Source organism: Poecile atricapillus, chromosome Z (assembly GCF_030490865.1).
Source record: "Poecile atricapillus isolate bPoeAtr1 chromosome Z, bPoeAtr1.hap1, whole genome shotgun sequence".
Taxonomy (NCBI): domain Eukaryota; kingdom Metazoa; phylum Chordata; class Aves; order Passeriformes; family Paridae; genus Poecile; species Poecile atricapillus.
Window position 1 is genome coordinate 86,708,822 of NC_081289.1, and position 60,948 is coordinate 86,769,769.

A 60,948-nucleotide genomic window follows, 5' to 3' on the forward strand; every position below is an offset into this window, starting at 1 on the left:
TGTCCATCAGAGCTCTCCCAGAAGGTGCTGAGCATTTTTTTTTGCACAGACAGCAGATCTGGCTCTTGAATTCCTTCTTAGCCTTTGAGAGTCTAGTCTTAAGAACTAAAATGACTCCTGAGACAGGGTATGGCATATTGTGGTGACTTTTCACTCTGAAATGACAATTTCTTTGATACCTCAATATCCTCCTCCTTCAGTGCCCTAATTGTAACCTCAATTTTCTATCTATTTGACTTTATGGAAGGAATTTGACTTAATGCAAGTAAGTACGAGGTGACTAAGGAAACAGAATCCTCTATTCTGCCTCTGTGTTAGCCTTGGTATAAGCACCACTGACTGGGAGAAAAAGGCAAGACAGAGAACCCTGTCAATTTGATACATTTGATACATTGGCAAGTTTAATCGCTGTTAAAAAAATATAATTTAAAGATGTTTGGAAACAGTATGGTAGAAGAGTCATGAAAGACCTATATATGTTCCATACTTAATGTGCTGCTTTGCCAATCCATTTAAACATCCCACACTTGTTTTCTTAGAGCTTCACCACAAAATCAAATTCCCTCTCATGGCCACAGCCCATGATGCTTAGAAAACATCATTAAGGCAGGAGGAGGTGGAAGGTGAGAGGGGAAAGAAATTAGCATAGAAAGTAATGAAGAAAAAAGAGTAAAAACAAGATGGCAAGCGGGTGGGGAGGAAAAGGAGGGAATAAGACCAGATTTCAAGCTGACAGTATATTCCTGCAGACCCAAGATAATGAAAAATAAGTTACAAACCACATCAAGAGTGCACTTGAAAATGCCTGGCTTACTTTCCCTGCTTTTACCCCACTGAGTAATTGGTGGTCAGCATCCAGCAAAGAAGACCCCCCCTCTTAACTAGAGAGGACCTTCAAACATAACAAAAAAATACAGCTGCAGGCTGACTGGTGTTCTTCAGTCTGAAGTAATGGTACTAACAGGAGTAAAGCAGAGTGGAAAAAGTAGTATCTAATCAGAACTGCAAGGGGAAAAAATGTGTCTATGTGGAAAAAGGTAATTTCTGAGTTGAAAGCTAACCAGGAAACAGGCTTGAAATAGTGGAAAACAGTAAACAAATTCCTGTGAGATGAACTAACATTGTGCCCTGCAATGAGAAGTAATTGGAAAGTAAAGAAAACAAGTGGTTTGGAGCCAGAACATAACAAAAACCATCACAGAGTCTCAGATCCCAGATAGCCCACACACTTCTGGTGCTAGGCACCTCTTGGAAGAACAGTCTGTCTCCTGTTTGACTCAGGAGAGTTCACAGGAATTTTTAAATCACGGCTGTCTCTCCTAAGAGGATCTAGGAGATATAAAGAACATTGCTGAATTGATGCTGCCCTTTCCAAATGCACAACCTCAAAAACTCTCCATTACATCACTAGGACAGAGAAAGATCAACAACATTGCATCCAGTTCTTCTACTGTGGGGATCAATAGTTAAATTCAAAGTTTAATATAAAGTCACTTCTATGAAAAGCTTTTCTGAACTTTGACATTGTCTTACTTTGCAAATTTCTTGTCAATCCCATTTTACTTTCTTTTCTTCAGGGTGATATTGCTTTTCTATAAAAGAATCCCACCTCCATCAAGAAATTTCCTGTAAACCAGTGGGTTGCCATCTCAGACATAAATTTCTTCTGAGTTTTGATCCTATGCACTCATTAACTCCATACAGGAAGATGTTGTATCTGCCTAAAACTTGTCCTTCTTTCTTAATTGTGCTAGCTGATCTAATGACTGCTGTGATACAAATCAGTGTTTTATTTTTTTATGGGTCTCTGGAACATTATTCTTATGAATTTATGATTTTAAAAAGTTAGGTACAAGGTCCACCCTATCACAAAACAGCCCCCTCCCATTATGATTATCTGTAAGTCGATTACCTTCCTTGTGCCTCATCTGGAAATGTGGTGCCAGGGGATGAGTCCATGGAAACTGGAAGAGCCAGTGGTAACATGAGAGGTTACATGGGAAGACAGTTAGCTGGTGAGATCCTGTGCCAACACAGTGGTAGCTAGTACAGACTGTTCTCTAGGAGAAATGCCAACAAAGCTGCAGCAACCCAAAAACATCTGAAAGTCCAGTGTACCCCAGAACCATGCTCCTGTGGGTGTGATGCAACAGATCTCTACCATTCAGCAAAAGAGAATTAGTTGAGATATACCCATGATTCATTCAAATTAGATGGCAATACTGTCTCCTATAACCCATGTCCCTATCCTAGCAGGCAAGGCCACGTACTTTTACCCCTAACAGGAACTTAATGTCCTTATTAGACAAAAACAAATGTCTTCTCAGCACTCCTAATGTTTGGTATAAACTATTTGCATCACAATAACATGAGTAGTTACAGCACTGAGAAATCAGCACGGCTTTTAACTGCTAGGTCATTGCCCTTTCATAAATCAGTAATTCCAGATCTCTTCTAAGGATACAGTCTCAGCAAAGACCTCAAGGGAATCTTGCATGTAGATCTTATGTGCTCCTAGGAAGCAAAGACTGTGACTTGATTGAAGACTTCTACAAAATATTCTTTTGAGATCTGATTTATTCAGGCAGCTCTGGTCTTAGAACCTCATAATTACTGTCAGTAGAACTGCTTGATCCACGGCCATCATCTTTCCTTCTTTTCTGCATGGTCAATCATCCAGGACTATTCAAATTCTCTTTATTTAAGCATGAGATAGTTTCCATGAACCCAGAGTGTGTCATGGTATGTAGGAATATCCGTGTGCTAACTTAATGTGCTGTCACTTTTTATTAGTGTCGTGAAGCTGCTTTAAAGCAGCTGTATTTATTTAACAATGTGGTCAGGACATCTGTGTAGAGGGTTAAAGCAACCCCTAGTAGCTCCAAATTCTTATGTTGATGAGTGTACCTAGTACAACACCAAATGTTTCTTTTTTCCCATCCTAAATAAGAAGGAGATTCACAGTTCATCTGGTTGCTTCACTATTTTTTGAGTGTGACCTTATAGGCACACTTTCCACCTTGCACCAAGAGCATCTTCACGTATGCATAACTCTTAATGAACTCTGGTGATTTATTGCTCTGCATGTATTGAATCTGGTATTAATTTCAGTGGACCTGCAAAGGTGCAGACTCTGGTGGCTCCGAAGCATTTCAACCTACGAATGGGCTCCAGCCTTTGAAACATATATGTTCAGATGGACAGCTGCAGGTAACAACTGATGGACCTGTCCATTTCAAATCACTGGTGAATCTTGGTCCTGATTGCTCCTCACTGAACTGTGCGAATATCTTCACACAGCTAATCGCAGTCAAGCTGCAGTCGATGGCAAAGCCTGAGTTTTGGAATCTCTCTGGTTTGTGGTATAGCTGGCTTTCAACAGGGGTTGTAAATACAAGCTAGTGGCAGTATGAAAATGCAGTTGTTTGCATTTGCTTCCTTATTTTCAAGTGACAGTGAGATATCCCTTAAGGAGCAACACTTGTTTCAGAGAAATGCTTTATTATTAAGGTAAACATTTAATCTTACAGTGACTCCATGACTCACCCATCTGCTTGGGATCCTCTTAACTAGCTGTTCTGCAGTTGAAAATAAGGGAATTCCAAAAGCAAGTCAATATTTGGTCTTTTTTTTTAGAACTAGCTGGTTTCCAAACCCCCACCTTTATTTTAGTATGAGTCTATGAAAAGAATTTTCCATTTGTTTTGTGTAATTTCCAACTCTGTGGAAAAGACCTGCACAAGTGTTTGGGAGTTTTTGATTATGAAAGTTGCTTTTATTGAATGTTAAGGCTGTGACTTCAGAGTCAAAAACTCCTACAAAATACCTACCATTATTATTTATTTTTGAAGTGGGCTTTCTCTATAAAGGTGCATTTGATATTTCTAGGTCCTATTTTCAAATTTAGTCTTTCAATAGAAGGGCAGGGTAACTGAATGATACATCATAGAATCATAGAATGGCCTGGGTTGGAAGGGACCTTAGAGATCATCTCGTTCTAACCCCCCTGCCATGGGCAGGGACACATCCACTCAACCGGGTTTTTCCAATCCCTGTCCAACCTGGCCTTGAACACTAACAGGTTTGGGGCATCCACGGCTTCTCTGGGCAGCCTGTGCCAGAGCCTCACCACCCTTGCAGTAAAGAATTTCTTCCTGACATCTAATCTAAAGTTTTCCCTTGCAGCTTGGAGCCATTGTCCTGTCACCATGGTTACTGATGAAGAGTCTCTCTTCAGCTTCTCTGTAGGCTCCCTTCAGATACTGAAGGTTGTTTTGAGGTCTGCACACAACTGTCCCTTCTCCAGGCTGAAAAGACCTAACTTCCTTAGCCTGTCTTCATAGAGGGCACAGTTGCTCTATAAGAGCAAGTCCTTATATTTTAGCTCTTCATGAAAGATGATACTTCTTTAGGCAGCAACAGGCATAAGGATTAGCTGAATTAATTGAAAACTAGCACAGGGTTTGCAACATTTTTGTAGAGCTATCTGCGCTGTCTGACAGAAGGCCACCCATTTCTCTGTGCTCATTTCCCTTCTAATTATAGAACTTCGTATTACTTGCCTGCTACAGACTTGATACTGTAGGAATAAAAACCTTCAGGAGCTCATATGCTGAAGCAGTTGAGGCTATACAGGTTACTTTAGGCAAAATTTAATTCATTTTGTGCACAAGAGTCTAATTCTCTCTAATTCATACTCTAATGCTTATTACATGCTTCCGTGAGTCAGGAATGGAGCAAGAGTTATCACATTGCATATAAAAAGGGAAAAATAATTTAGATGTTTGTACTTTATGCAATCATTTTCATTAAGAACCTTGAGGTTGTTTTCCTACCTGGTTTCAGAATTTTTACAAGTGGAATATTGCAGTGCTTTGCAAAATGCCCTAAACACTGTTAGCAAAAATTCCAAGTTTGGAAGTCTTAAAATTACTTAAGCTGTATTTTTCAAGTGTTTTGTGCCAAAAGAGCAGGGGCCAGAATTCAGATTATGAGCCTTAACACAAGGTTTTCATTTTTGCAAGATAGCAGAACCCCAAAATAGGTAGAACAAATTAAAGGACCTTCTTAATCTCTATCAACATTGCAATGCAGCAACAAAAGGAAGTCCAAAAGGAAAGATATGTGCTATTTGTTTTAACTGATGCAATGATGTAGGAAGAAGCTTTTCCTCTCATACTTGTCTGTTGTCTGAAGACTCTAATTCTGAATACTCCTGGTGGACATGAAACCATAAATGGGTGTTAAAGCTTTTCTCAAGCAGCACCTCTTCACTCATAAGTAACCATGTTCATGGAGGGTCATAGTTTGAAATCTCAGGTAATGCAAGTAACCAGAAATAAATACTCAATCCTAGTAATGGCTGTTTCAATCAGTGTAAAACATTTTAGTTTGGTTGACAACAGCACAGCTATTCCAACCTTGATTGGACAAAGCTCTAGCCCAAGAAGATTGTCGTTCTAATTGGGAACGGCAGGAAGAACGACACGGACTCTCAAGGGAGTCAGAACAGGAGAGAATCTCTAGTTTATTGCTACAGTCATGTTATACAGACTAGTTTGTGGAAAGTACAGAAAGGAAACTCTTATTGGTTAGTAAAGTGCTACATTACCATCATTGGTCAGTGGGGTTTACCACCCCCTGACCTTCTCCTGCAAGGAAAACACGGGAACAGACAAACAGCACCTGCAGGCTGTTTTCTGTCTTTGAGGATTGTTTTGAATCCTCCCATGAAATTCTCAGGCTAGCTCTCAGGCAGGGCTGGCAGGCCATGGGGCCTGCAGCTTGCTCTAAAGCTAGCCTCCACAGAAGATGATAAGGTTTCCTCCAGCATCTGAGCTTAAACAGGACCATTTTGCACATTTCCTATGAAGAAAACTTTTACAAGTGCATGTTTTCTCCCTATGAATATTCTTGGTAAATATTCTCATCTAAGCAATCTCTGGCTCTTTCAAAGCTCTAGCTATGACAGAGGAATAAATACATGCCACAGGTCTGGGTACCTCCAGGAGGTTTTTTCAATATTCCAGTGAAAGGTTCAAACCATGCACTCCATAAGCATATATAACCAGATCTCAGCATGAACTAGGTCTTTGCAGTAGCAACAGACCCTCAGCATTTACAGAGTAGTTCACTAATGTCCAAAACTGTTTCTGTCCCTCAGAAATGCCTGTCCTTATGCTTAGGCACCTTCAGGGCCATCCACTGAGTGAGTGATCAATAGGTTTCTGTATCTGGTTTCAAGAACTCACACAGCAGTTTAGTAATTCTTCTAATGGAGAAGCTATCTACCTTCCTGCAGATTGAAACAAGGGAAGAAGCATTTTTCAGCAACCCAATTTGATCAAAGTGCTCCTAGTTAACAGGGGATATTTTGCTGGGGCAAAATTTCAGCTAGGGAGAGAAGGGGAGGTTTCTTTCTCTGACTGTGGCTCTCAGAGCTTCCCAAGACAATGACTTAAAATGAAAATCAAACACTTTGCATTGACAGTGTGATTTTGTAAGACAAAAAAAAAAAAAAAAAGGTAAAAAAGGCAAATGAAAAAAAAACAAACAGGAGATCCTGAGGATCTGATTCTGAATACTGGGTGGGAGTAGAGAACAAGTGTAGCTGCATTTTGCAGCAGAAATTTTGCATTCTGGTCAGGCAATATATTTTTCTCATGGTAGCTTTGTGATTCATGTGATTCATGGATCTCAGGGAAATTGGCCAGATAAGGGTAGCATGTGCCACACAATCCTCTTATGCTGTTTCTGTAATCATTGTGAATTAAAGAAGTAGGTTAATGATGTTTCATCTCCTAATAAATACATTAATTCACATTTATCCATCATATTTTAAAATGTTCTTCATCACCACAGGTCAACCAAACAGCTAAACTAAACCTGGGAGAAAGCACAGGGGCCTGAAAGAATAGAATAGGCATGAAAAATAAACCAAATCACAAGTTGATGAACAGCATATACACTTTATCTTTGTGGTTCAGGAAAGAATTTTTTCCTGGGAAGTGAAGTGCAAATAGAGTTAGTTTTAACATTATGTGTTCCTCGCAGCCTGCAATGAGAGAGGAAAGAGGTACACCTTCAATGTCAAGAAGGTAACTTTTAAGAGAAAATAATGTACTTATCTTTCTGTACCAAAGGTTTCTTGTGAATTAGAGAGTAAAAGCAAAGGGGAGACAGATCTGGAAAAGGCATAAGATGTTTTCATTTCTTGTCAAAAAAACCCTCAAATGTTTTTTGTGTGGCATGCACAAAAGATCAATTAGGTCAGAAGAGTTTGTGTATCCCTATTTTGGAGGTCATTCCATTTCATCCCTGAAAATATATGCTGTAGTCTTAAGCATCACAGGGTTCAAAGATTTGAGATAAAATTATTGATTTAGTTTCATAAGAGCTACAAATGTCAGAACTAGTCTTGAAAATCTGCACAGTTAATCCATGGTGGTTTTGCTTCCTTTACCAGCCACGGTGAAAGGAATTACTCTCCATTCACAGAACATAAGACTGACATTTAAGGACAGTGAAATCTTTCATGAGCTAAACTGGCAAGAGCAGAGTATATGGTATGGTTGAAAAGCACTGAGCTTCTGCTTGATTTGTTCTGTTTGTCTCTGCAAACAGTCGCTGTAGGCAGGTCACCTCTTTTGCCCTTGGGAAGGCTATATTCTTGCAACACAGCTTTCTCTCAGTCATGAGAGGAGTGTGAAAAAATAACTACAGGGACTAGCTAGTGAATAGCACATTTTGTGTCTTTGTGGTTTAAGGAAATAAAAATGGTAATGAAAGAAGGGTTATGTATAGGGTGGCTTTTGGTTCTGTGTTCCTCTATACATCAACAATGGACAATGATGAACAATGTTCAAACATCAAGAGACTCAAGGCTTAAATAACAAATACAATTGATTTGTGTATGCCAAGATTTAACTCTAGGGGAAAGTATCCACAAGAACATTAAGAATCTCTTCAGGCAGCAAAGGACCCTCATTGAGCAATAATTTCTGCTAGAGGCATATGAGGTAAAAGAGCTGCTCACTTGCTGGTTACGCATAACAGGTCTGTAGTCTCAGTTTATCTAGCCCTTGTCAGCCACAGCCAAATAAACTGAGATGGCCTTTCCATTCCTGGAGAGCCCCCATTGTCATCTTTGCCCTTGCATATGGCATATGCCTTCCCAGTGACTCTTTGCTATAGAGCTTTCCCATCTCAAACATGTTTTGATAAACAGTTTCTCGTCTTGCTAATTTTTTAATAGTAACAGCACTCCAAATCAAAAACACCACACCCTTGGAATTTGCTGAGTTTATGTAAATATTGCACGTCACTCCACTCCTGGCATTACTTTGCCTCCCTATGTCTTTCTGCTGGAGCTCCTTCACTGAAGTCTTGGTTAATGCATCAAATCATATTTAGGCTGAGTCCCTCCTGCTGTTACCAGCCTGGATGAGTTGAGGCAGTATCTCTCACCACATAAGGATCTTAGTGGTAACCCAGGTAATGCTAAAACTCTCTTCAATTTACAGTGACACTGTTCAATAGCACCCTTCGGGTAAAAGCATATGAAATGCTAAACATCTGTTCATTGCCCAATAAAATCTAATTGTCAGCCTACAGCATACTGCTACCTAATCAGATGGCCAGTTAACACTGTTCCAAAGCTAAAGCACATTCATATGCTAGAGGATTTAATACATTGGCTGTTCAGCCATAATAGTGTGCAAATACTATTTTGCTATTACTGGTTCCTGTATTTTAAACAAGTTATATGATCATATTTGTGTGAGTGGAAAGATAATTATATTACTTGATATTTGTTGATTGAATATTGCTTTTAGTAGGTAGTAGCTTTATGCTTGTGCTGTTCAGAGCACCTCATGCATAGCTAATGCTTAGGAAGTAGCAAAGGTGGTGGCTGTGGTGTGTGTTCTAAGGACCCTGGTCCCAAATAAGCATTCCTCTTTAGGTTTCCTGTGTTTCTACCCTTTATGTTGGGCAGGCTAGCTCCCATATGTTGAGGTGTGGAGGACACAAATACCTGGTAGGCACCTTCTTCTGAAACACTTAAATTCCTGTGTTATTCTATGCAGTGTACAATATCATGCTTACTGTGGCTAAATGGTATTTGGGACAATTAATGTAGATTGTTGTTATCACTTCTGCCTGTATTTCCTTTGTCTCACTTACTAGGCATATGAGTGACTAGCTGGAGTACTATCTGGGGTTCTGTGTGTATGCATCCCAGAACAGCTAGCTGCTCTCATTGCTACTGTGCCTTCTTGGCTGTCTCTCTCATCTGCCATTCCCCCTGGCCTGATTGAACATGTGATCTACAAACTATAGAGTTTGCTCTTTAATTCTACCTAGTAAGCAAAAGCCTGATGTTACTGAAATTCGTTAAGTGAATCTGCTAATTTTCTGCAGGAAGGGTGAGGAGAACAAGGGGCATTGGGTGCAAACAGAAAGGCAGGACATTTTGTCTAAACGTAAGCCTTTTTTACCATGAGGGTGATAGAACACCAAAAACACAGAGAGGCTGTAGTGCCTTGGTTCTTGTAGATACTCAAAATCCAACTGGACATAGTCCTGAGATGTAGGTGACTCTGCACGAGCTGGACAGCCAGACTGCCAGCCTCAGCTCATCTCTCATGCTGCCACACTTTCACAACAAGGCATAAGTTCATTCAAAAACAGTTACACTGCTCAAACATATTCTAAAAATTTGACATGGTCTCTCTGGAAATGGGGTCACATAAAGTAAATATTTCCTGGGCTTGTCAATACAGAGGGAAATATGTGATGCATCTTAACACAATATAGATACAATTTAAACTGCTCTCTGACTAACCAGAAGTCACCTACAGGACTGGGAGAATTGCTACACATTCCCTACATGACAATATGCTATTAACTGCTTTAAATGAATGGGATAGCCTCCATGCAGGCAGCTTTGCTGATTTTTATGTGTTTAATTACAGTTAACTCTTTTCAAGATGATTCTTTCCCTGTGACTAAATCTGGAGCATTAAACTAAACATCAGTGCACTCAGTGACACAACTCCCCCAAACTTAATTTAAGTCAGGATTCTTTGCATTTTTGACATACTGACAGCTTTTAAAAGTCTTTCCTAATGGTGTATTACTTGGAAAAGATTTAGATGTTCATGAGGAATGTGGATTTTGGTGAAGCGTGATGAGTATTTTAGTTACCATGAAAAAAATGCTGAAAACTCTGAAATCTGTGCAGAAATACAGTTTTATTTCAATTTTCTTCTTCATTAGCTACAAAGAATACTTCGGGAACTGGACATTAGCTGAATTACATATGATTAGTCTTCTTAAAAGTCTGTGCAATCAGTTTTGAAAAATCATAATGCATGAAGCATTTCTCTGTTCCTATTTAAAAGAGGATCTGACAAATTAAATTGTAAAAAAAAAAAAAAAAAAAGGTAAAAAATGCACAAAACTATAAAGATGGCCTAAAGCATTAAAACCTAAAAGACTTAATTAAAAAAAAAAAGGCACTGCTGTTAGTTGTATCTACTGTACTACCCATAGGTACAAGTGACTGGAAGCGTAGAAGTTTATATATTTACTAATTACATTGAGAGCATACATCCCCATAGGTCTATTGAGAAGAATCAGGTGATGTTTAAAAACCCGATTTCTGATATTCAGATGGAAATATCCAAGGTGGAGTTTAAAAGGCGTTAGAATTAGAAAACAAACTACTTAATTCTAACAGAAGCCTAAGAAAAGGCATCTAGCCTCTGAAGCAGGTTATGGCACTAGTTAGCTTACTGTCCCATAACTGACACTTTCTCGAGGAAACTGCGTGCAGTCTGGAGGCTACCCTAGTGTACTCCAATGTACAAGGAATTGAAATAAATCTGGCTGTCAGCCTTAGCCATCCAAGTCTTCTGTCCCTGGTTAAACATTCAGCAGGTCTCATGCAAATGTGTGCTGATGCTTCTCAGTTGTTCTCCTGCGGCGCTCCTGTAGCCTAAAAGGAAAGAGGAGAGGTTGCTTTAAGGAAAGAGACTGTCACTGCCTATTTCGTGGTCTCCTTGTGGATATTTGTTCTCAGAATAGCTCAGCATCCAAAAAACTTGGAGCTGGTATTTTCAGTGCACCTTGCCAGAGTTTTGTAGAAGGCACTATGTGCCTGACTAAGTTACCCTGTCTGTGGTGGATCTGGGGGACAATGAGTAAGCCCAAGACAGAAGGGACTGCTGAGGAGCACTTCCTCCCTATCTTCCCTCTCTGATAGCTTGTTCTACTTCATTTAACAGAAACTGCTTGAATGTCCAGCTTGGAAGGTAGGCTGCAAAGAGATACTGCCTTCCCCTGCAAAATTCCTGGCAGAAGGAACTGGTGTGCTGTGACACCCAAGACAAAATCAGTTTTCTATTGGTAAACTTTCCTATCATTATTTTCATGGTTTGTACTTGACCCATGCAGTTACTCCCATAGGTAAGTCCTTTGACACACATACTATTTTTATTATTAAACCTATATAACTTATTCTGTATTTCCTGGAGAGTAAGTTAATCAAGACTTCATCATGGCCAGAGGCCAGGAATCACAAGAGATTTACATGTGTGTTTTACCTATAAAATTATTAAAACAAAGAGGAAGAACTGAATGTGCTTTTGCTAGGCTGATCTTCTCGCGCATAAAAGATACACAAAAATGCTTTACACTACTCGCTTGGTATTTGTAAAATATAGATCTCTGCCTCACTATGTCCTTCTGTGATCTGGTAAGCAGAAGAAAGTTTACTTTTCCAGTCTGTTCTCCAGAAACCAAGTCATTGAGACCAGAAGGTTTTTGTAGCATGAAGTCATTTTAGGCAGCTGAATGGTCCAGACTTGCTATCACCTTCTTTAATGGAATTCCATTTACAGGAATTCATGAAAGAGACCCAGTGATTAAGATTTAGCTCTTTCCTGTAAGCCAGATCCACTTTCCCACAAATGGTGAAAACACTGCCAGACAGTTACAGGTCAGAGTAAGGAAACACTCCAAGCCAAAACATCTAGTTTCACTTACTATGTTATGTACTTAATATTCAATAAAGACTTAAAACAAAAAGAAAGCAAACAAACACTGAATCCTTGCATTAATTTTGTTCAGAATTCTTCCACATTAATTACCCTTTAAAATCTGAACTATAAATTCAAATTTATTTCTCAAGGACTTTTCAAACTTGGGAAGGTCAAAATTTGTGTTTCAGCTGTTTGATAATGTGACAGGCTTCAGAGAAATAATTTACATGGTACTTTTTAACTATATAAAACTTTAAATTGATCTGACTAAGGACTCACTCTAGGAAACTCCTGAGCACTGAATTTCTGGCTTCAAGGAAAACAAAAGTGTTCAGTATCAAACAAAACTAAACAGTGTTTGAACATCTGTGGCTGAACATCCAGAATGAGCCCTTTCTCCACAGGTAACTAGTTATGTTTCCCAGTGCATGGAATAGTGCTGAAACCCTATTAACCTCTCCCACATGTCCTAGCTTGGTTGCTCCAAAAATGGTCATAAGATTTCTTTCCTATCCAAATAAAATCTCACACCATTGCCCAGGAACCCAGACAACAGACAATCTTACCCTCAGAGCAAGTCTCACTTGTCAACATTGTGAACATTGTGATTCTGAAGAATTGCATTGATTAAAGAGGTATTTATAATAATAAGCTACAAGGTTTAAAACCTGAAATGTGATCCTTTTTGGCAGAACAGTTTAGAGAGGAAATGTTACACCTGACTAATGCTGGCCAAAACAATGTAGCTACTTCACACTTTCCATTGACTAGATTGTATTTACCATCATTTGCTGCCTGAAGGTACCTAACTAGTAGCAGATGTCTCATTAATCCTCTGCTCAGAAAGAGAGGTACGCTACAGAACTGGGAACTCCACACAAGGGAAGTGCAACTTGACAGTATCAAATCAAACAGTATTTGGAAACAGGTTTTATCTGATCCCAGACGGGGGTGGCCCAGGAAGGGCAGAGGTGCTGACCCTTCTGCCTGTCCCAAGGCAGAGTCACTGTAGCCTGTGCAGGCAGCAGGGCAGCCCCTTGCACCCATCCCCACAGAGCTCAGAGCCCAGGGCCAAGTGGGGAGCACCTCATCTCCTACTTACGCAGACAGTCCTTTCTCCAAACTGGCTGTAGAAGGTCATTGTGACTTTGTGCTTGTGCCCAGTCCTCTGATCAAAGGTGTTACAGGTATCGAAGGGTGGGCTGTACAAATGCAGGCTAACAGCAGGCTCTGTGTGGCTTATGTTCTCCACACGGTGCAGGCCAATGGAGTCTTCACCAGCAAAGACACAAAATGAGAAGGCATGTTAGCAGGAAGATCCAATGAGATCTCAGTTGCCTGGAAAAAATGCTTTAAAAACTGTAACTCATGAGCAAAGTAGGCATGCTCACACTTCTATGGGCAATGAGTAACTCAGTAGAGAGAATTTGACTACTGTTCCCTAGCACAGATTCTTAAATACACTTGTAATTCAAAAAGCGTTGTTGCCTTCCACAGTCCATGTAATTTCTAGATTATCTGTCACAGGAAAAAGCCAACAGAAATCCCAAGAAAACTAAGGAAGACCATGCCATAGGTATTTTTCTAGCTCTCATTCCCAAAGAACTTCAAGTGCATTTTCTCTCCTAGGAGAGCTTCTGCTATACATGCTTCAGAAGCAGAAAGGGGGCAAAAGTTTTTGTGTTGTTAATTCTTTGCAAGTAACAAGGATATCAGTCACATTAAAAGTCAGCTATGTGCATTTGGGGCATAGGCTTACAGGCAGAGATATGGTGTCTTCTACTGCAGTCTTCTGTTTCTTAATTAATCCTTCCGGGAATATTGGTTTGGAGAACACATTTTTCTATTGTTTTCTCTTTCCAATAAGGTGACTAATCAATAGTGACTGGCATACTTCCAGGCATGACTGAATAGTAAGCACGATCAAGCTATTACATAACAATGTAAGGTATGAAGAATCAAAACAGTGGAACAAACCACGTCCATTCTACACTAAAATGGAGGTTTTGAGTTACTTAAGAGAGACCTTGAATTTAATTTATGACCTTGCTGTAAAAACAACTCAGGCCTTTGTACTTGAATTTGTTATATAATACCTGGACGGGTATTGAGCAACATAGCCATGGTACCCTGAGAGTCATGAGTACATCTATAACTCTGATTGGAAGCCCTAAATGTTGTTAACATACTTTATCTAACTAGAGGATGTAGCAGTTGGGGGGGAAAGTCCTAAATCTGTGCTCATCTAATGGAGAACTCAAATAAACACAGTCTAACCATTATGTACAAGAGCAAACAAGAAGCACACAGTGGAATCACGAAGGCACTTGCTATTGATGCAATTGTGGCAATCAACACACTGTCAATGTTCTCCTTCTGCTTGCTTAATGTGTTAGTTTTAAGCCAAAACATCTGTTATGAAACATGGCAGAGATCCAAAATGCCTCAGCGAAATGGATACCAAACTTGTTTTAAACAACCGAGGAAGCTTTGGATAAGATGCACAGAGTCTGCAATTGTTTGCATTGGAAAGAACTGCCTATGTAGGAAAACCTGACTGAGACGGGGAACCCATGTCTCTGCCATGGGAGCATAGCAGATGTGTCAAGCCACTTCTTGCATTTCGTACCCTATCAGTTTAGTGTTTTCATTTAGCGTGGCAGAGCTTCAACAGAGGGCTGCAGAACACCAGTCTTTCTCCCCAGTGCCCTCACCCCAGCTAAGTTCATAAACAAACCAACATGAGGCTCCCTCTAGCTGGGAAGTTCCCAAGGTCAGCCCCACAAGGTGTATTCTCCAGTGTTTAACTCATGACATATAAAGCAGACGACCTGCTTGTCTGCTGCTTCACTCTTGCTCTGTTGAACTCAAGGTGGTCCAGCACAATGTGCAGTGTCTTTCATAGCACCAGCACACATAACGCCAGAATGGCAGCTCCAGATTGGTCTCCAGCAAAGCTCCAGGTGGTAATAATTACAGATATATGTGATGATGGCATGGATGGATTTAGGTATTTAAAGAACCTTACTGATGGAGTCATAGTCATTCTCAAGATTGTGTATCTTTTTTTTTTGTATACTGGGAATTTCAGTTTTGCTCATAGTGCACTTCAGCACTACAGTCCTTTGCTCATTTGGACAAGAGGTAGCAGGGTTATAGGTTTCTGTTCCTGGCTGGTCATTTTATTTCATAGACAGCTTTTACATTTTCAATATAAATTTTCCACGACTAAGTAAAAGGATTACTTCTTCAGGCACAAAAAAAAATAAAAAAAAAGTGATCAAGCTATCTAAACTTTGCTTCTCTTATTTTTAAAAAATGCTATTCAAGTACAAGTAATTTCAGATAATCATCAGGGGCACAATAGTAAAGGCTGCTTGGGCTAGAGGAGATACCCAATATACTGGATTTTCAAACAATTGCTACAGTGTTTTAAGAGTGAGTGAAAGGCACCTTTTTTTGGTGTTCTTTTATTTTACTGAATCTACATACAGGCTTGTGCAGAGTCTAAAGAGTCACATTCTTAAAGCGTGCATAAAGCCATAGGTATTATACTGTTAAAGGTAGGAGACTAATAAGCAGATGAACTTTTCAGTTAGGAATAAGACTCATGGACAATAATTGTCAAAATGAGCTTAATACCTTACCATTAATGTAGGCACATTGATTTTCCCTCAAAACTCGTTCTGATTTCTTGGTCATTTCACCATTTCCTTTTTTCCCAGGCCATTCAAACAGAGTCTCCTTTAGATTTCCCTGGAGGATCTTCATAAAGCAGTGTGAGTCAGTGTGATCATGGATACTGCTATATATGTAAAAAGAATAACCAAACTCAGTGTGATATGCATACTTAATTTCAATGCAAGACAGATGATGTAGCATATTGTATGGGGACAAAGCTTGAGAATGAAATTCCATTGGGCAGGGGATATGCATTAAGGGATATCTACTTAAAACTGCTACTACAGAAATATATTGAGATAAGTTCACATACATCTGGATTTGGAGAAAAGTCAGATACTGGTCAACCTATGACTTTGATATGAAGAAATACAAGGAGAGTCTGGAGAAAGGAGTAGGGCTGAAAATTTCTTCAGAATGCAAAAATTCCTCTGGGCCAAGAAACAAAACAATGCTTCTACCACCATCCCAGGCAGAGGGCAGTATAAGTATTGCAAGTGTACCTGATCTTTGCAAATCCACCATTCTCGCTACCAAAATATGAAGAAACAAGCTAACTCTGCTTAATTTCTATAGCCCCTTTACTGCTGGGATTCACATACATTGTTGGAAAAAAAAAGCTGTACTTCTCACTCTGATAGTACTAAATACAATCAGGTATACTAAGCTGTTAATTTCACTGGCATTTTCATGTATAAAAACTGAACAGAATATGGTAGGACTTGTTTGCTTTCTTGATCTCCCTTCTTGCTCTGAAGCAGGTTTTGTTTGCCACATTTAGAGATTACATATGGTTTAGATATTTAGTTTAGTATTGGGTTAGTTTTTTTAAGTACAGGGCTAACTGTTCTAGAAGTAAATGGGATTAGGACAAAGGGAGGGCTCTCCACTCATCAGGGGCAAAGGAAAAGGGGGAATTTGACCCTCCAAAGTACAGCACTAATGAGTTTCAATCAAAAACTTGGCACTTTTACATTACTGTTTCTAGCCAACAAACATTAGGATTTCTTGCAGATTGAGATGCTGAGAGAGCAGAGCTTGCTTCAGGCACAGAGCACTTCACAAATGGCACATTGTCATGGTCTTTCCAAAAAACATGAGAAAATCTGACCTTCTTGTAGGAAGCAAGAACAACTTGTCTCAGTCTAGCTGTAACAAATACCCACACAACTTAAACACAGTTTAACATAAATTACAGGCTGTGTGGGAATAGCCCAGAAGGAATAGAGGTGGTGAGCTCAGTTCCTATATTGCTCTGAGAATCATGTTATGGCATCCCCTAAAGAATACTGCACATGCAACAAGCAAAAAAACCTGTTCCAACATCTCCTAAAGTTTTCTATTTAGATGTGAGAATATTCAGTCAAAATCTTCATATTTTGCTATTGCATTTTTTGCTTTAGCCCACACTTTGTGAAAGACCTCCAAAACACAGATCCTGCCCTGGCATTGTGTAGGACAACACAACCAAGCATACATTCTATGGCACATAACTCAGGAGGCCACATAAGCATTATGATGCATTTTGAGGGAAGAGATAGGATGCATGAACCTAGAGAAAGCCAAGCAGTTCTGGAAAGGGGCTCCCTCCTCATTATCTGCAGTTCTAATCCAAATCTACTTTTCTCATCTTGCCACAAAGGCAGATTTAAACACCCTGAGAGAGCAAAGATGATTTAAACTGCACTGAGTCCTGCTTCTGAGGTTGGGTGTTTAATGGGTCTGTTGTATGGGACAGGTTGAACAGGGTAATATAAATCACTGTACCTCTGGGACAAAAAACTTTCTCTGACAGTAGAGAAGCGTAGCTTTTGTAGAAAATCAATGCATTTTTAAAAGACTGCTTTAAAAATGGCCATGAAGTACAAACTTGAAAAAGTTACAGCAGATATTCAGGACTGCTGGACTAATAGCTCTGCACTGCTTACTTTCCAGACATCTTCTGACAGCTCCCATAGGACTGATTTCTTTTTCCTCTATTTTGTATGACAGAGAAAGATATGGGGAATTTATATGTTTGCTAAAGTCATAGTCTTTGAATACAAACCTGCCATGACCTTCACCCCAACACAAGATCATCAAGTTGAACTTTCCATTTCCACTGTCCACAAGATTTCTTGTATACCTGAAATACAAAGTGTTTACTCTTTACTTTACTAATATGTTTATAAAAGAGAAAATTATATGAAAATTATGTGAAAAAAGGTTGTGACATACAAAAACTCTTTTTCTTCTGTTTTCTTGAAATCCAAGTTTTAATTAGGAAAAAAATTAAATGGTATTTATAAGTTTTGCTTTTTTTGACAAGAGTTCTTTTTCTGGGATGAAAAATGAATATTTAATATTTTAGAATCATGTTTCTTTTGAATCACATAGGTGATTGGAGTGATTTGGAACTGTGAGTCAGACTAGAATGGTAGACAGGATCACATCAAAATGGTTATTGAATGAGGTCACTTTAGCAGCTGGCTTATAATTAGAAACAGAGGACTGCAATGAAACAAGAAAAATACATAGTTACATTCTTCTGCAGTTCCTTTTCTGATATTCTTGGCTTTCCTTCTCTTACACAGAACTCATTTGTGTGAAGCCAAAATAACAAAGAATGAAGATGTCAGACTTCCTGTACATGGTCCTCCCACTCTGTTCCTGAAGTTTCCATGTCTTGTATTTTAGCATTTTTGTGTGGATAAAGCACCTGTGAGGGACATTTTGCCAGCATCTACTTTTAAACAAAATTTATTAGAGCAAAATTTCTTTTACAGTAACATCTTATGTTTGTTTCCTTTTACTCTCCTATAAGCCTCCCCTCGACTGCTGATCATCTCATTCTGTTGAGAAGTTCAGTAGAGAAGGGATTTGGATTTTGCTGTATTGCTTCCAATAGCGTGACCCTTCTCATCTGAGGCTGATGCTGTGGTACAAGTAGCTCAGCAGACCTTCAGATGTAATTTTAGCTGTAGTCATGAGTATTTGCACTTCATCAAGTAAAGAAAATATTTATGACTACCATGGTACACCTCATTCTCACCTGAAAAATGCAAGCAAGGGCACACAGAAAGTGCACTGATATCAATTAAATACTTTCAAATTAGTATCCCCATAAGCCCACTCTATTTTACTCAAGCAAGGATGCTCATAATGAACTACTTTCAAAGCAAACATGTGTATCTGTACACTGTCTCTCACTGCATTCACAACCTGTACATATATTATGGAGACATATATTTTTCTTATGATGTCAGAAATCCAGTAATCAATGCTGGCGTTTAACAGAACTTTTCAAGTGCTGTTATTTCTGTACAGGTCTGGCTGGACAAAAAATAATTTATAAATAACGAATAATACATGGATAAATAAAAGCTTGCCATGCATACTTCCAATGTTAACACACTTTGTTTTACTGATTCCTGGTTTCCTGTGTGTTCTGTTACAAATGTCATGATTTATTCCGAATGCAAGACAGTCACAGAGAGGTGAAAGGAGGCTAAAAAAATTCAAGCTAGAATGACGTTTTCCCAAATGGCACAGCTAAAAGGAAAAGTTTTGGAGTTTGGGGTGATTGAGTTGGCTTTTTTTTAAAGAAAACACTCTAATAAAATGTATTTATCTTGAAATTTAAGACAGCGAACAGACACAACAGTGGCAGAGATAAATCAGGTGCTAGCAGAGCGAGTTAAAACCCTAACAGGTATTTTCCTTCCAGCCGGTGAGCAGCAGAAAGCCTCTATCTGCACTACGTCGGAGCACGGGGCAGGCGGCTCCCGGCCCGCCGATGAGGCACCGGCTCCGCCGCAGACACCGAGCACGCCCTGTGCGTGGTCCCTCTGCGCGCCCTCCTCAGCGCCCCGCGCAAAACCCGCTCCGCCGGCGTGCTTCTCTGGGCTCTTTCTCCCAACTGTCTTTACGTCTTTAATCGCTTATGTCGGTGGCTCCGGCACGCTGCTGTGTCTCCCTGGGCCGTCGCAGCGGCCGGAGCGGGAGCGGCGGGGCCGGAGGACCGTGTGGGGGCCGCCGCCCGCCCGTGCCCCGAGGCCGCCATTGGCCGCGGCCGCCCCGCCCGCTCCCCGCCCCCAGCCCCACCGCGGCCCCCCTGCGACCCCCGCCCCGCGGCCGCGCCATTCGGCCCCTCAGCGCCGCCGCAGGGGCTGTCGGCTGGGTGCAGGCGGGGGCGGGAGGGGCTCGCCCTGCGCCTCTGCTGGTCCCAGTCCCCGTCCGCGGCTCTGCCTCGCCGCCGCTTGCGCGGCCGGGGGCTCCCTGCTCCGTGGTGTTCTCTACCTGTACTGGTCGAACTTGGCGTACTGCAGCCACTCCTCGGGGTTGCTCTCGTACGACTCCATCAGCGTTTGGACCTCCTCCACGCTGACTTTGTCCTCGGCGAATATCTGATGGAGGATACGGACCAGCTCCTCCAGGCTCCGCGCCTTCCACGTCTCCGTCTGCACCGGCTGCTCCATCATCGCCGGCCGCTCCCCTGCCGCCGCCAGCCGCTGCCCCTGGCCGGCCCCCGCCGCCTCCCTTTATGCGCCGGGAGGCACGGCGGGAGCCTACCACCGCCTCGGCGGGCGGGCCCGCGGCCAGCTGCCCGTCCCCGTCCCCGTGAGCGCGGCCACCGACCCCGGCGGGCGGGGGCAGCCGGGGGCGGCTGCAGAGGCTCCTCGCACCGCCCGCTGCTGCTGCCCCTCCGGAGCCCGCGCGAAGCGGGGAAGGTCGGGCCGGCGGGCGTCTGTCGCTCCGGTATCCCCGGCGGGGGAAACTAGGAGAAGCGGCGATTGCTGCCGGGCGGAAAGCATCTCTCTCGCCCTGCCAAAGCAGCGCGGCCTGCCGCTGCCTCCGTTACTTACACGTTGGCTTGAAAACATACATCTAAAAGCTCTACTGAAAAGCAAAACAAGACACACAGCTATTTAAAACACACAGATTGCTGCTGGAGATTGCCTACGAAGAACCTGCCCGTTGAAAGTGCTGTTTCTTGAAAGCCAGTGCACTCTGCAAGAACATTTAAAGCTGCCGTAACCATTAGGATTCAGAAGTACACCCAGAAACACATGAATAGGACAAGAGACCGTGTTAACACAACAGACTGTTCCTGTGCTCCTCAGCCTATCCAACCTATATACTGGCAGCAGAGCAAGCAGATGCCACACCAGCCGTCTTCCTTCCACTTCAGCTGTTAAATCAATGTTTATTAGTCGTGAATTCTGGCAACAGAATTCACTATACACTATAGAACAGTGTTTTAAGAAAATCCATCTATTCTTTTTTAAAAAGGAATAAGGGTTCAGCTCTTTAGGTCTGCCTTATGATTGTGGAAGTAAGCAGCCCGGTGGTGTTGGCTGCTCTGAGGCTTGAAGGTGCTAACACTAGCAGCTTGTGGTTTCCCTTAGAGTAACACTGGGGGTGTTTTAGCACACCTGCTTTCTCTTCCCTCTCCCTGACCTGTACATGAAAATACAGGTATGACAAAAAGAAGCACCATTAATAAAGTAGATACAGCTTGAGAGGCTGAATGAATTTCTGGCTTCACTGCAGTAGGGAATACTTTCCCAGTTTTAAATGAGGCTGGAATCTAGCACACTGGAGTGAAACACAAATCAATGCACCGAATGGGTACATTTTCGTCCATCACTCCAGAACCTCTCCTGGCACACAGAAAGCAGACCTTGCCTTATCAGTATTTTGTAAAGTACTGTTGCTATGTGTGTGTTTGTGTGTGAGAGAGAGGGACAGAAAACTGCAATGATTTCAAGACTTTTTAAGGTCTGAGAGAACCTAAGTCTATCCCTAATCTCTTAAACACAACCCTGATCTCAGCACTGCCACTGATCTCAGCAGCCATGCCCAGTCTTCCTGGGCCAAATGCAGGTAATGAACAAACACATCACCTTCCTTGGTAACTTTTTCAAAGTCGCAAGAATGACTTCTTAATGAAATTTGCCTCTGGTCTTTTTTACCTATTGGTTGGTGTTCTCAAAAGACTGAATGGGAAAGTAGCACCTTTTTTCAGTAGTTACCTGAGTAGTCTTGTACAGCACCATTAAAACTGCTGTAGGTTACAAGGAGTTAGAATTACTGTCAAATATCCTGACATTTATTTCAAAGGCAGAATTCACATTCTTTCGGCAGCTGTTGGAAGTACCACCCGAAAGAATAAAACATCTCTCAAGAATAAATTGCAAGGATCACAATAATGGGCTGTGAAATGAAGAGTGAGGTAAGTTTTCAAGTATTTTTTGTCTTATTCTGATATTCACAGGATCTGACAGAAACTAATTTCCAGCAACTATATTTCTCTGCTTATTTGTACACCTGTGCTTGAAAGTATTTTCCCTGGTATTTAAATCCAGGGGAAAAAATACCTTATAATACCTAAATAGTTATACCACTGCCATTAATCCCTGACACTTTAGTACTTTGATTCCTTGGCAACAATGTTGATGAGATCATTAGTTAAAATACTGCTAGTAAAGGTAAAAGGACATTTTATATCTCCCTCTCTTACAAGTAAGGGATCAGGCTGGATCTACCTACTACCATTTCCAACTACGGCTGTTTATTACAGTTTATACAGTTACACTTTTCATTTGTTCCTGTTCAAAAGCATTTACAGCTTTTAATTTGGAATTGTTCAACATACTTTTTGAACCCCAAAACTTCTCCAGGAAGTGACTACTTAATTGCCTGAACACCATTAGGAACAATATTTATGTCTCTCCAACTTGAGCTTTTGTTTATGCCCTGTTGACAGAAATGGCACAAGGGTCTGAGCACATACAGCAGTTAACTGTCACTGAAAATTCAATATAAAAAAAGAGAACATTGAAATCCACACAGCATGGAAATTGTTTTTACATTCTCAGTTGTGATTCTGCACAAGGAGACTGCAGGATTTTATACACTTTTATTGCTGGAAATCGTACACCTGCAAAAATTAACTATTACATGTATTTCTCAAGTATCCTATTAAAAACTTGTCTTGGAGAATAGGAGTTTGGGCTTTAACCACTAGAACTCTGCTTTATATACAAACGCTGAAGTACTCCACTCCCAGAATTATAGGTGTAAGAAAATCAAGCAATCATTTGACATTACATCTAACTCCAACAGACACTTGACAGCTGAAGTGCTCAAGCACTTACTGGCATGTCATCTCCTACCGGGGTGCAGCTCACAAGGTTTCCCTCATGCTTTACTGAGGAAAATCTTCAAGTCAAATGTTCAATCGAATTATCAAGCTGCAGCATTAGAGATTTTGCACAATCTACTGGGCCTGTAAATGTAGCTTGTGACAGTACTTTATTTTACATCTTGTAACTCCAAATAAAAATTGTGAGCTATTTGAAGGCAGGATCCAAAGTATCTGAATGACCAGACTCTTGGGGCAAACAACTATGCTGTCTCTTGGTCTGTTAGCCTGGCCAGGTGATAGCACTTCAACACCATAATGAATACATACACCTCATCCTCCAGACAGAATGATTTGCAGCCCTTTTACTACGTCACTTCTTTGTTAAGTCTCTGTTCACATAAGTTTCTGCTATTTGTAAAGGGCTCTAAAGAGAAAATCCAGATCTGCAGTTGTAGTGGAAGTTTTGAGACTATATGACGTCATGTAGACGTGAATCAATGTATCAATGCAGCTGCTCCTCAGTCATATAACCTGTGAGATTGATCACTCAGTACGTGAAACTGCTGGATGCACAGTGATTCTCAAAAAAAGCTTGAGAACAAACTGTATCAAACATCACAGTGGAACACCATCTTCAGACTAAAAACAGGCAGTAAAACATGAGTGAAATGAGGACACCACATACAAAATCATGGCATACACTGAAAACACCACCAACTACTAAATGGCATGAGCATTGCTGAAGGTAAAAACACTCCAAACAATGCAGTGAAGAGCTGTGTGGCATTAAACCACATAGCACACAAAGGACTCTTGGAAGAATCAGTATGATCTGTTTTTGGTGGGACATTAGTACACCATGTGTGTGCTATAAATAAATACAAAATATTGAAATTTTCCTCTGCAAGAAAGACACTTAAAAATCAGTTCATAGTTTTTTTCAATTTATGATACTTATATGAGAAAGCCAAAGTGCTGACTAGCCTCTGTATTAGGAATATTACTGTGTAGTCTTGCTTGGAGATCTTTTTTCTTTCTTTGAGGTTTCCCATTAAGAGCTCTTTAGGGCTATTAGTTCTGTTACCAAACAGAGTTCAAGTGAAATATCTTTATCCGCTTTAAATCATATACCCATTTTTAAAATTGGAACATGTTAACTTAAACAATTTTTTTTAAGGTTAGGTCCTCAATGCAATTGTATTTAAAGTCTACATTGTGTCAGTCTAATTGATAGGTACACATTAGATAAATAATTTACATGTGGAATCACTGCATGGGAAGATACAGAGGAAGGACTCCAAGACTCCTGCACTTCAAAAAATGAAAAGAAATGCTCATCATCTGCTTTTAATAAAGAAAGCTATTGATTGAACCAAGACATACAGCTAGTACTTCACCACCATCTATAATCTGCATACTTAACATAAAATGTTGCTGAATATGGCTATTGATAGGAATTTAGAGCCTATCAATGTAGTTATTTACAGATGATTGCATGGAGGCAATGCAGGGGAATATTTTTTAAAAATTTCTAGATTGCTTCTGAAGTTTGGAGACCATGTCTCTCCTCCCGAAGTTTAACTCTTCTCATTGTGCACAGAAGGGATCAAATCTCACCTGAAATTTCACCTGTGTACCTAGGAACAAGAATCCCAAGGACTGATCCCCGGGAGAGGGGCCAGCTTGCAAAGAACTGATGACATCAATGTTATTTACTTTCTGAACTCCCTAACATGCTGGTCACATCCAAAGTGCCCACCAGAAATGGTACCTTGCCAGCTCCTGAACAGGCCAAAATCTGTGCCAGCAACTGTTCTAACAACCAACTGTACAGATGACTGAGCTACAGTGTCCCAGAAAATTTCCTGGCACTACCAAGTCTAGTGACACAGATGTAGTGTGACAGGCATAACATTAAGCCTTTAACATACTCATTTTGGTCTCAGCCAAAAATGCAATTCATCTTTTTTTAACCACCTATTTTAGGATGAAACAATCTTTCAATTAGCTTTTGTTGCTCTAACTCTGACTAAAAGAGGCATCTGACATCTCACAGCATTGTGGCTATTAAACCAAGAGCAAAGCATGGATTTTTAAGATGTTTAGCCTTGGAAGCATATTAAATATAGTACTAACAAAACTGAAGCATGATCTTTGCAAATAAATAACGTATTTTACGTTTTCTTGTCAAGTGCTTTTCTTCTCTTGATGATCCAATACAAAACAAGGTTGAAAACTCTTATTTTTTAATGCACACTGAATTTTATAGCATCTTGTAACAGTAATAATCCTCATGAAAAACCCTGGAGTTAAAGGAATTTTTGCTTCCCCTTTTTTTTCCTCACTCCCAAGATGAAGATGTTGTAGTATGATAATACCTTGAATAACCTTTGTATAATATCCCTGAAGAGTAACTGAGACTTCAGGGTAGTAAAGAATAATGTAAGCCAAAAAGCTGTGCAAACAGGCAGAATTTGACTTGTGAAATGAGCATGACTAGCAACAACTGGTAAACATAAACTGCTTTGGAGTTTGAAGAATGGATGTATGGATTTCCAACACCTCCACATGAATTTACTGTGCGTCAGCACATTCAAGATTAAGTTGTGGGGATAATTAACATAGACATAGCTTCCATTAAGGTTTTAACAGTAGTTTTCCAAGACTTTAAAGTCCTGGAAATGATGGCAATTGCTCAGTATGCACATAGGCGGCACAACTATGTATTTTATCATTTCACTCTTGAGGTAACTTTAGTTTCATTTAGCTCCTTCAGGTTTCCATGGGCATTTAGGACTAGTTCAAGCTACCAACTACAAATCTAGCACTAATGGTAGTTCCTAAACCATTATAGTAATTCATAAAAATAGTGCCTCACAGTTTAAAGGGTTTGCATCTTGTGATTATTAACTTGAAACGGGGTAACTGAATTTTGCATAGCATTATTTTTTAGTATCAGGATGTTGTGAAATACTAGGTCTTTCATAAAAACAGTGTAATGACTTCCCTTTCCAAAACTTATTTCTCAGTCTGAGAATTTTTTTCAATTTGCCTTTTCTGTTAATTCAATTACATTAAATCAAGTGAATTAAACTATGTTACAAATATTGGCAGTTCAGTATAGTGTATCAGTATAGTAAAATATTGGTTGAACACAATACTCTGAGTAAATCTAGACTTTTGTTTTGTTTATTTTGTACAACTCTCACTGATCTGTCCAAGAGTCAGCTCTTACTTTCATACCCTTTTTCTCCCACTCTAGCAACAGAAGTTACTTAAATGACACAGTCAGCACTTTTGGTCAAGGCACACCAAATGCAGACAACACAGCTCATGTTATAGTTGGGCTTCTGATGTTTCCAATTTACTGGAAATCTTCTTCTCAAAGAGATAAGCATTTCAGGATCATCTCTGATTTTAAAAGCTGTAACTGTCCCTTTTTAAAATAGGAGATTTAACATATCTTTTGCAAATTCTACAAGCAATGTACTGGGAATCACTTATTTGTTCACTTGACAAATCATCTACTTGACACATTTGCAGTCTAGTTTGTTACTTAAGGAAACGAACAAAGAAAATTTCTGCCACCTAAAGGTCACACTTCAGCTCCAGACAGAAAGAGTCCATGGTCCTTAAAGAGCTACCCGAGGTAAGTACTAACCACCTCCCTGATGGAAGTGGAGTGGCAAAAGGGGAGGAAGTGGCAAAAAGGAGGACTTCTCTCTGTAAAGAAGGTACAGAAGTTACATAGGGGAATTAGCAGAACTGGAGCTGCCAGTCATTAAAAGTAACAGAATAAAGGCAACCACTTAGGAGCAGTGAGGAAACAGAAAGCAAGGGCTGGATCAGGTAAGCCCTTACTGTATACTGGTAAACTAGAGGCCAGAACAATTACTTGGGGTTGGAGAAAAATTAAGAGTAGAAAAATGCTGAAGCAAACAATAACAAGTAAGTATTGTTCAGGGAACAAGTGGCATCTTAGATTAATGAATGATTCAAAGCTTCATGATTTGTTTATCCAGGTCCAAAAATGCATGTGGTAAAGAAGGAAATCCAGACCATTACTGTGGTTTTTAGATTATTGGATTATCACATTTTGAGGAATTGAGGCAAACTATTTTTTAAATTCAACTTCAGAGGATAAAAAAATACTTATAGATTCAGCATAAATGACATTCTATAATTAGTTGGCAGATAGAACAACCTACAGTTCTTCTTCAAGATCTTAATGTGCTTTTACTTTTTAAAATCAAAACACAACGCCCCCAATACATTCACACACACACCCCCCAACCTTCTTGCATCACTTCTGAAAAGCACATTTGCAGTTTATCAGTAGTTTCATTTGTTAAGATCAAGTGAGGTGAAAGGCACCAATAGAACATTCTTTAAAGAGAACCAGACTAGTAGCTTATCTTAGGTAAACAACTGTCACACGGGAGAACAAACAACTTATATTTGTAAGGCCAGCATGTGGACATACTACAAAAAAGATTGAAAAAGCCCTCGATAAAACTATGCAAATAACTTTGTCCTTGTGTACCCTCTAGTGGCTGCCCAGGTTGTGCTGGCCCCACAGTAACAAAGCAGGAAATTCCCTCAACCAGACAAAATCAGAGTGCTTCCCTCTGCAACGGCTCTTCTAAATATATGAAGACTTGTGAGATTAGGGTTCTGAGCTGGCAAAAGTATATTATTTGGAGTTTTAAGTTTACAACAAATTCTGCCTTGTTAGTTTAATGAAGTGAACCCAAGTTTTCCACTGATATATCAAGCAGACGATACATCACGCAGCAAGATGCATCAAGCTATTCACATAGCAATCATTCAGGGCACGTACCTGCATAACTGTGGTATATGTGCATGCTGCACGCAAACTGCAGCAACGTCAGTAAATTAAGCTGGGTATTACTCTTCCAGAAGTCCTCTGAGGTGGGGAAAAAGTCCAATACACAGGTTGCAGACACTACCTAAGAGCCATTTCTGTATGGAATAGCAGTTCAAGATTATTGAAAAAACCTGCTTTAAACTAGAACTGGCTGTTTTGTCTGTATGTGCTGAACTGGATTATGTCAGAGAGAAAAACTGTCATCCAGCATAAGAACATTCTGCAAGCACACAACTAATGTTTAATTTGTTTCATCTTAAACAAACATAAAAGACCGTACAACAGACATTTCAAATAACTCCACTAAAAATCTCCACTCCTCGCACCCAAACTCTCCAATACATAAAAGCAAACGTCAGCACCCTAGTCAAGGTACCAAGTTCTCTCCATAATGAAAAAAAACTCAACTCAATCCTCACTGCTATGATTTGGCAAAAGAATATAAATTGCATTCTACACAGCTAGTGAAATGTGAAAATTAACAACAGTCAAAAAGTGAATATACAGAGTTTTTAGCACCTCATATCTACTTATTCATGAACTCTAGATGCTACAGCTAGTCGCATCATTCAGTTAAAGATGCAAGTCATTAAATAGCGTCAGAAGAAACACCCTGAAAACTGCTAAGTGTTGACCCTTTAACAAATCACTACACAATTTGTGCAGGAGGGCTAAGACCTCTCCTGATGCTGTGCCATTATAAATGAGGCACTCACATTGCCAACATAATGAAGGCAAAGGGTAATTAGACTATATACCAATTCCTATATATTACACGAAAAAAAATCAAAGCAACTGTCTTGAAATGATATGAGATAATGCACGTTCAAGATGAAAATTTCACAAAGGACAGAGCACACAACACCTCAGAAGTAAATGGAATCCCAGGCTACATGTAAAACAGACATTACTTTTAATAAAAAGGTTCTCATATCTTCAGTACAGCATATAGTCAGTGCTGTCCAGTCAGTCCTGCAGACAACTGAAATAGTTTCCCTTCAAATACAGCAATTAAGTAGTCAGCAGCGGAAGTGCTGGCTCTACCCTGCATGGCAGATACAGGTGTTTTTTCTGCACCGCAAATGTACATCAGAAAAAAAGCCTGATCGTATAGCATGCGTATGCTATTCACCTGCATCATATGTTCATAGGCAGCAATGCAAAAATCCCTCTTTCTGTTTGTTTATAGCTTGAGTTTAAGTTAGTCCTTTCTCCATTTTTGAGGAGAATACCTGACCAACTGTGTTGCCAGTCATTCATCCCCATGCCTGAGTTTTGCAATAATGCAGTACAAGCTTGCCATCACTTCCAAAACACTGCAAGAAAAACAAAAAACAAAAGCTGTTAAAATTATTCATGGGCGAGCATACACAAGAAGCAAAACAAAAAGTCTTCCCATCAGATAAACGTGTCATGAAATATTGCCATGAGAAAGCTTCCCATTAAAATGAGAGGCGCGACAACACACTGAAAACAAAGGGATGCATTTCCACAGGCTGCATGAACTCTTTGAATCACATTCACACAGATCTGTGAATGTCAACTACACTACAGTAAATGCAAGCTATTAATGCTAGGGGAAGTAACAGATTTCAAGTGCCTGAGGTGTGCTGGAAAATCCTGCTAAATACATTTGGAAAGGATATTTAAGATGAAAGTTACCTCATAGAGGGTCCCCACTTCTTGGTCTGGAGATGGAGCAAAAGACTGGTTAACATATATGAACTGCAAGAAAATGAGAGAGGAGATGGAGATCTCACATCAATCTCACTGGGAACACAGAAGAAACATTCTGCAGTCAAAAGCTCTGTTATAATCTTTAAGCACATAACAGAATACAACCAGTTACTACCTCCACTTTAGCATAGAGGGGCAACATGACCATGAGGAGTCACCTGTCACTCTGTCTGGCCAGCCAGACCAAACCAAAGTAAGCGTGCCGACTTCCTTTTCCTGCAAGCTGACCCATTATTCTCCCATACAGCAGCACAAAGTGAACTCACTGGTTTAGCTCTTGCTCTTATTTCACCCTAACCACTCACACTATTCCAGATTTGCTCAATTATGGCCATCACAGAAATTAGAAACACCTCCTTCTATTTTGAAGTCATCCTTCTCACTTCTTGCTCCAAAAAATACAATTACACATATAAGATCTAATCCACAAGGACAAAGAGGTCCTTGGGATCTGCCATGTAAGGCAGCAGTGGGTACTGAGGTACCACATGCTATTGCCAAATAAAAGATATAAAATTCCTATGTCTTTGTTCTTGAAGTATAACCTTAGGCTTCAGCCACACTGGAAGGCTACGTGCTCCCATTTTTTTTTTGTCCGGAGATAATCATATGATAGTCACTAAATCAAACTGTTGAGAATGTCCTTAGTTAATATCAGACTTACCAATCTTCTTTAAGATATTAAACCACGGAAAAGCAGACCCTTCATGATTTCCAGGTAAATGAGAAGGCCAGTGCATTTATGCCTATATACTTAAATAAGATCCTCCAAACCAAGAACAGAATGGATTCAGCTACAGTTTAGTTGACTAATGAGTATTGCTTTAACTGTGTATCTTAAATAAAAATTTTGGAGTGTAGGGATGTTGAGAGTTCACTGCAGAGCAATAAAATCAGTGCAATTGTATTTCAAGCTCTTCCAGTGTTATCACAAGGCCACTTTGGCTAGTCACTTCCACAGGAAGGAACACATAAATAACACCAGCAATCTGCTCCCCAAGGGCAAACACTTCCCAACTACCCATTTTAAAAATAAAATCAGTCCTATGAGAGCAACTAATTTATTTTAGATGTGAGCTCTAAAGGAAACAGACACTCAGATTCAGAAAGCTGATCCCAAAAATTCTGGTCTGTTTTTCAAACACTAGGGCTCCATACCCAGTTCCTCCAGGTACAGAGTGGCTAGGAATGTTTCCTTTTGGCTGCCCAGGGTGCCCACAGCTCTGCCTAGCAGAGAAATACAGAAAGAAATACAGACACTGCAAAAATTCCGAAGATCAGAGCCGAGCACACTGCTCTGCTACAGCTCGCTCAATATTAGATCCTGAGGTCTATTTGGAATAGTTCTCTCCAAGTTTCATACAGGCAGCTGTAGCTTTGCAGGGTTGACAGCGTGGACCCGGCGCGCAGCCTCCCGCCCGGTGCCCGCCCGTACCAGCTGTTCAGAGGCCATCAACTTGAGGAACTTCTTGATGAAGTCCACGAGGCCCTGGATGGTCCGGGTCCGCTCCACCGCCCATTTCTTGGTCCTCATGATGGGGGTGTCGCCCACAGCCTTCAGCAGCACATCAACTGCGGGAAATATTGCGTTACAGAGGGCCCGCCCCCCACCGCTCATTGGCCCACACCGCTCGTCCCCGCCGCCCATTGGCCCCCTCGCCTGCCCGTCACCACGGCCACGGCGCAGGCCTCTCGTCCCATTACTTTTCTTTTTCGCGTCGCCCGCGGGCTCCTCGGTGCCTGGCGACCCGGCCGGGGGCGGGCCTGGTTCGGGGGGGCCCGTCGCGACGCCGCCCTCCGAGGTCTCCTCTCCGCCGTCGCTCCGGCCGGTGCTCTGTGCCGCGGCGGTCGGCGGCTGCTCCTCGAGCTCCGCCATAATGCCGGTGCTGCGCGGGCAGCGGGAAGTGACGCCACGCGACGGGCGGCCTCCCCTCCGCGAAGCGTTTTGTCCCTCGTGGGACACCACCTTCCCGTCACGTGACGCGCCAGGAGCGTCACGTGCGGCACGAGCCGTCCCGCCGGTCACGTGGTGCGCGCGCCCGGCCGCCACCGGCCCGAGAGCGGGACGGGGGTGGGCAGAGGGAGGGAGGGGGAGAGGAAGAGGAAGGAAAGAGAAGAGGAAAAGGAAGAGGACGGGGACACTGCTCGTCCCACAGCTGCCGCTGCCAGTCCCCGCCGCAGCCCCACCATGATCAAAGCCATCCTTATCTTCAACAATCACGGCAAGCCTCGGCTCTCCAAGTTCTACCAGCGCTATGTACGGACGGGCCGGGGCTCGGCGGGGCGGGCGGAGGCCGTGCGATGGCCGGGCGGCGGGGTTGTACGCGAGGCCCCCCGGCCCGGCCCTGCCGGCTGAGCCGGGGCCAGGGCAGCGCCGTGGGGAAAGGGACGGTGGTGAGACCGTGTACGTGGGGCTTCGAAGAAAGCAGATGTTGTTTTCATTGGGATTTGCTTTTTAGGAGCTCCGAAGGTGAAGGAAGGAGGGAGGGAGACTTGTCCAGCGGCAGGCTTGGCTCTCTCGAGTTGTGTGGACGGGCTGCTCTAAGCTCCGCTGTCCGGCGCGGTGCTGCGTGTCTGTGCTACGGCAAGGCTGGCAGAGTGGGCCAGATGGGTTCTTAAGCAGAACCTTTTATTTTGGAAAGTCTCAGTATGCTATAAAATTGCAGTTGACATGAAAACGTAGCGAAGTAGAAAAGAGCATTCTTTTACATGGTTGGAGGCAAGCAGCAAAGCCGCTCTGAGAATGCAGCGGAAGCGTTCAATCTGAATGGAAAGTGCAGTGGAAACTCGTGATTTAGTTCAAGGATAAGAGATTTTAAGATAATGTTTTGAGCGTAGTCTATTTCATAGCAGATATGCTGGGATCTGCTTGGGCATTAAAATACGAGGAAACGATTGGTATTTCTTAAAGTTATTTAAGCTAATAACTTTTTCTAGCCAGTTATTTGGATTTGTGTCCCGTTTCTTGCAGTTCTGGCTATTACAGGACTCAGAATTCATTGGAAGGGATGTATCTTACTTGCACACCTCAGAGCAGAAATGATGACTCTGACACTTTAGTTTGCACGGTCGGGTTTTGAATTAGACGAGTGTAAGTGATACAGCTCCTTCTTAGGTGTGACTGAAGTAGAAGGGGAAGGAGAGGAGCAAATGTCCAAAGGATACCAGATTTTTCTTGCAAAATCATTCTGATGTACTAGTTTCATAACAGGACTTAAAACAAATTCTCAATGCTTAATGTAGGGTAACATGTTTACATAAGCAGAATGCTTTGAACTTTTGAAAATGTGAATATCAAATTAAACTAAGAAACCTTGAGCTGCACATAAACAGGTGCATTTGTATAGACTGTATTTTTATGTATGATTTCAATATAACACCAATTTGTTTGTAGACCTTTTGAAGCTTATGCATTCTTTGCTGTCAATTGAACTGGTACTGGAGGCAAATCTCTCAGCTTTTTTCTACAAGGGGATGCGTGTCCTGTTTTCTAGAGAGATTAATTTGGTCAGATCTGTGAAAGAGGTATTTATTTCTTTCATAATACCAATGCTTATAAAATGGGTCTGACTTTTAGCTGATATATATGAGAATGGAAACTGCATAAAATGAAGTTAATAATATTTTGCAGTTAGGTAGAAAATCAATCATTTATGGCAATTAAAATATATGTCATCATTTCATCTTTCAGACTGTAGACCTGTGGCCATAATTTCAAAGTTAAAAATTAAGTTTCTAAACCACCAGAAGTTTATTCTCAGAAGTGGTGTTTCTGATCTGCTAAGAATTAGGGTTATAGCCTAGGAGAACCTGCTGCTCATGGTGCCCTTGTATTTTAAGCTGTTTCTGGAAGTGTTATATATTGTGGGATTTGTAGCTTCCCTATTACCTTCAAGCATTGAGGACTTCATTTTACTCATTGTTTATGGGTAAAACTAGTTTCAAAGCATGCCTGTAGCTATTTAGGCTACATTGGCAATAAAAAAAATTCGACCTACTTGAGAACACTCTGGTTTACTCTAAAAAAACTACTTTTAGGTTAATTTTTTTTACAGAAGTTCATTAAAAATATCACTTTTCCACATTTCTCAGTAATACCTTCTTCTGCAACTTGTAAATGATGGCCTTTTGTGTTGAAATTATGCAAGTGATAGATGTCTTGTTAACTGGCGCTTCAGAAGCAGATAGTTTGAGAGTGCTGATATGCTTAATGTTTTACAATCTTGTGTGCTGTGCATTGTCAATGCTTTTTAGCAAAGTGTATTTTCTTTCACAGAGTGAAGACACGCAGCAACAAATTATCAGAGAAACTTTCCATTTAGTATCGAAACGTGATGAAAATGTCTGTAATTTTCTAGAAGGAGGACTGTAAGTATCAAGTTTGAAATAAATGCCCAGTTCTGACTTTCAAGTATTATTACTTCTGATACTACAATTTTTCACAGCTATTATGTAAATGCCATGTCACTTGAGATTTGTTGATACTCTGCACCAGGTGTACATATTCTTCACTAATGAATCATAGCTTATATATACCAAAATGTCTTAGGCTATAATTATTCTTTTTTTTCTTGGTACTGTAATGGCCACAGTGCCGTATCTAGTGCCATGTTTGTTTCAGATACAAAGATGGGGAAGGAACAGGCAGATGTTGTTTTGCTACAATCAAGCTAAAGATTTCTGGTCACATTTTAAGAGGCATTGGTATTTTCTGTACCCACTGAATCACAAAATATTCTGAAGGGACCCACAAGGTCCCTGAAGTGAATGGCCCATACAGGAATCCAAAGCCCAACCTTGGTGTTTTTACCACCATGCTCTGACCAACTGAGAAAAATCACTAGAAAATCAGTAGAAAACATCGGTAGAAAAATCAGTAGTAGAAAATTAAATACTTTGGAGCTGTTATTTGGCTTGAACTCCTAAAATTTGAGCAGACAGCCTTTTTATCAGGATTTGCGCTAGCTGTATGAACTAGGAAGAAAAAAAATAGGTTTTAAATGTGCTATTACAGTTTTGACCAAGATATTTTATTAATAAAGGAAAAACAGGGTAGGAGGAAAGTGAGGCTATGTGTCTCTGTAATACACAAAATAATATTTTTTATTCACCTTCATTGTTTTTGAAAGTCCTCTTGCTTTAGCTGAAGAAATTCTGAAATTGAGATATGTTTGAAGAATTTATTAGCCATCAAGAGTTAAGAGTTAAAAAGCCACTTTCTAGAAGAAGGGGTTGGAATTGATGGAATAAGCTCATGATCTCCAGTCTGTGACATAGAGATTGTTACAGTCTGTTAAATATTATATTTATGGGAATTTCTGGTTAGTGAAAGTTGGTCTGCTAACAGCTAGATTTTCTGTGTGCAGACTCAGTTAAATGCTTAGCTGTACCATATCAGCTAGGATGTCTTATTTCCTCATCAAAATGATTCCGGATTCCTTTCATTACTGTTATTTAAATTTAAATTATTCTTTTCTGACTCCTGAACTGGTGATTCTATCATTAGGTTCTTGGAGATAATCTCAGGTTGGGAACATTCTAGCTTGAATTCTGTAAGTGAAAGGCAGAAGACATTTGGAGCTTTTTTAAAAATCACAGCTGCTTAACAAGAATAATCTGAGACAGAGAACACAATCCCACTACTCAGTTACAGGGTTACCATTTCAAATTTTTTTTTTCAGGACAGGGTTCTCTTTATAGTTTGCATTTTATCCAAAGGCCTTAACAGTTTGTGTATAGAACTATGTGTACTTCAAGTATGAAGTATTTGAAAGAATTGGATAAATAGATCACAAAAGAAGAAACCTTAATTGCTATGTCTTTCCACCGTCCTATTTGCTTGTTATAGTGTTTTCTGATAAATGCAATTCCTACTCTTCAGAAACAAAGGGCTCCTCTTCCCTACCCCCATTCCTGCTCTCTGCCAAGCATTAATGCAGAGCACAATGCTTAAGCAGAAGCGACCTTAAAAGATTTTTTTTTAAATTTATTTATTTATTTTTTTAAATTGTGTATTCCTACCCTGTGATAAATACAGAAACTAAAGGGATGAGTTATGGTGCACAAAATGGGTGATTCAGTTTTGGTCCAGAATTAAGGGAAAATTGCGATAGTCATGTCCATGTAGGTTCAACCTAAAAAATACTTTTATTTCTGTAGGAACAGGTGTTTTATAACTCAAAGCAAATGTCAGTGATCTGATGTAGATCTCCTGTGCTTTGTGTGCCGTTTTTGGAAGGCCATAGCAGAAGAGTGGAAGAACCTACCTCTTTAGACTCTTCTCATTCAGTGCCATGATGATTAGTGAGTCCATAAAGATGTAATTGCTTCTGTGACTGTAACATTGCATCATAAACTATTGCTTGAAGTATGGTCCTACTTCTCAAGATATCATGAGTGTTAGCATGAGTGTTACATATTCTTGGTTATTAAATGGATCAAAAACCTAATTTAAGGCTTTTTCTGTAATCCAAATGCCATTCTTCATTACAGTTTTTTTTCTCCTGATGCTCCTCTGAGAAAAGGTGAGGGAAGGATTCATAGGTGTACACCATTAATCTGTAAAGCAGATTAATCCCTGTGCAGTGCCTTCCTGCTAGTGTGGACTGGAAGCACATTTAATATCTGCTTTTTTGTGATCTGTTTGAATAGATTTTAATAAAAAGCTGCACAGGTTGATGTCATTTTTATCCATATGGATAATAATAACTTGTGCTTGTGTGGTAAATGTAAATTGGTCTGTCTTGTTACTTGATTTTCCATTGGAATTATATCACAAAATAGAAGTTGCAATATAGTTGGATTTGGGAGAACTCCAGCTGTTAATAATAAGCCTCCTATTAACTATGATAACTGAGGATTTGCTAAGCTTATCCTGAGATGCTACCTGAGCTTTCCTTGTTTTATTTCCTCTTTAGATTAATAGGTGGATCCGATAACAAACTAATTTACCGACACTATGCCACCTTGTATTTTGTCTTCTGTGTGGATTCCTCAGAAAGTGAGCTTGGTATTTTAGACCTCATACAAGTAAGTTCTTTTTGCTGCTTTGTGGGTGTTTTTTTTTTGTTTTTTTTGTTTTTTTTATTCTAAATAACTGTAATTCAACTTTGAAGTATCTTAGAAATTAAATATTTTGCTTGCATTTTTTTGGAAGTATTTGGAAGGTTGATTTTATACTGTGAACATACCAAGAAATGCTGAGTATTATTTTCAGATTGTTTGTAGTTTTCTGGGCTGTCTTTGAAAAAGTCATTTATCAAGTTGACAGGAAAGTGAGGAAACGATTTGGAGTCTCCTGAACAAAAACTATTTTTTGTTTTAGCTTTTCAAGACCTCTTTTGGCTGCAGGTAATAATGGCACAGTTCAAACATTGGCTGTACAAATGTAGATTATGAGAACTTTGACAGGCAATGCTCTGTATGTGTATATATATATATTTATGTATATTAATATATACCCAGACTCACACACACATGCATGTGTGTATATATATATTCACTATAAATGTATAATGCATAAATATGTCCAAAACCTCTTTGGATTAAATTTTCCTTGTGGCTTATGATCTTTTTGACAGGTATGCCTTAGAAAAGGAGGGCAAATGCTCCCTTAGGTATGTGTTCTGCACCAGGGAAATTGGGATGAGTAGGGTGGGTATTGGTTAGGAGGGAGAAGATCCTTAAGCCTAGGTTCTTTATCTCAGTAAGAAAGGCTCAACAGCACAAACGATTTGATAAGATAACTACTTAATAAAGCAGAGTAAGAAGATGAATGTAGATGGTAAATCTTAAACCCCTTCAGGTACTGGCCACCTTTATGTAGCACCAAGTGGAGAGCAGGTGGATTTTCCCACAATGTGCAGGGCAGAGCAGATCCTATGGAGAGCTCTTCTTTTTTTTATTCTTTGAACTATTATATAATTTCCTCACAGGAAAACAACTTTTGCTAAAGAATATTTTCAGGAGAACTTCCTGCTGCAATTTGAGGTCATGGCTAGGCTGTGCAGGTGGCATGTTCACTGGTACCATGTGGGAGCTGCTTGCTGGCTCCTCTGTTAGAGTGAACTGGCTGAGTTTATCCCTTAGCCAAGGAATTTCTGCAGCACAGCACAGACCTCTGTGTCTATTCAGGTTGTGTTATGTGGATGACTAACCCTTAAACATGCAACTGTCTCTTAGGCAGAATCAGTACAATCCATTCCTACAGTTCATTTTTGCCAAGGACATAATAGGTTATAGATTATATTAAGAAGATCCAGGCTGCTCAGCCCAGTAGAGCAGACAGGGCCTGTTCAAGATCACTGACTCCTCAAATATAATGTCTTCTGCAAGGCTTCCAGGTATGATTTCCTTCCAACACAGGGACCCATCATTGAGTTCAGGTCCTGACCTTTCCCAGGACACCCCAAGAATCACACCATGTACCTTAAAGCATTTTTCAAATGCTTCTTAAACTCAGGCAGGCTTGGTGCTCTGACCAGTATTTAAATTGCTAAGTATGTCCTTGTCAACCTAGTAACAAATATTATGTCTGGTAATATGAACACTCCTAGGTCAAGAGGCCTCTGACTAAATCAGTGATTTTTTTCAACTTAAAACTTGCAAATAAGCAATTTCACTGATGATCATTATTTTCAAACAGAAAATAGTTTCACACCAGGAAGTGATTTATGTCATTACGTAAAAATCTCATATATGTATATTTACATATACTTATAAAACGGTAAGTATAACTTACTGTTATTCCTTTCGAAAGCTTGCACATAAAGAGAATTGATTTATTGCATAAGTAAAATCTGTCCTGAGACATGGGACTGTTTCAGTTATTTCTCTGTAGAAGCACTGTGAGTCTCTAAAGCCCTACAGTTCCCTGCAGACCTTTCATGAAGCTGCATAGTTTCCCACAGACACCTCCTGCTGTTCAGAACAGTTGTTCCACTGCTGCTCTTCTGGACAGTAGATCCAGAAGAGAGCCTGTGTGGGTAGCAGGGAAGGAAACTCCGTTCTGGATTCTTACATCATCCTTGGTCATGGAACATTCTGCAATATCTGAACAGTGCAGCATTAACAAGGTACACAGTAGCTGTACTTGTTCATAGCAGTTTGTTGTACAGAGTTGCTTAGTTGCCTGTTGCATAGTGTGTCTTCTTACTTGGAAGTGCCAAAATATTTATGAACAGAGGAAAGAAGTATATTCATATATTCACATAGACAGTACAACCTAAATAGTACGTTCAGGTTTTGAAGCACATTTCTTGAGCTTACTACTAACCATAATTATACAGCCCCCAAAAGTTTTTGAATTAGAGAATTTAAGCTTTTCTCTAAAATGTTTTGTTTCTTGTACCAAAAATATTTCAATAGATTTTAATCTCCCAGTCTTTGTATTTCACATTTTTTCCAAAAATGCCCCAGTGTTTAATTACATGTCAACATACCTGTTTAGAGCAAACTGAAATAATAAAAATGCTATTTCCATCTGTAGAAATACTTTGTTTTTCTGACCCGTCTGATTTTGTTTATAAATCATACAGTCTCACCACAGTACCTACAGCTGTTGAGGATTTCAATTTTTCTTAAATATTGCAGTTCAACCATTTGATTATAGTATATAGTGATACATTAAATATTAAGAGTATAGAGATTAATTAAATATGTTTAATTTCTAGACAGGCTTAGAAGAAGGATCTATTTAATCTTCTTAGCAGTAGCAGTCAGAGTTAAATGGATCTTTTACTGAAAGAGGGCTCTCAGAAAGTTTATTACTTGTCAGTCCCACATGCAGTATAGACTAACAATATATACACATGCATATTTAATTGAGAAAATAAACTTTATTTTTTCCTGAAAAGTGGTGAACCATTTCTGTACATCTTTTTTTATTGTAGTTCAGAGATAATACAGGTAAGAGTAAGACATCTGGACTTTGTTAGGAGTCATACATATAATGAATTGTCTAAGCAAGTGGATATGTAAGGGACCAGTTTATGATGGAACGTAAACTGCTGAAATTAACCTAGAACTCAGTATAGCAAGTTGGAGATTTTTGTCATGCAAACTGAATAAATATATAGGAGATTAGATTATGTATGGCAGTCTGCAGTTCTTTCCAGCAGAAAGTTTTTGTTGTGATCCTTAGGATACTTTCATGAATGCTACTTATCTCCCCATGAGATCAGAGCTGTTTCACAGGTTAGTCTTGACTCAGGCTTAATGAATATGCTGTATGTATTACAAATCCTAGACCCTGCCTGGGGTTTGATACCATCTTCAGCTTGGATTTCTTTGTTTGAACACGTAAGATGAATTCAGATTATTAATTTTTGACCATTTTTTCCCCTTTTTTTCTAAATGTAAACACCAGTTTCTTTTTATTATATCTGCTCACTTGGATTGGGAGATTGATCAGCATCTGCAGTGCTTACATTTTACAGTCTTCTGGATACAAAAAATTCTTGTCGTGCTATTTCAGCATCTTTGTGTTAGCCTGTGAAGCATAAGGTTTTAGTGGATGGAAGGACAATACGTGGGAAAACGCAACTAGCTGCAGACTGCCATAAAGAAGAAATGTTTGTTTACAGTGGTACTTTAACTGTCCTATGGACCTAAGAGCCCTATGTCAGCTCTAAGAATTTGTGTCTTGGCCCATTGCTGTACTTCAAAAACATGAGTCAGCAAGCAGCGGAGTTTGTGAGGTCAGTCTTCTATGGGAAATTCAATAGAGCCTTTCAGTGTAATGGGGTTCAGTGAGATGCACGTGGGAAATGCAGTGCAGTTTATGTAACACGTTCTTCTCAGTTCTTAACAATAAAGTATCCTGACCAGAGATGCTTTTGTGCTAATGAAATAGAAAACGGAGAGGCATGTGACGGGGATAAGAACTCTTCATGGGCAGATTGAGTTACTTCTGTCCTCAGTTTTACCATTGCTGTTTGGTAAGCTAAGGAGGAAGAAGGGGATAATCTTGGTATGAGTTACTCTTGTTTTCAGTTCATCTTTTGTACCTGCTTTCGTTAGTATTTGACATTATCCATGCTCAGATACATTTAATTGTTTAGAAATTCTGAGTTTTCTGCTGCCCTTGTTATCTTCCTCCAAATTTATGATATATTTCTTTTTTGTTTTATTTGTTTGTTTTAAAAAAATAAGTCCTACATTGTAAAGGTTTTATGTTTTGACATATGGCTGAGTAGAGGGGGCTCCTGGCTTACAAATATTCAATAAAAAGTTAGTATTTTCTTTCATGTAATTTATGCTACCAGTGTGCATCTGTCTTTATTAAAGCATATTTCTTACAAAAGAAAGGATAGGGGTTTTCCTTTTTTTTTTCACGTTTTCTGTTTTTATACATGGAGTTGTGCATGTTTTTTTCTTTTTACCATAAAGATAGTAATTTCAAAAATGAAGCACAAGGGGGAGCTAGTAATTAATTGTGCATGCACCCTTATTTTCCTGCTGTTTCACTAATTTATTTATGTTTACCCTTCCAGTAACATCACAAAATACATCTGAACTGATGTATGTGAAGGGTGTGTGTGTCCCGAAACAATTGATGTGTTTTCTCTTCTGGTTATTGATCTACAGATCTGCAGCATCTGAACTGCTTGCCACAGTGAGCAGTTCATGATTCAATTAAAATTCTGATGGAAGTGACTCTGATTTTATTTACCATTTTAATTATTGAAGGCATCTTAAAAGAGGTCAAGAAATGTTAGTGTAAAAAATCTAGTTTACCTTGCAGACCAGTGTTTTAAAAGATCATTTATAATAGATGTAGACCTTGTCATTTCTGGCATTATTGTTAGTGAGCTTGCCATCATGAATGGAAGATGGGGGAAATCTCCAAAGTTTCCATGGGAAATCTTTAGTTAGTGAAAAATCTCTGTGAAGGAATAGTCAAGGCCAGCTGATTTCCCTTAGATTAAAAAAATGTTTATTGCACATTACTGGTCATGCATTGTAAGCAGAGATTTGTGAGTTTATTTAGTGTGAGGGGGGTTGCTGTGTGGTAGGGAAAGATTAAAAGTAACCACTCAAGCTATGAATCAAATGTTGCTATAGAAGCTTTATCTACCTGGAAGAATGTCACAAAAATTAAACTTTTCCATTGTTGTTGTGTGAGCATGTGTGCTGCTGCTCAATATATGTATCTGGGGGGATGTTTTTTAGGATTCTTGAGTTGCCTTTGTTTTTAATGGGTTCCTTTGTTTTCCAAGGAACTAGACAGATGTCAGAGTGTGTGAATCATGTGTGAAGTTGGTGACTTATATGAGGAATAGTGTCAAACTCTTAGCTCTTGTAACTAAAACCATTAGACAAAAGTTGCATTTACACTGTTTCCAATCCTCTTCTTGCAGCTAATATCAAACAGCACTGTCCTTGTAACTGCATTCTCCTAAGGTGCAAGGAAAGTAAGAGAATATCTTTGGTGATTTGTTTTGCTGCACATGGCTGCACATGTTGTCAAATGTGTAGTTTTTTCTGCTTAACATACAAGTTTTTTTTGTTTGCTCACATCTCTTCTTTATAGAAAACTGTTATTATCATAATGAATTAACAACTGCTTGAAGAAAAGATCCCTGCTTTGCTTAGCTTCAGTATAATTTAACAGAAGCATATTAATTTTCTTAGTTAACTTGTCACCAAACCTTATTGTCTTGAGTCTGCCTCTGAATAAGCTCTATGTTCCTAGTTTAAGTGACAGATTTGTATTTTGTTATTGAAGAATAGTGCTTATTCTAAATTCATGGATCATCAGTTAATTTGTAGTTTGACTTCAACATTTTAAAGACTTCAATAATGGTAGTAATTGTGAGGGCAAGGTGTGGTTGTCCTCTCTTTTACAGTGTGAGCAGGATCTGAAGACCAGTGATTAAGATGTAAAAGTAATCTTTGTTGGTAATGGCTACTGTTGGAGATGGCTAATGTAATGCCTATCTGTTTCACTGTGTCTGTAGATATAAATAAATGTCTGTAGAACCAGGACTTTAATCCACAAAGAGTGGAGGTGAGTGGGGTTACATCCAGGTGGCATCTGGTCAGCAGTGGCGTTCCTCAGAGCTCAGTATTGGAGCCAGGTCTCTTTAATATCTTTATCAGTGATCTAGACAAGGGGTTCAAGTGTTCCTTCATCCAGTTTGCAGATGAGTTTGTGCTGGGTGGAAATGTTGATCTGCTGGAGGGAATCAGACAGGCTGGAGTGATGGGCCACGGTCAAATTGTATGATGTTTGACAGAGCCAAATGCCCTTGGGTCACAAAAGTCCCTCAGTGCTACAGGGGCAGAGTGGCTGGAAAGCTGCCCAGTGGAAAAAGACCTGGTGGTGCTGGTTGACAGTGTCTGAACATGAACCAGCTATCCTCAGGCAGCCAGGAAGGCCAATGGCATCTTGGCTTAGATCAGCAATAGTGAGGCCAGTGACTGTTCCTCTGTACTGGGCACTGGTGAGCAAGCCCAGAGAAAGTCAGTGGAGACAGTGAAGGGGCACAAGTCTTATAAGGAGTGGCTGGGAGAGCTGGGTATGTTAGCCTGGAGAAAAGAAGGACTGAGGGTTCCTTGTCTTTCTCTACAGCTATGTGAAAGGGGCTTATAGAGATGCTTCAATCCCTTCTCCCAAGAAAGAAGAAATAGGACAAGAGGAAACAGCCTTAATTTTTGCTAAGGGAGGTTTAGACTGGCTGTTAGAAAAAGTTTCACTGAAAGGTTTGTCAGACATTGGAATGGGCTGCCCATGTAAGTGGTGGAGTCACCATGCCTAGGGTTTTAAAAACATCTGGATGTGGCACTCAGGGACTTAGGTTAGAGCTGGATTTGGCAGTGCTAGTTTACCTGTTCGACTCATTCATCTTTAGGTTTCCTACCTAAACAATTCTGTGATCTATGTCAGGACATGGATTCTCATTCCTATTTTTCTGGGCCTAGGCAGTTTGAAATCTGGTGCCTCTCAAATACTAAGATGGGGTTCATAAATCATGTGGAACAGAGAATCAAAGTGAGTTTTTTGTCTCCCATACTGCTTCTTTAGGATGTTTGAGTTTAGAATTGAATAAAAAATTTCATACAGTGATATCTTAATTAAAAATATTTAATACATATTGTGACAAAATGGCCTTGAAACATATGAACCTGATTAAAATTTCCAAGAAGCTGCAATTTATTTTCTTGCCATTAATAAAAGAGCAATAAATTCTTACAGAAATTCTTTTTAACTTTGAAGACCCTAAGCTCAATCTTTCATTTAACTTAGAGAGATCTTGACATAACCTGTGTCCATAGGAGTTATCCATTGGACAGAAGGAACTGTGCGTACAGCTCTCTTAAGATTGGAGTCTTTGACAGCACTCACCACAAGCACATGGTGATTGGCATTCAGGAACTTCAGGACTGCAAGTACAATCATCATTTCATTATCTGGACTAATTCTGGATTGGGTGCTCTTGGTGTACCAAAGTACAAGTATAAATGCCAAAGAATCTGTTTCAGAAACACCTAGGGCAAAGTGATGTACAGCCTGTGTCTGGCAGGGAGCATCAGTGGCTGGAAGGCAGCACTGCTTGGATTTTTCTACTTTATGCTTTTATATTCTGGATTCATAAAGGACTTCTTTGCCTGTTTATAAAGCGCTAGGCTTTTCTAAATATATGATGATATGCCTGACAGGATCAGGAGGTGTAACATTTAAGACAGATGCCCTTTTCATCCTCTATTCAGTGTGTCTAAGTCAGGTGAAAGCTGCTGGAAGGATGCTTCTAACAGCAAAGTTAGCAGTCTGGATAACTAGGAGATGTCTACAATGTAGTAATTATTAAAAATAGCGATGGGAAAAGCTGAATTTTATTCATAATTGAGTTCTAATGAAATGGAAAGAAGTACTTTGAATCACAGCTGAGAAAATTATAGTATAGGTTATGTTACTGGTTTTTCAAGATGAATCTGTTTTTTAAAACAGTGTGTCTTTAAGCAGTTTTAACCTAAATTGACATGTGCATACAGTTTTGCCCTCTACATAGATAACATATTTTGACATAATGTTAACCTCATAATTTCTGTAGATACCTTTAATGCCTTAAGATCTGACCAGTGTTTAATTTCTGTATTTGTTTTTCTCAAAGCTCACACCTAATGGAACTGTAGAGTTTTTGTTAAAGATTGACCTTTGGTGTTTTTTTTCCCTTTTTGCAGGTATTTGTGGAAACACTCGACAAATGTTTTGAAAATGTCTGTGAGCTGGATTTAATCTTCCATGTAGACAAGGTACTGTGATGACATCCTGTAATATTTTTGTGAATGTTTGGTTCAGCTGATACTTGGTATTAAGCTCTGCCTTACTTTCCAGAGAAGGGTAACAAAGTGGTGAAGGGTCTAGAGAGTAAGTCTTGTGAGGTGTGGCTGAGAGAGCCGGGTGTGTTCAGGCTGGAGAGAGGAGGCTCAGTGGGAGCAGCACTGCCCTCTGCAACCACTTGAAAGGACATTGTAACAAGATGGCGGTTGGTCACTTCTCCCAAGTAAACACAGTCAGTCAAAAGGAAATGGCCTCAAGCTGGATACCAGGAAGAATTTCTTCCTTGAAAGAGTTGTCAGGCATTGAAGCGGACTGCCTGGGGAGTGGTGGAGGCATCATAACCAGAGGTGTTCAAGAAACAACTGGAGGCTTAGTGATGTCACTTAATTTACATGATGGTGTTTGGTCAAAGGTTGGACTTGAGGATCTTGGAGGTGTTTTCCAGCCTTACTGATTCCGTGATTCTGTTATATCTGTGATATCAGTGAAATCTGGATTGTTTCTACTAAAATACTTCTTCTTTTACTTGAAAGCAGTAATGGAACATGCCTTTCTGAGGAACAATAAAATAGTACAGGAGATTTGCATAGTAATACTGTACATAAAATTGTAAAACCTAAGACATCTAAATATTCTTAGAGTAGGAAGTGCTTCAAGAAATAATGTGTTCAATTTTGTTCATGGTTAGGTTTTATATAACTCAGAACTGAAATTGTTAAGTGTTTTCCAGTTAGGATTGGAGGGTGCCTTTCATATGCTATGATCATGTACTTTAAATGCTGTGTGGATGTTTATGTTTAAAATCTCAAATAGTCTTTGTTTTTTTTGCAAGCATTTAGAAATAACCTTGTTTGAATATTCCCAGCTATAAGAAACAAGTGTTTTACTTATTAATCTAGTTTAGATAAACATCACCTTTCATTTAAAAGGACTTTGATGTTTTTTGATGCAATACATAAAATGCTGAGAATTTAATATACAGAATTTATTCCTTCAGTTGCATTTTGTGCCTACTATTGCTCTCTGTGTAGTCATCTTTCCCCATCTATGAACATCTTTCTGCATCAGCAGCAAAAGATGTCAAAGAAAAGTAAGATAGAAAAAGTAGACTGAAAATAATACCAAGACAGGTATCTGAAAGAACTATTTCAGATTGACTCAGTTTATTTCAGAATCAGAAAGTTCTTTTGGAAGAAACGCTTGCACCTTGACCAGAGAGTGAAATGCAGATTACCTAGAGTTAGCGTTTAACCAGTACTTGGGTCGTGAAAAGTCATTAGGTTTTCTAGTAATTTCCATGAGTGGAACATGTTGGATATTTCCAAAAACAACAGATTAAAGTACAGAAGAGTTTATGAGTGGTTTATATATTGGCTTCTGAGCTTAAAGAACGAAAGTACTGCAGTTGTTTTGTGCGAAGGAGCTTGATCTTTAGCCGAAGAATGCTTTGGCTGATACGTACTCCAAGCTGTTGCTCTGTAGCATATTTTATTAAAGAGTATTACTTACATAACTTGAGAGACAAAATATTTCTAATAATATGTAGAGAACTTAAGTGCTTCAAAATGTTGAATTTCTCAATGACTATTTTACTTTAACTGGATGTGAGATTATATTCCTTCTTTAAAATTACATAACAAATGAACATTAGAATTTAACTGTTTCATTTGTTTTACTAAAAATCTAAAAATCTGCCGAGAGTCCCATTAAATTATTAAATTACTAGAATTTTTAAACTCTGAGGAGAATGGGAACTGTAAATACTAATTAGATATTTTAGTAAAAATCCATTTTCACAGCAGAAGTCAGTGAAACCTTGAGTTAAAAAACTTGGAATGTGACATTAAACAGTACAGTGGTTTTTAACTGGAGTGTAAATGAATAAAATAGTTCAATATAAAGACATGAACTTCTGTAGTAATGCAAGGCTGCCACCAGCTGTACAGTAGCATTAGTTGTGCAGCTGTGACTAATTTGGTGTCATCTCCATTCTTCCTTTTTTTTCCCCCCCCTCCAGTTTAAGTTCATCAGTATTATTGTAGGTCTGAGAACAAAACAGGAAGATGCATCTGTGAGAATTTAGACTGCTAAATTGTCTTTAAACTGCTGGTAAGGTAACCTTGTCAAGAAGCATAATGCACTGAGCCTTCACAGTTAATGCATGAACTTCCTCTTGCCAGATATTTGTGGCCTGGCTTGTTAATATATTTCAAGTGTGCAAAAGGGAAAAACAACAATTGCTCCTATTTGATCTTGATAGTCTTAGTTATATTGGGTGCTTATTTGTGTGTGGTGTTTGGAGTGAAACCTTTGAAATATTTGTATTTTGACTGGTCTGGTATTGAGAAAAGTGAGGATTGGCTAAGTTATTTGAATGAGAGCTGTTTTGTCTTTTGTCTTCACTTCTTGATGGAGCTGTGGGAGGTTGCTTTCTTGCAATTCTCTTGTGAGAGCTGCCTAAACCAACATTTTTTTCTTGTAAAAAGATGTGAAATGTAGAATAGTTAAACTATGTAATCTCAACAGCTGTTGCTTCCTTAGTAACATTTTATGTGGTATTTCTGTAAGGAAATATTTATGTTCATCAGGTGTTTATAATCATGCAGGACTCAGCAGTGACTATAGTAACCTGGAGCCAAGACAGATGCTTATTCAAGAATGATACAGTATGAGAAATTCCTTTGGAGAGTGGAATATAGATGGGAATGAGTGTTTCTAATATGCTGTAGCAGATGAGGACTTCGGGTGTCATTGGAGTGTAGTTTGTACAGGAGAGAATTTAACTTTTCCTTTAAAAGATCATCTGTACTACAAGCAGACAAAAAACTTGCTGTAGCTGGAGCAAGACATTTTTACATGTCTTGTGAGGAGGAGGTGCAGGTTTGTTTTAGTCTTGCACTGGTTCCCACACTGAGTCCAAGAGTCTAATGCTTTCTGATGGAAAAGGCATCACTGAAAGCTATTATACAACTAAAATAATAGAATGCATTCAGCTAGGGATGTAAGGGAATACTTTTTGTTTTTTCATGAGTTTTTGGCACCTATTGGAATAGCTCTGGGAGTATCATGATCTCTTGCAAGAGTTTATTATCTAACCAGAACAGTGAACTATCCAGAATCAAATTTCTTGAAGACAAGAAAATGTGTTTGACAAGTTTTCTTGAGAGAAATTTTACTTGATACATTCCTTCCTTGATACATTCTTCTTCATGGTTTTAGAGAGTCCATCAAACATAAATAGGAAACACTCTTGATTTTTGTAAAAACACTTTAAAATTGTTACTGCAAAACAGCAGTTTCAGGTTTTTTAAAAAGCTGGTGTTCTCAGCAGTCAGATCCTTTTTGGAATATAAGATGTGTATTTGTTGTGTCTTCAGTCCTTCACTTAAGTACTATTTTGAATACACTATTGGAGTGTCTTTTGCACTTCATTGCTACTTAATGTGTTTCATTAGGAAAATAATTAGTGATTTTTTTAAATAAGAAAAGATAGAGACAATAATGTGTATTTGTACTTTTAATATATATATTTGCAGTAAATTTGCAATTTGAAAAGAAAAACAGTTACTGTTTATTTTTGTCTTGCTGCTGCTTGCATACAAGCAAATATATATTTAAGAGGAGGGAATCAATGGATTACAATAGTTGCATAATTTATTTAGTCAAAGCAGTGAATTCCTTTCATATGCAGATTACCAATTAAAGTTGATGATATGCTGTTATTAAGAAAACCATGCCCTTTAGAAGAAAAGTGGGGCAACACAGAATAGTCAAGTTTCTTTAATGCCATCTGTACTTTGAACATTTTTAAATACTGTGTGTTAGACTTCACTATTGCATCCTGAAAGTACAAAAATATTCAGAGAAAGGTAAGAAGCATGACCCAAGGTATAGTTAAAGGAAGAAGTTAAATATTCTAGAGAGGCAAAGGAGTAAGAAGTATATAGAAAGAAAGAAAGGTTTTGGAAGAGCCCAAAGGGGCCTGAAGAAGAGCACTTTTCAGCCTTTCTAGATTCATTAATTTAATATTTGTACAGAAATGCACTTAAAATTTATCAGGGAAACAAATTCAATTTTGTTTTTTAGGTATGGCACAAAACCAAGAACTCTGTTGGATTTTGATGTGCTACCTCTGGGTTATTTGAGATTTACTTCTATCCTTGCTCTACGGGGAAACTGGGACAATGTCCAAACTAGTAGTTAGAATTACGCTTTTGAGATACCAGATTGCACATGTTTATTTCTGAAAAGTAGAAAAATGCTCCTTGTCTTCAGATTTAAATAGTAATATGGGATTAAAATATTATACATAGCATGGTAACTCCAGATTTTTACTAGTAAGTGTGCAGAAGAATGCCTTTTAAAAAAGAAAAGAAAACCAAAACAAGTCTTTAATACGCTTTGAATGCAGACTCTGAAGCAGTAGTTCATGAACCATGGCTTTCAAGGGAAGAGATGTCCTCAAGTCAGGGCTTCAGGGAAGAGGGATATTTAAACATACCCATTTCAGTAATGTCCTCAGCTGGTTTATGTGCTCCTGCAGTTTGAATCCTAGCTGTCAGTCTTAGCTGTAGATGCTGAAGACTCCATATTTATTGGGTATCTCACAAATGTCAATTTTACTTCTGAGCCAAATCTTGGGATCTGTGCTGGGTGAGCATCAGAATCTCTTTCTTCTCAGGTGTAGTCCAAAGTAGCGTTTAGACATCTACTTGTGAGCAATTTGTTTAGTCTTGCGGGACCTGTTTCCTAGAGCTGTTACTGCTGTTGATGCTATTTCGAACTTTAAAAATTGGATGGAAAATGGGAACAAAGAAAGAGGAATGTGGAAGTTGCTTAGTATTGATGAGTGGTAGAGCAGATGAGTTTGTAACAGAGCTGTGAACAAAGAAGGTTCTGGAGAGAGAAACATGAAATTATGAGCTTTGTTCCCAACTGGCTTTAGATTAAATGCTAACATTAATTGACTTACAGAATACACGTTTCCCTGTATTGAGGTACCTAGACTATCTTTCAAGATTGTATGGAGGATATTTTGCATTTTTGAATTCTCTTTTGGTCTCTTTTAGGTCCATAATATATTGGCTGAAATGGTCATGGGTGGAATGGTTTTGGAGACCAATATGAATGAAATTGTCACTCAGATTGATGCTCAAAATAAACTGGAGAAATCTGAGGTAAGAGGGATGCAGTGTGTAGTTTCTAAACTGAAAAAGGGGTTGTAGTAAATGCATGCTATATAACACTCTTAGTCCTTCATAGCAAAATAAATAGTGTAAGCTGCCTACTTATAGTGCCAAAAATTTGCAGTGTACCTGAGGGTGTTGTACCTTTCATCATAAGTAATAACTGCTTAGTTGCTGCTGATGAGATTTTGCTTTTTGTATCTAATAGCATTGTGCACCATTGCTATTAAGATACTTCTGTAGTTCTCTAAGTTTCTCTTATAGGAAATCTTTCATTTCCAGCCTACTGGTTATGCTGGACTAGTGACTTCAGCAGTTAGATAAAATCAGATAAAGAAACAAAGTGCGTCTTCAAAGACTACATACTTCTATCTGATAGTATGCTTATAAGCACCTGAAATAAACAGCAGCAGTAATACTGCAATACAAGAAAATAAATTGGACTGAAATGAACTAGATAGAATTTAAAGCCCAGTTTTAGACATTTCAGAGTAAATATGAATTAAGAAATTTTGATAATCTGAGCCTTTGGTCTTCAATGAGTGAGAAAATTATATTCTGTATTTGCCCATAACAGGCTGAGTGAGGGATCACACATGAGTTGCGGGAATCCTTTTTCAATTCAACAATTATTGAATCTGTGTTTAGTAAAGACATTTAGATCAAGAAAGGATCTTAGAGCTACTTTATATTTGATACAGAATATTACTGTCCCTTTAATGTCACCATATGTGCCTTGTAAGCCAAAATGCTGCTAATAAATGTTAGCTAAGTCTGTGCTGGATTCTAAATGATGAGAGTAATTCCTCAGAGTACATCAAAACAGTAGTATCCAAGTTTCTGAACAAGCCTTTGCTTGAATTGGAGACTTTCTAAAGGTGAGGTCAGCTGAGTAGACTGAAATCTTCCAGGTGGCATAAATATGAACTGAACGGCATTTTAGGGGAGGACCTAGAGAACTTCTTTGTTCTAACAGAAGTGCAATGAAGAGAGAAATTAATTTTTCAGGTTTTTTTTTTTTTGTGGTACAGTGTGTACTGTTCTTCTGATTCTGCAGTCTCAAGCTGTGCCACCTCCATTTTTTTAATACATTTAATTGTTTTGCACAACTCCCGAACAATATCCAAGAATAGGACAATACGTGAAAAACAAGAAAAAGCTAGGTATGATATTACACAGTACATAGCAATATGCATCTGAAAGGATTCTGTGCAGACTTTGAAGATGTCCAAAGTGTTAATTTTAATGTTTTTCTCACACTCAGAATGAAGCACTGATCAGAGATGAATATTTGGAGTTATTCTCATAAATTTTTACTATGTTTGAATAACTTCTGTATCCATACATTTTCCTTATTTGATAGAAAAGTAGCTGTGTTTCCAAAAAGTGAACTTCCCGAGCAGCTGTGTTCTACCATGTATTGTGTATGTATTGGCTTAATATGAAAGCATTTAATTATGTAAATTCTGTTACCAAATCAGTTGTGGACTAATCTCTGACTAGTCTTCTGAAACACATCAATTCAGTGCACCCAGCAGCAATACTCCCTGACTTCCATTGTTCATCAGTAAGTCATTCTTTCTATTAAGAGCTTTTAGTATAAAAGTAGATGGTAGATGACTTGAAAAAAACACATAGAACTTCAAGTGTATGCAAAGCAAATAGAAACTTGTTCCTTTACATTCAGGAGTGAATTATAGAAGATAAAGAAGTAGCAGTGATAAATTGAAACACTTGGTGACTGGGATGAAGCAGAACATTTCACAGTCTGCTCACCACAAACACTTTCTTTTTCCTTAGTTCAGTGACTATTTTCAAATTTAACAGTTACTGTAATGCTGAGATACATCACAATACCTGGTAGTTATTTCCTTACATCATTAATAATTTGTTTAATGTATATCCACAGAGATTTCCTGATTGCTATTTCTTTTCCTTTTGTCTTCTTTGATAAAGATTGTAAATCTTTCAGTATGTCTTTCCTGAACACATATTTTCAAGACACAAGCAAATCCATGTAAATCAAAATAAGTAATAACTTAACAAATTTTGAATTCTGGTCACTGAGAAATCAAAACTAGTGGATCTTCTTAGTTTTCTTTAATTAAAAAAATATAGAAATTGTTATTGATGTAGTCCCTAGTTTATAGGAGTGCCACCTGTGCCCACAACACTGTTGCTTTAGTCCCTTTGGCTTTTAGACCACCATCATACTTCTTGCATTTACAAAGCAACTATCTTAAGGTTAAATTGCCTGTTCTTTTATAGCTGAAACAATGAAACAAATAAAGCTGTAACTAGGTTATATTTTCAGAAATACTTCAGTTTGTTTTGTGCCCATCTGGCTTTCAGTAATACACAAAATGTAGCTATTTAGTATCAGGTATTTGTGTAGTTTTGCACTAGGTTTCTAAACAGGCTTTCTGTTAGAATTTAGTGAAAAAGACTGAATGTATTTATTAAATTCACATATATTTGAGCAAAGTTATCAGCTCAAGGAATTTGTTCATATTTTCAACAGAGATTAATTAACCAGTATAAGGGAGTCCCTAGCTTTGATTTGTGATTCAGCTAATATTGTTCGGATGGGCTACAAAGAAAACTATTTGTACCCTTAGCAATGTTGTCTTATATGCCTTATTTCCCTGCCTTTCAGTTTAGTGTTATTCTGTGAATGGGTTTCTGGTCAATCCTATAAAACCAAAGAATTATGGTGATAAAGGGAGGGAATTATTTGGGAGAGGGGTCATGGGGATTTTATTCAAAGCTTCTGGAAGTATTATAGGTAAATCTGGGCTACCTCTTCTCTATTTGGAGTGTTCAACTGCGTGTGATTTAGACTTTTAAGTTGGGCCTCATTTTTTTCTGAACCTCCTGATCTTTTCTGGCTCTTTCCATTCTTCTCTCTTACAGACCTTTATCTTTCAGTCTCCCAGACAGGACAGGTAGACAAAGGTATTGCTGACTTTTAGAAAAAAATGTACTTTTAACAAAAAGGGAAAGCAAAATGATGTCAAAGGCAATAAATTATGTAGGCCAGACTCAAAAATTATGTGTAAAAATACCCATACTAGTCCTTGTAGCCTACTTTTTGTGCTAGTTTCTTGTAGTTCCCTCATCTTTTTATTGGCTATAGTGTATTTTACTAGCTTTTCATTGACATCATATTTTTTATTTTATTTCTCTTCCTGCATTTTAGAATTTAACTTTTCTTTGTATCATTGTTAAGAAACAAAGGAATATGAACTTGCATGAATATTAGCCAAAAACCCCTGCAAAATTATTGTCAAAAAAAAATGAACACATAGATAACAAGATATGATGACATTATACAAATAACTTCTTTGTTGGAAGAATTTTGTCCCTGATAATCTAAAATATGTAATATGAACTCTTTTGCTTCACCATTTAGTATTTCCAGATAAAAGTGATTTTACCTGCTTGCAAGGAGAAGCTTCAAAATAAACTTAATGAAACATTAAAAATCCCACCACCAAAACCAACTGAAATAGTTCTGTATAGAGAGAATGAAATTATCAATGCAATTTGTAAAGATGGTGTAGAAATTCTGAAGTTGATCATCCAGCCTTAAGTATGCTGAACATAGAATGAGAAGGGCTGTCAGCATGTACTCAACTTCAGATGTACATTTGCTGTCATTATAATCTGAATGTTTGGATTTTGCTCTAAGATATCCTGGTAACTGCAGTCGCTGAACATGAATGTTAACAAAGAACAGAAAAAGGAGAAGGAAATTGTATGTTTGAAATTCGGTTTATGGTTAATGTCACCTGGCATTTGTTGTTTGAAACATTTAGTTTAGCTCAACAGTTTGAATGTCAGTCAGTGTTAATGGCAATTCTTCAAAATTAATTTCCACTTGTTTTAAGTCTCTGTGTACTCAAATTGCAGGAATTTTAAACAGGTGGAATCTTAAGCAGTTGAAATTTATTTAATTTACGAGTAGCTTTGCTCTTTACATTTCATGTGATCTTCCTAGGATATAGTGTACTGCAATACCGTTAAGATTTAACAACTATAACTCCGCAATTGGATTTAGTAACACTGAGTTGTAAAAGCATTAGGTAGAAATAGTTTTTGGTAACATGCAGCATTTTAACCTAAATTTGAAGTATGCTATAGCACATGAAGAGCATCAAGGACGTGGCCTTCCTCTGCCTAGTATGTTAACTAACACTTGTAACATATAGTCTCTGTTTCATTGGTTACACTAGGGAGCTTGAGCTCAGATTTTTGGTTTGGTTTGGTTTTTTTTCTTTTTGTCCGAAGCTACTTTTCTTTTTCTGTGTTCTGCTCACACATATTGTTTTTATTTTTGGGTCTGGCAATGAAAAACAAAGAACGAAATAATTAATCATTCCCATCCATTACTCCTTTTGTGATTCAAGTGCTTAAAATTTCTAAGAGTATGTCTTAAGTCTTCTTATCTGTTTGGCCTCATTTTGATATACTTGCAGACTTCATTTTGGTTTTTCTCTAATTATGTTCATTTATTTAACCTCATGAGCAGGGGACATGATCATTCCTTTATATTATGTATTGCATCCTTTCATGATTTCATATCCCTGCTGCTTTGAAGTCATACTTGTTCTGAAAAAAAGCATTGCTGTGAAACACCAGCAGCAGAGAGGTCCTACTACCTCTGAAGTATCTGGAAAAGGGTGGCTTATTTTGCAGTGTTAGCCTTCATTATTTTGTTTTCCAGTAGGCTGTGTTTTTTCTATATATTTATTTTAATGCTAGCTAGCTCTGTGTAGAGTTATTTGGGATGACAGTTGGAACATTTTTATTTGTATATGCATATTAACAGTGTGTGTGATGTCCAATACTTTTCCCAAATGATCTGCATTTCTTTTTAAAGAGTAAAACAAGGTTGCTGGGTTCACTTTGAAATGAAGTTACCAGTTGGGGATTCTAAGAAAGGGTGATGATAAGAACAAAGAAAATCGATTTCTATAGTGATTAATTATGACCGAAGTAAATTAATGACAGCTTATGTTTCTCACATGATAGATTAGGACCAGTAGAGTAAAAATCCTGTTATTAAATGTGTCCATTTCAATCTATGAAATAGTGTCTTTTTTGCATATATAGTATTGCTCTTTAAAAGTATATGAACATGTTTAGAAGCATTTATTGCAATAATGGAACCTAAAATTTTAATATGCAGCATTTCAACATTAAAGCACATCCTTCAGTAATAAATGAAATTTGAGAGTACAAAGGAGCTGCAGCAAAAATGTGTTGTATTGGCTTATTGTTATACCAACTGTATGCAATTCATATTGTCTTTCTGAAATTGCATTAATTATGTCTTAAGAAGTTTCAGTTTCACTTTGCTTCAGTCATTTGCTTGCTGTGATAGACAATTCATCATTCACTGCATGTTTAAGGCTTGCTACATGTTTTGTTTTTTCAAGTGGAACAGTTTTTTCTTTGCACATCACCAATTTACCTGCTGAATTATATGATAAATAAGGCAGGTGTAACTTGTTGAGTGTTACAGTGAAAGCAGTATTAATCTGGTGCCTCTAGAAAATGTCTCGAAAGCACATGGGGCTGGAATTATTTACTTGCTGTACTTTTGTGTTTGTAAATACAGTTCACTTCCAGGAAAAGAAATGGGAGGACTGCATACTAGGTCACTGCCTAACATGCTAAAAAGGAGTGCTAAGGAGTTCAAATATAATAGCATTTGAATTGTATTAGTTATCCAGCTTTGGAGTTAATGTGCTTTTCAGTCACTTTATCCATTAGACAATTTTTTGTGAATTGTTTGCTCTCTCTTAGAAATGCTGTGTAACTGTATTGTGCTTGGTAGGGTGGACATTAATTGTGCTAAATAGCATCCTGCTATGCGTTTTATGTATCCACTGTTCTACAAACCCACTTAATACAGAGGATTACAGGAGAAGAGAATGTAGTAATTTGAAAGTCTCTACTCCAGCATCTGATAGTGAAAGATAATCTGTCTGTAAAAAAAATAGGTAATCTGACAATCACAGCAGTTTTGTCAGGGATCTTCACTGATTTTGATCCAGAATGGGCCTCATGAAACATGACTCCAAGCTGGGAGCTGTGACTGTGCGTAGGGGGGTGGAAGGGCAGTGGTCATGTCAATTGTGGTATTTTTAATAATTCTCAATTATGTCTCCGTTGTATCCTATGCCATTGGGGCGGGAGGCAGGGACTGTAGGTCTGTATAAAGAGGATAGTAGCAGGTAGGTAAAAATAATGACCAGTTATACTAAAAATGTTATTTTTCCATTAAGAATAAATAACTTCCCTTAAATTAATGTAAAGAATCTCCATCCAAGTCACCCAGAAGACACCTCTCCTTTGAATTGCCAAGCATGTGCTGCCATGTCATTACTTACTATATTTTTCTGACTTCCCTTTGTTTCAGTTGTAAATTATATAATTCATTGCTTTTAATTAGTATTTTCATCTCTATGGAAAACAGTTTACATTGCCCCATTTTGCTTAATAAATTTTTATTCCATTACTGCAAATAGAATTTAAAGGATTAAAAGCATTTTTTGTTTTATCCAATATGACTTTGCTGGTAGTTACCTCTTGATTTAAAATTAGTATTTCCAAGTTCTTAGATGTAAAAGGACAGTGTTGGGCATCTTCATGCCATGTGTGCTGTTTTTTTAATAAATAGAAGCAAATTGCAATTTCTAATACTGCTCCTTTAATTTATTGCAGATTCAAGGATGCAGATTTTGGATACTTGCATTTCTTAATATTGCTAGTGTTAGGTCCAGGTTTTCCCCTTTAAGAAAATACTGCTATTGAAAAAGCCTCTGAACTGAATGACCTGATAGACTTGGTGATGTTAAAGGAAATGAAGGAAAAAGAGGGTTTAAAAATACTTTTTTGCACCTTTTGAGTTTTAGTTAGTCTCTGCTTCTGAGAACTGATGATTTGTGTTATGTCAGGACGAAAGTGAGAGCAAGTCTGGTTACATTAGAGATTCAGTTTTCTGAGCTTTCTTCTCTGCCCCCACATTCTTTTCCCAACTTTGGCATGTCTCACAGAGGAGGGTTTGACAGGGAAGATACTGTTAATAGATGACTCAGAGTTTTTTGGTCTCTGTTTCTTCTTCTGGGAATCATCCCATGACTAAAATATAGAGATTTGAGATGTTTTAGCCTTTCCACATAGATGGTTAGTTCAAAATCAGAAACTTTAATCAGTTTATTTTGGCTTGCCTTATTTTTTTGAAGAGAGAAAGAAGACCAGTAGGTAGGATTTTAAGTGAAAAATCTTACATTAACTTCATGTTTATTTCTTGTAATAGATAAGTAAAAGGGAGAAAATATTTTTTTTTCATATCCTTCCAGAAGGAGAGTTGTTATCTCTAGATACAGCTCTATGGTTGTGTGTGGGGTGTCTCTCTCCTTTTGTGCAGTAGACCAGATGGACACTGTGGAAGTCAGATAAACTCCTCAGTAATTTTACCCTACACTTGTAATGGATCTCAGTGAAAACCAAGGTTATACTTGGAGTTGTATATACATACCAACACTTTTTAATAATCAAATATGACACAAACTTCTCAAAGTTTTTCTTCCTTCGTTTGCTGTATTTCTTGTTCAGAAATACTTTATGTGCAAATAGGCTGGTTTCTTCAGTCTTTGACAAACCTAAAGACCTTCCATTTCTACAGGTTTAGTCTTTTTAAAAAACCAGTTCCTAGCATCTTGCTTTGTTTCTCATAGATTGGTCCTTTTTACTGGACCTGCAAGACGCCACACTCAAACTAATAGTTCTGAAACTCACATGGTGATTTTTGTTGGTTTTGAATATTTTTGATCTTACTTTTAAAACATCAAAATAAAAGTTAATTATTTTTACATACTCAGAGGATTTGGAATATGGTGTCTTTTTTTCCTAATAAGGGCTCTTCTTTTGAAAATCTTCTGTTCCTTTTTTTTTCCTTGCAAAAATAAAAATTATTTTTACTCTTGTGGCAAGCCTGAAGTAAAACCACAGTTCAAATTCTAAATCTAATTCTAGAGAATCTGAACTTTTAGGAGGAACATTTCTGTACTTAAAATGAATAGCATGTTTTTTTCACAACATCAGATATAGTAGTAACACTTACTAGTCTTGTTTTAATAGTTCTTAAAATAACAATGTTTTGAATAGGTGTTTTCAGAGGCAATATGGAAGGATGAATTTTGGTATGTCTTCAGGCCTGTGAGCTGTAAATTGTTAGCATTCCATAATAAACCTCAGTGTATGTGTAAACCTAGCTGCTACTTTATCTAAAAGCACAACTAAACACAAGTCAGTAATTCTCTATTGTAAAACTTGAATGTTTATACAGAAAGGCTCTAGTTTTGTGTGCAAAGAGACTGCAGTAGAGGGCTTTAATAAAAAATAGGTCCTATTTAATTTTATAGTTTAATTTGGCATAATTGTGTTGTTGTGTCATGCTCAAGGGGATGCAGATATGTTAGTGTATAATTAGTAACTGTGGGACAACAGATAATTCTAGTTTGTCCATAGAAATTATCTGTCTGCATGCTCTTTGTCACCCACAAAAGCAGGGTGTTTATCCTTTTCATCTTAGTCTAAGCCACCTTGAAATACATGTGTGTGTATATATATATATATATATATATATATTTGTATGTGTATATAGATACACACGTGTGTGTGTGTGTGTGTGTGTGTGTGTGTGTGTGTGTGTGTTTGTCCATTGATTTGACTGACATTCAGCGCCTTGTTACTTTGAGGCTACTTCTTCTGAGTCTGTAACCAATGTTAGTCAAGTGTGAACCATGTGAACTTCTGGAATAGGTAAGAGACAAAGGCAGCACATTGGACACTCAACACCTCAAGACTGTCTGTTCTATAATGTGCACATTACATGTGCTTGGATAAGCCTCCTGTTCCTTCCTCTCATACTTTTCCATCCATTTGACATTACATGTTTTACCATATAAAAAGGAGTATGTGAACTGTTTTCTCTTTCTGGTTTAATATTTCCAAGTAACCCATTTCATTCCAAACACAATTGCCATGTGGTTTTTCTAATTGTGTAACCATGGAAATACTTGAAAAATTAGTTGTGTATATTGCTGGTGAATCTTCTTGTGACCAACTTTGCCTGACTTGCATTTTTCCTCACTTTATATACAGGCTGGTTTAGCAGGAGCTCCAGCCCGGGCTGTTTCAGCTGTAAAGAATATGAATCTGCCAGAGATCCCAAGAAATATTAATATTGGTGACATCAGTATAAAAGTACCAAACCTGCCCACTTTTAAATAACATGGCTACTCCAGGTAATACCAAGGAAGAAATGTAATAGAGATTTACTGCATAATTGTTTACTAAATAAACATGTCTAACTTTTACTGTTCAGATAAAACTCAAGGTACTGCATAGACATAACCTGAAAAATCAGTGTGTGGAGTTGAATGTTGCTTTTGTCTTGTTTGTGAAATTAAAGGAAAGGGGTAGTTCCCACGTGATTTCTAAATTACATTCCTATGCCCTTGCAAGGCATATCACTGTGTCTCAGCTGCTGCAGTATTTTGGGGAAGAATTGAAGATATTCTTTACTTTGTATAAACTATAATGCTGAGGTTTTTTGTATATTCACCAAAGTCTATAATTAGTGCGTTCTTTAACTACTTCTGTTTGTCATGATTATTTAATACTTAAGTGCAGATGTTGCATGAAAACATTTAACTCATGTTTTGTTTAAATAAAATCATAACAAACTGGACTTCGAAACACCTGTTTTTTGAAGTCTACTGTTTGCAATAAACCATGTTATTTCCTAATCATGGAGCCAATTGACTATATATAAGTACTGTTGTAGCAGACATTGATGTTGTAGTTTAATCTCTGAAGGGCTTACACAGGGGTATTGTGCTGAACATGTTGGCTCTTTACATTTCTCACAAAAGCTGTTCATTATTATACTAAAGGAAAAAACTGCCTTTACCGAAGATTTAATGACTTTTGTTTACATATACATGTTGATACTTACACAATCTGATAGACTTTTGCTGATGGTCTGACTTTGTTTTGGGGAAAAATGGGCCCTGTGATTGCTCTGTGTTGTGAGAAGCACAAAATGGGCTGAGGAGATTATATTTGGGCAGTTCAAACCTGTACATGACAGTCTATCAAATAATGTGATAAAGAAAGGCGCTGGAAAGATAAATGGGGATACTTTAATAGGGCCTCTGTGCCTGGTGATATTTGTGATTCTCTACATTCAATTGGATTTGAGAGACACATAGAATTGTCAAGACCTCAGAGAAATCTAAGTGCTATCACCTCTGCGTAAGTTGCTCAGCTCTTAAACTCTTCTGTGATTTAAAAAACATAAAAGGGGGATAGTGATTGTTTTTTATGATCATGCTCTTAAGCTCTGTGTGATGTACAAGTATGTTTAAATAAATAATAAAAACATCATTGGGATATTTAAGAATTCCTGCAAAGCCTTTTTTTTCTCAAAAAAAATACTTAGTCAATACTGTATATGAAAATGCAATAACATCAAGAACAACAGATTTCAGGACGAGTCTGAGAGGTACTGCACTACTTCAGGGATTTGGATTTGATGTAAACTGAGTGTTCTTTTCCTTTAGTTGAATGTTAAGACATAGTCTAGAGGATAAGCTTTGAAGCACATCACGTTTTCTGTTTGATCAACAGTAACTAACGTATTTTGGGAGCATTTGAGAGAGAAAAGGAGAAAAAGAAATTACTTTTGAGGTAGAAAATCTGATACAATCCAAGGAATTTTAATGTATTTCTTAAGGGGAGAATAACAACTTCATGTATATTCTTTGTATTACATTTAATAAACATTAAACATTTAAAAAATGCTTTTGAAAACAGAGTTGCTCTCTCCAGACCTCTCAAAAATAATATTTATTCTTCCAAATCAACTTTATAGTTTGAGGCTTCAAAAAATTTCAGGTGGCATTTAAGTAATTAACTGGCTC

At 38.5% G+C, this 60,948-nt stretch overlaps 3 protein-coding genes and 1 long non-coding RNA gene across 4 annotated transcripts; 2 read left to right on the top strand and 2 right to left on the bottom strand.

Moving 5' to 3' along the window:
- Positions 1–10,234: 10,234 nt before the first annotated feature.
- CDO1 (cysteine dioxygenase type 1) lies at positions 10,235–20,247 on the bottom strand. The gene is made up of 5 exons (XM_058827648.1): positions 20,004–20,247; positions 17,773–17,850; positions 15,692–15,849; positions 13,147–13,316; positions 10,235–10,999 (listed from the first exon to the last, which is right to left on the bottom strand). The coding sequence occupies exons 1-5, from the start codon at positions 20,183–20,185 to the stop codon at positions 10,970–10,972; spliced, it is 618 nt and encodes a 205-aa protein (XP_058683631.1). The 5' UTR covers positions 20,186–20,247; the 3' UTR covers positions 10,235–10,969.
- A 135-nt stretch (positions 20,248–20,382) lies between these two features.
- Positions 20,383–28,566, top strand: LOC131573577 (uncharacterized). Its single transcript, XR_009276219.1, has 2 exons — positions 20,383–21,590; positions 21,852–28,566. It is a non-coding gene; the product is annotated as an uncharacterized LOC131573577 (long non-coding RNA).
- A 72-nt stretch (positions 28,567–28,638) lies between these two features.
- On the bottom strand, positions 28,639–31,440 carry ATG12 (autophagy related 12). The gene is made up of 4 exons (XM_058827654.1): positions 31,184–31,440; positions 30,915–31,051; positions 29,405–29,467; positions 28,639–29,058 (listed from the first exon to the last, which is right to left on the bottom strand). The coding sequence occupies exons 1-4, from the start codon at positions 31,353–31,355 to the stop codon at positions 28,999–29,001; spliced, it is 432 nt and encodes a 143-aa protein (XP_058683637.1). The 5' UTR covers positions 31,356–31,440; the 3' UTR covers positions 28,639–28,998.
- Positions 31,441–31,519: 79 nt separating this feature from the next.
- Positions 31,520–60,746, top strand: AP3S1 (adaptor related protein complex 3 subunit sigma 1). The gene is made up of 6 exons (XM_058827652.1): positions 31,520–31,736; positions 33,756–33,847; positions 36,397–36,508; positions 44,663–44,734; positions 49,832–49,939; positions 59,126–60,746. The coding sequence occupies exons 1-6, from the start codon at positions 31,668–31,670 to the stop codon at positions 59,252–59,254; spliced, it is 582 nt and encodes a 193-aa protein (XP_058683635.1). The 5' UTR covers positions 31,520–31,667; the 3' UTR covers positions 59,255–60,746.
- The last annotated feature ends 202 nt before the right edge of the window (positions 60,747–60,948 follow it).

Bases quoted from the DNA above. Each gene is read 5' to 3' on its own strand.
- CDO1 (XM_058827648.1), bottom strand. From the start codon at position 20,185: ATGATGGAGCAGCCGGTGCAGACGGAGACGTGGAAGGCGCGGAGCCTG. The intron at 15,850-17,772 runs GTTTGTATTCAA...TTACATATATAG, and splicing joins TGGGGTGAAGGTCATGGCAG to CAGTATCCATGATCACACTG. The intron at 13,317-15,691 runs GTAAGGTATTAA...TTGCTGGTGAAG, and splicing joins TCAATGTGCCTACATTAATG to ACTCCATTGGCCTGCACCGT.
- ATG12 (XM_058827654.1), bottom strand. From the start codon at position 31,355: ATGGCGGAGCTCGAGGAGCAGCCGCCGACCGCCGCGGCACAGAGCACC. The intron at 29,468-30,914 runs GTACGGGCGGGC...ATTTTCTTGCAG, and splicing joins TGATGGCCTCTGAACAGCTG to TTCATATATGTTAACCAGTC. The intron at 29,059-29,404 runs GTAACTTTCATC...TTTTTCTTGCAG, and splicing joins AAGTGGGGACCCTCTATGAG to TGTTTTGGAAGTGATGGCAA.
- AP3S1 (XM_058827652.1), top strand. From the start codon at position 31,668: ATGATCAAAGCCATCCTTATCTTCAACAATCACGGCAAGCCTCGGCTC. The intron at 31,737-33,755 runs GTACGGACGGGC...TTTCTTTCACAG, and splicing joins CCAAGTTCTACCAGCGCTAT to AGTGAAGACACGCAGCAACA. The intron at 49,940-59,125 runs GTAAGAGGGATG...CTTTATATACAG, and splicing joins ATAAACTGGAGAAATCTGAG to GCTGGTTTAGCAGGAGCTCC.